We start from the raw sequence: 72,089 nt of genomic DNA on the forward strand, positions 1-72,089 counted from the left end.
GGGCTCAAAATCTTCGTACATTTTCTCTCTTGTGCTTCGTGTATATATTTTACTATTTATGAAAGGTATGGAGGTGAGGGTAGGAGGACGTGGGCTCCTGAATCTCTCTGAACCTGCCAGAGAGTCGGCTGCATGAAAACATTTTGCAGCACAGCGGAGCTCCTGCGAGGAGGCGGCTTCGCGCATCGAGAAGATAAGGCGGTTGCTTGCTGGCCAGGGTCTCCAGATTTGGTGCGAAAAAGCTTGCGGAGGTTGTGTAGGGCGAATCAGTGTGACTGAGCACCTTGGGTGTGTGGTCTGCGTGGAGGAGAGTGGGCTGAATCTTGAGGTGTGTTGGAGCTTTATTTGTAAAGAGGAGTTCCTGAAAGGAATGTTCGTGGAACTTTTTCTAGTTTTCCTGCTGGAATCAACATAGGGGCGGGGACATGTTTGTCAGAATCACAGTGTCATTTAATTGCATGGGAAGCTCTTGCAGTTTACTGTAGTGGGAGCTGTATAGTTTAAGGAGTAACGCCACGTAACTGAATCGTTTGGACATCTACGTAAGATAATTTGGAAAGTGCTTGTACTTTTTTTTTTTTTTTTGAGGTTTGTGGTTTATGTCCTTTAGGGAATGGGGTAGGAGTGTAAAGACTGTGTAGGTGCGTATGAGCAGGTCCACACAATAGCGTTCCCAAGTCTGGCTAATAGCAAGTTTGTTCTGTCTTTCTCTGTCTCTACCCAAGTGGGTGAAAAAGAACAGTGTGTCATGTAGACAGGCACCTTGGGGTGATTTGGGTGGCATTCATGAGAAAATTCACATGTTACCCGTAAGTTTATTCTTGCTATTTTTATCTTGATTTCTTTAAAGATTTTGTGGGAATCTCTGCAATGGGTCGCAGGAGTAGGTAAGATTGTAAGGATCAAAACAAGTTTCATGAGAATATTATTTTTGCTACCTTATGAAATAGCTATTGATTTGTTTGTTGAAGCTGGTTTCAGCTGCTCTGTCTTGTTGAGGAGAGATGATGATGATAAACCTCATTGTTTTTCCATCTGAACCCTGGGAGGTAGCTGGCAAGGGTGGAAAAACTGATCTTTTCAGTTAAAGACTAAGAGTCTAAGAGAAGTGACTTGTTTAAGGGTGCTTGTCAGAGCCACATGTAAGTTTCAACAGAGGTAGATTTTCTATTTGCAGTTTTTTCTTTTTCTTTTTTTTTTTTTTTAACAACACTTTTCAGTTTCTTTGAGTTGTAAAACTTTTCAAGTCAGTTGGGAGTCAATTCAGTACCTTTCTCCATAGTCATTTCATATTGGCAGATAATTAAGAGTGATTAGAGAACAAACCTTTCAAATGATGTTGGATTTTTTATCATTCAATTATTTTACCTACTTCTTTCTCCTTTTTGTTCAAAAGTAGGTCTTCTGATTTCTTTTCCGCTCTAAGCACTAAATCTTTTGGCTGCAATTTTTCTTCTGAAATGTGTACAGGACATCCATTCCTTCAATTTAGGTCTTAAATACAGCTTCTCAGCAGAAAATTCCCATGCATGGTACTGACTTTTCTACAAGTTTGTTTGATTATGATTTTAACTTGTTGGTTCTTCTTTGTTATGTTTGAAGACAAACATAATATACATTAGCTTCAATGTCTCTTATCTTAAAAAATTAATATTTTGTACAAACTTGCTTTTATATTGTTTTAGTTGAATGAACCTATTTTATATGATAGGCGGGGGTTGTCTCTACACACTGATTTTTTTGTTCCTTTTTGTTCATTTTTCCCTATAATGCTGTTTTAAGCCTAGTGAAGGAGGCAAGGAGGCAGGATTTACTGCCTAGATTTATCGATCTTCATATTATTATTGTTTACTATCAGAAGATATCAATAACATTTATTTATAAACTGAAGACATGCTGTTATATGATACACTACTTGTAAAACACACAGAAAAAGAAACAAAAAAAGATGAATAAAGCAAAAATTATGAAATAGAAGTTCTCATGCTGTTGTTATGTATCCCAGTGGATCGTTTTGCACAGCCGCTGGGGTGTATACCACACTTTAAAGATCACTGCCGGTTTGATATTTTTAAAATCTTTCTCTCCTTATCTCTGCTGTGCCGTTCGTTATCTCTGATACTCTAGGCAGTTGTAAAACTGCTACACTTCTATACCTTTTGTAAAAAATAGATTAAGCACACTTGTTGTCCTGTCATGGACTCATATGTGGATAGAATGAGCTATAAGGGATGAATGTGTTTTGGAGATGTCATCTTAGATCTCCCAAAGTAGATATACAGGTGAATTTTTAAAAATGGAGTTTTAGTTTAAAGATTAAGTACCAATGGTCAGGAAGTGAAGAATCCAAGGAGTAAATGAGGGAAGATCGGAAGGACACTTTCCACATTGCAGTGTTGTGTAGAGGCTGGAAAGTTCATAAATCTTGAAGCAGATTAACCCAGATCCAAATCTGGCTCCATCATTTATGACATTTACAGTACTGGGCAATGTAGTTCCTTAATTTCTGTGAGCCTTAGTTTCTTTAGCTATAAAATTGGGATAACATCTATTTTAAGGCATCATGATAGGGATTAAACATGAGAGCATGAGTCGACATGGGTCAAGAGCTTGGCTCTATTAGATTGGCTTTTTAACAGCTATAATGGATCCAAAAAGGATACTGCCTCAGATGTGAAATATATTTATTTCTTGGTTGTATGAAGTCCCAGAATGGGTGATCATGGCAGTACTCCTTCAAAGTGTGATTCAGAGACCCAACCTTCATCTGTTCTGTGCCCTTGCCATCTTCAGCAGGGTCACTGTGCCTACTTACATCAAGCCATTGGAAAGAGGAAGACTTGGAAGGATGTTAATTGCCCAAAACTGGAATGAGTGCATATTACATTTCCTTACGTTGCACTGGCCAGAACCCAGTTCTTTGTGGATGTATGTTGTTATTAAGGAGGCTGGGAAATACAGTCTAGAAGTGTTATCCAGGAAGGAGAAGAAATTGTTGGGGGAGCAACTAGGATTCTCTGATGTTTTATTACTATATGTGATATTTCTTCCATGTTCATTGACTGTTACTTCCCTTTCTTCTCCTAACCCTTGTTTTTTTTTTTTTTTTTTTTTTTTTTTTCTGGTAGAAAAACTGGAATGGATACAATAAATAATAATAGAAGCAGTTAATACATACATAGTGCTTACTATTTCTGAGATACTTTTTAAAGCACTTTGCCCTACTTTGCCCTTCTGTTATTATCTCTGTTGTACAGATGAGGAAAACTAGGCATAGAGAAACTAAGTTATTTGTTCATCATAGCTAGTAAGTAGCAGAACTAGGATCTGAACCAGGTTCTCTCCCTCCAGAACTGATTTTTTTTAACAGCTTTTTTTGCTTTTGTCTCAATACTTTTCTTATTTAAGCCACTGGACTGCTTTTTACTTTTGCCTATATATAAAAAATGTCGCCAGGAGAATTTTTTAAAATACTAAAGTAGAAAAAAAGGATGTAATCCGTAACATACTGAGCTTTGCAAATTTTTTTTAATTTATGTATTTATTTATCTTTATTTTCTGCATGACTAAGGGGACTGTATATATGTCCCAGGTACCCCTCTAAAAGAAAATGGTCCCTCTTGTTCTCATGCTGGCCCATTTCCATTAGAGAATCTGCTTCATCTTACGTTTCCTATGTATTTGTCTTTCATAAAAATGCCTGTTACAGTTTTGGTTTCCAATGGCTGCAGTAGAAATGTGTAGTGGTCAATAGTAAGAGTTTACTTTTTGCTAAGATAGTTGTTGTTCCAACATTAAAGAGTCAGTTTTTTCCTCTTGTTCAGTATGTATTTGTTGCATCTTCACAATTAGTTAATGATATATATCTTCTTACCATGTAGGTAGGCATAAATACTGTATACTTACCAGTCACTTCTTTTCCAAAAGACCCTGTTCATTTCCTTTTTAGTTTCCTTGAGCCTCATGTCCTGAGAAATTTGCTTTTTTTCTGAACTCCTTTCTTCCAATTTTTCCCACTTCTGTGCCATTTATGTCTACGTGTGTGTGTGTGTGTGTGTGTGTGTGTGTGTTTCAAGCCCCTTCTTGTGATTTAATGGGGTTGGAGGGCTGGAGAGGTTTTCACATGGTTACTGTCGTGTTTTCAACCAAATTCCACAGGGTTTTGTAACAGGCTAACATGAGCTGCTGTAATAGATAAGCTCTTAATTTTCAGTGACTTATTTTAACTTTTTACTTCTTGCTCCTGTGTGATAGTTCAGTACTCGTACAATAGGTCCTGATTGAGTGGCTGTCCATGGGGTCATTCAGGGAATCAGGTTCCTTAGAGTTTTGTGGCTTTGTTTTTCTTTAAGTACCTAGAGTCCTCATCATTCATTCAAGATACAGGGTGTGAGGAGATAAATAACCCAGAGAAGTCTCATTGGAGGTTGTTGTAGGCACAGCCTGCAAGTGGTTATCATGACTTCTGCCCATATTCCCTGGGGTGGACCTCAGTCATTTAGACATCCTTTACTACAAGGGAAACTGAGAAGTGGCATCTGGCAGAGTGCCTGGGGGAGAAGGGAGAAAGGAAAACAGGTTTGGTAAATAACTAGCCAGTTTTGTCATAAGTTTCCAATGAGAGCATGTGAGAATATCAGCGAATTCTCTAGGTATGGGGAAAAGAGAGCATGGATTTTGGTTATTTGGCTAATAAATGCCCATTCCCTTGCTTCCTTTTAACTTTGACCTCTATTACTATCCCATTCTTAGTGCATATGGTCTGGGTGGGATTCCATTTCCCATTTAAGGATTGGAGCATGGGAACCAGGTCTCGTCGGGAAGAGCATTGACTTTTCCCGTCCACAGTAATTGCTTCTAGAACAGAACAGGCATGGCCCAAGTGAGAACCACTGCAGTGAGATGCTTTGCTTTTTCACAGTGGCTCTAGTTGGGTTCCATGCATGCCCTTGAACTAATTCCTATAGATAAGGAGATTAGAACCAGGGAGCATATGGGCCTGCCACTGCTACAGCTGTCTTACCACCGAAAAAAGAACCTAGAGCTGCTGGGGTCACCACATATTACTTGAGAATGAAGCCAACAGAACGGTAGCAAGGGGCATGATGGAGCAAAACCAGCTCCACTTGCATCATATGAGCCCATTTATCTGGCTATGTCTAAGGTGAGTTAACCTGGTATATTAGTCTGTTCTCACACTGCTATAAAGAACTGCCTGAGACTGGGTAATTTATAAAGGAAAGAGGTTCAATTCACTCGGTTACACATGGCCTCAGGAAATTTACAATCATGGCAGAAGGCACGAGAGAAGCAAAGGCATGTCTTACATGGTGGCAGGCAAAAGGCATGTCTTACATGGTGGCAGGCAAGAGACACCAAAGGAGGAAGAGCCCCTTATAAAACCATCAGATCTCATGAGAACTCACAATCTTGAGAACAGCATGGGGGAAACTGCTCCCACAATACAATCACCTCCTACCACGTCCCACCCTTGACATATGTGCCTTATGGGAATTACGTTTCAATAGATGAGATTGGCGTGGAGACACAGAGCCAAACCATATCATTCTGCCCCTGGCCCTCCAAATATCATGTCTTTTCACATTTCAACATACCTTCCCAACAGGCCCCCAGAATCTTAACCCATTTTGGCATTAGCTCAAAAGTCCACAGTCCAAAGTCTCATCTGAGACAAGGCAAGTCCCTTCTACCTATGAGCCTGTAAAATAAAAAACAAGTTAGTTACTTCTGAGACACAGTGAGAGTACAGGGATTGGGTAAATGTTCTTATGCCAAATGGGAGAAATCAGCCAAAATGAAGGGGTTACAGGCCCTATGCCAGTCTGAAACCAGGCAGAGCAGTTATTAAATCTTAAAGCTCTGAAATGATCTTCTTTGACTCCATGTCTCAAGATCAGGTCATGCTGATGCAGGAGGTGGGCTCTCACTGTCAGGGGCAGTTCCACCCCTGTGGCTTTGCAGGCTGTAGCCCCCCTCCCAGCTGCTTTCATGGCTGGAGTTGAGTGTCTGCTTTCATGGTGCACAGTGCAAACTGTCAGTGGATCTACCATTCTGGGGTCTAGAGGACCATAGCCCTCTTCTCACAGCTCCACTAGGCAGTGTCCCAGTGGTGACTGTGTTGGGGGCTCCATCCCCCATTTCCCTTCTGCACTGCCCTAACAGAGGTTCTTCATGAGGGCTCTGCCCCTGCATCACACCTCTTGCCTGGACATCCAGGCATTTATATACATCTACTGAAATCTAGGCAGAGGTTCCCAAACCTTAATTCTTGTTTTCTGCACACCCACAGGACCAACACCATGGGGAACCTGTCAAGGCTTGGGACTTACACCTTCTGAAGCAATAGCTTGAGCTATACCTTGGCCCCTTTTAGCTACAGTTGGAGTGGCTGGGACACAGGGCACCAAGTCCCTAGGCTGTACACAGCAGGGGACCCAGTGCCTTGCCCAAGAAACCATTTTTCCCTCCTAGACCTCTGGGCCTGTGATGGGAGGGGCTGCCACCAAGATCTCTGTCTTGCCTTGAAGACATTTTCCCCATTGTCCTCGCTCCTCATTACTTCTGCAGATTTCTGCAGCTGGCTTGAATTTCTCCCCAGAAAATGGGTTTTCTTTTCTATAGCATCATCAGGCTGCAAATTTTTCAAACCTTTATGCCCTGCTTCCCCTTTAAACACAGTTTCCAATTTCAGATCATCACACTCAAGTTTAAAGTTCCACAGATCTCTAGGGCAAGGGCAAAATTCTGCTAGTCTCTTTGCTAAAGCATCCCAGTTCTCAATAAGTTCCTCATCTCCATCTGACCTGGACTTCATTGTCCAAATCATTATTAGCATTTTGGCCAAAACCATTCAACAAGTCTCTAGGAAGTTTCAGACTTTCCCACGTCTTTCTCTCTTCTGAATCCTCCAAGTCTCTAGTAAGTTCGAAACTTTCCGACATCTTCCTGTTTTCTTCTGAGCCCTCCAAACTGTTCCAGCTCTGTTACCCAGTTACAAAGTTGCTTCCACATTTTCAGGTATCTTTATAACAGTACCCCACTCTCTGCAGTACCAATTTACTGCATTAGTCCATTCTTACATTGTTATAAAGAACTACCCAATACTGGGTGATTTATAAAGGAAAGAGGTTTGATGGATTCACAGTTCTATATGGCTTGGGAGGCCTCAGGAAACTTAAAATCATGGTGGAAGGGGAGAGAGAAGCAAAGGTATTTCTTACATGGCAGCAAGCAAGAGAGACTGAATGAGCAAAGGAGGAAAATCCCCTTATAAAACCATCAGATCTTGTGAGAATCATTCACTATCACAAAAACAGCATGAGGGAACTGCTCCCATGATCCAATCACCTCCCATCAGGTTCCACCCTTAACATTGGGGATTCCAGGGATTACAATTTGAGATAAGATTTGGGTGGGGACTCAGAGCCAAACCATATCACCTGATGATTTTGCAGCTCTTCAGATTCATAAATTACCCTTTGAAGTAAGCTGATTTGGGTTGGATTTTTATCACTTAAAGTGAATACTGATTTATTAGACCAAGCAAAAAAGAGGAAAGAATACTGGATAAGGATGGGAGTGGGGGTTTTATTTGTTTGTTTCCTTGAGCTCATCTTCTGTTACTTGGGTTGTGTGCCTAACGGTTCCACTCCCTCGTAATGCATCAGACTTCTAGTCAAGAACCATTTGGACATATCCCTACCCAGGCACATAGAGCTCTCAGTAAATTATAAACTTAAAGGTGTTAATTATTCTCAAAGCTTATCTCTCCTTACAGAGTTATGGAAGGGAAATGAGGTGAAATCACATCCTCAGGCTTAATACCCTCTTCCAAGATTGCCTGTGGTCCCTCCTGGATGATGCTTTCTTTTCCAGCATTACTTCCCTGTTCCTATCTTCCCTCTGGCTTGCAAATCAACTGTAACAATCTAATCACCCATCCTGGAAGTTTTCATGTGACTTTTTTTTTTTTTTTTTCATTACTCTGTTTACACTGCCTGTCTGGTCTCCTCTTGCTGCCCTTTTCTACTGTGTTAATTACAGTTTGCACAATGCTCAACTCAAATGTCACTAAGTTAAGCCTCTTTCAATACTATTGAGGCATAAAGAATGGCTCCGTCCCCTGTACATACTCTCACTGTACTTGTTTCCATGCCACTGATATAATATCTGTCATGACAGTGACCATCTCTCTTGCTTTTCCCAGGACAGAGGGGTTCCCAGGATGCTGGACATTCATTTTTTAAACCAGGAAAGTCCTGATCAAGCCAGGACAAATTTGTTGCCTTGCCTTCTACATTGTAATAGCTCTCATTTCACATGCCACTCAGTATAATGGAAGTTCCTTGAGACGGTGGATAACAGCTTGAAGTTGGGAGGCAAAATTCTTACCAATCTTAGATCCATTTTGTATTAGTTGTGTGATTGTGAGCAAGTAACCTGACTTTTCTAGGTTACAGATTCATCATCTGTGTAGTGGGATAATATGTGTTTTGTAGGGTTGTTAGGTAATTAAAAGACATCATAAATTAAATCACTTAGTTTAGTGAAGGACACATCTATAACACTGTCTAAGGCACACGAGTTTTGTGAAGATTATGTAGAGTACTACATGCAAAGTACTGGTAGTACAGTGCCCGAATCCTAGTAAGCATCCGGTACACAGTTTTTGTTATTGATTATTGTTATTCACCTTTAAGTATCTCTTGCCTAAAACATAGTAGATGCCAAAAATACAATTACACTCGGAAAATATATGTTCATGGAGCATAAGCGTTGTTACTCAGAGTTTGTGGTAAGTGGGGCAAGCAGGTCAGTAAGAGTGATTAGGAAATATTTGTGATAATTACTTAGTCTTTGAAACTTGAAAAAGCTGGAATTGACTGCAGGATTAGTTTCTTTTTAGAAACAGTTTGTTTTTTCTTGCATATTTAAGCCAGACTCAACAAATTTTCATAGTTTGGAAAGAAAATATTTTCCATATTTGGGCAGGGTCAATATCAGTGTGTAGCCCCTAAGTACATATTTTCATTATTTTTATTAATTAAATAAAAGTGGCACATTTGGGGGACCAAAATGCAAATATTTTGTCTTTTTTTTGGTTCATAAGAAAATGAAGGTTAGGGCAGTAGAATCACTACTCCATTATTAATCATCATTCTATAATGATCTTGAGTTTAAAAATATCATACAAATTTTTTGTTGTTGTTGTTCTTAACCACAGTAACGTATTCTCTCTACCTTTGGGCTGAACTTTTGTGTATAAAAATACTTTGTACCTTGCACACTTGTATTAATATAAATCGTGAGTATCCATGTTGCCTGTGCCTTTCAGGTTTGTCATGGAAATTTCCAGTGAGAACAGGTGTTGCATGTGTGCTTATGCTGAGATGGGTCCAGTTTGGACAAGAAGACAATCAAACAAAACAATATGACTCAAATCACCAAGTATGTTCTGTAAGACTTGATTCTAGGCACACTGCCATCATTTTGAGTTGTGCAAATTTGTATTGTTATCTATATTGTGATGGGTCTTCAACTACTAATTATAAATACGTCACTCATTTGATTAGCTATTAGCTAGATATTGATTCTAGACTCCTTACAGATTAGTGAACTAATTGGGAGTTCAAGCATTATTTTTAATGTATTTAATTGGGTGAATGGCAACTTTATAGAGACAGTGATTGCTTAAGTTGCACATCTAATTCTTAGTAAAAAAATTATAGTACTAACAAGGTCATCTAGAATTCTTGGATCTAAGTAATGGTAAATGAAGGTTTGTTTTTAATATAACAATAGCTTTTAAAAATGGATATCCCTGTAAAATGTATTCATTTTCTGCTTAAGCAGGTGACTAAATATAATTTACTTCTTGATGACATGGGATCACCATGATAAACATAATTTGGTAGTTTAGAATAGAGTATGGGCCTTGGAATCAGACAGACCTGGTTTGAATCCTTGTTTTGTCTCTTACTAGCTGTGTGATCTCAAACACGTTCTTACTTTTTCAAAGGCAGTTTTTAAAATCTGTGAAGTGAAATCTTACAGATAGGCTGTGAACATTAATGATATACATTTAAGACTTTAGGGCAGTGTGCATGGCACATTGTAAGCATTAGGTAAATGAGCCCTATACTACCATCTTTACAACTTAAACGGAACGTAGTATCCCTAAATGTTTTATGTATTTGTTGTTCATTGTTTCAACATTCTTTGACACATTCCTGTGACACTGGGGGATGCAACAGGATCCCATCGAGTGCAGCTGAAATGTTGAGACCAACACTGGTGACCTCTGTCTGCTTTCTGCTGCTTTTCAGACAATCGTCATATATATCTTTTGCTTTGGTGAACTAGCCTTTTCTACTTACTGTTTCCCACCATTTGTGAACTGGAAAAATAAAATACACAAGCTGTTCAAACATTCTTAGTAAGAGTAAACAGGTTCGGAGTGAGACTGAAGCGGCCTCTTTCTCCCCTCCCCACCTGTTTTGTGTGTGTGTGTGTGTGTGTGTGTGTGTGTGTGTGTGTGTGTGTGTTTGTGTGTGAGAGAATAATGGCATGGATGTTTCACATCCATTTTCACTGTACTCAGCTTTACCTCCCTACTTCCTGGCTGAGGTACTGAGAGTAAGATGTCACTATACCATAGCAGAAATAGAAAATAACCTGCTTTGATAATATTGTGACATGTATTTGTGATATGCTTTGCAGCAGCATCATGTTTGTGAAAATTCCTGTGTTACAGTGTGGAATGTTGGCTATCTTACCTGTAGTACAATAAACTTCATTCAAAATCCTGTGCTCAGAATAATACAACATGGTCTTTATGGTATAAAGAGTTTTTCTTTTCTATTTTTTTCAGCACGTTTCAAGGTCTTACCAGTTACTAGAATCTAACTTAAAAGCCTTGGTATTTTCCCTTCATTTTCTTTTTTAAACCCAGTGGTCAGAATTCCTGATATGAAAACAATTATGGATACTATTAAGGTGGCTGTAATGTGTATATACGTACTGTGAGGTCATTGACAATTTAGAGTTCTTTTAATTCTACTCAATTCTTGTAATAATTGAAATTCACCAGTATATTGTTGTTTATTGTATGTGGTATAAGTGAAATTAATACTTTTCTTTTAAACATTACTATTTTTAGAGAAAAACCTTTTCCTGTTCTTCTGAATTAATGATTTTTTACAAATTTTTATAGGTTTCTTATAATGTGGCTATTGAAATCAACATATTAAGGTAAACTCTTAAGAAAAGAAATATAATATAATGTACTCCCCAAAATAATGAATCCCATGTTTTAGGTTGGTATTTAGTCTCCACAGCTGGAAAACACTATTTTATGTGATATATAGGAAAGGCTGGAGGCAGACTTGGTGATTTAGAATGACTCAGTGATTCATATCTTGTCTCTACTGCTTATATATTTAGTATATATGCAAATCTATATTAATTGTAGTATGGAACATTAGATCAAGTCATTTAACCTCTTTTAGCTTCATTTTCCCCCTACATATAATGGAGGAATTCCTGTAGAGTTGTGAAGACTAAAGTGACTTAATTGTATATACACATAGCCTTGTGCCAGGTGTATAATTAGACCATCCCTAAAAATGCTGCTTATCATTATGATTTTACCCTTTCAATGCATTTATTCAATATGACGCTTGTGTTGTAGATGAAATATGTGGATGTTATGATTTACAAATATGAAATTTCATTATTTTAAAATACTCTATAAAGTGATTTATGTTTGCTCCTGTGCTTTTATCTGCAGGATAGACAATGCAATCCTCTCTATGTAGAGACAGAGGAAGGCAACATTTCCATAGTGCGTTGTTTTATGGTTGACTATTATTGCGAGCCACTGTATCAGAACTGAGATGAGATTAGCACTATTTGAGATTTCATTTTGGAGAAATGGTTTTGGCTATGGTCAAGAATCTTATTTATTAGAAAGAATGAATTACTGAATAGGCTCTCATCTGTATTCTTTCTACTTCAGCTGTAGCCCATCTTGCCATCCTGTAAAAGAAATGCTGACATGTGACAGAGGAGAAATATAAAAATGTTTCCAGTTGCTTTCAGTCAAATGTGATTGAAATTTTATAAAAGATTTACACATTTTTTATTTGTAATACTGACAGTACTGGGAAATGAATTTCTGTTTACTCCAGAGAATAGCACTCACTTTATAGGTGCTTTGAATTTTAAAACTTAGCAAGCACGGCAATAATGACTGGTGTATTATTAGCGTGCATGTAAGAAGGAGTTTAACATATCTGAAGAGAAATGAGTTAATGTTATTTTACTTCCTATGTATTTTTACAGCCTTTCAAGAATGAAACATTGGTAGTAAGTTTGTTTTGAATGTTTCTCTGTATCAGTTGGTTTACTACCTATTGTATGGGATTCAAAGAATGTTTATATCAAAAACTGTTTTGTTTAGAGCTCATCATTAGACCTCATTACTTAGATGTCATAATTACTTTTATATGTTTCTTTCTGTATTTCTAACACATACAATGGGAATTTACTGTTTTCCTTTTTTTTTTCTTCTGGTAAGTTACTAAGCTAACTCACATCAGTGTCTTAATTCCTGGAGAGAGACCCCCATCCGTTTATGTATATCCTATAGAATCTGATTATGGCCTCATTATGGAAATTGGCCTGACTGCAGGCTTCTAATTATTCATGCCCTAGTATTCTCCCCTGTTAGATAATTTCCAAGATGTACTCTGTACTATAGTTTCTAAGTAATTCTTCTGAGCACCAGACCAGTATTCATGAAAGACCTAAAATATATACTTTCAATGGAAAGGATGGTAGAAATTCAGCCAATTCTGCTTTCTTAGGCTTTTAGATTTTAAAAAGAGCTATAGAAATATAATTACACTGATGGATTTCACTACTCTCAATTGCCTGAATTACCAGGGTTGAGCAACTGAAGCGGGTGGAAGGGCTGTTTCCCTTATATCTGAATATAACATAATAAATAGTCCATCAATAGGGACTATTTGAGTTTGATATTGATCTTTGATGTTATGTATGCTGCATTTCATTGATTAAAAGCATGCATTCTAGTTGGGTCTAGATATACAGTCTAAGTACATGATCTATAGTTCAGAATAGAGTATCATTTATATAAGAAATTTGCCCATGGCTGTGATATAATTATAGCCCATTGATTGGCATCTCCAAGGAGCTTGTGAGAAATGCAGAACTTTTTTCCTCACCCAGATGCACTATATCAGAATTTTCCTTTTATCAGTTGATTTTTATTAAAGATTGATAGACATTGATTTGCATTGTATTCTCAACTAACTGAAACAACTGGTTCCCTGCTACGAGGCCTAAATGTCAAGCATGTATACAGCCTGCTTAATTGTATAGTAAGGACCCAATACTAAAGGATGAAGGATGTGTACAGTTGAGTTTGGCCAAATGATAATCAGAGTCTATATCATTTAAGACACAGATACACAAATTTTCAAAAATACAGGTAGAATATAGTCAATATGAATGGAATAGACAATGCTTTGAAAATCATTGGAGGGAGGCTTTATCATTTGTGAAAACATGTTGTCATCAGTTTTTGCTTGAAGCCCTTAGTGGTGAAATAACTCAAACCATTTTTCCTTATGCTGAAGGTCGAGAACCCCAAGTATCACATCTACCATCGCACTCATCAATGTGATTGGTCAGCCTTTACTGAGGTCCTACATAGACAGTTTTAAAGTTAGACTTCTTGCACATACATAAGGCATGTTACTTGTGCTTTCAAAGAGCTTTTTGCTTGATGTAAAAAGAAAACTCAAATTACAGTGTGATGTGGAATATAATGGTGGTAGTTTCATTGAGATTATGGGAAAGAATTGATAAGATAAAGAAGAAACTTGAGCAGTTTTCAGATTGGGTTTGGAAAGAGCACTTAAGACAGAGGATGGCCAGGTGGCGGCTCACACCTGTAATCCCAGGAGTTTGTGAGGCTGAGGTGGGCAGATCACTTGAGCTCAGGAGTTTGAGACCAGACTGGTCAACATGGCAAAACCCCGTCTCAAAAACAACAAAAAAATACAAAAACTGGCTGGCGTGTTGGTGCACACCTGCAGTCCTAGCTACTCGGGAGGCTGAGGTGGGAGGATCACTTGAGCTAGGGAAGTTGAGGCTACAGTGTGCTGTGATCCTGCCACTGCACTCCAGTCTGGATGACAGAGCAAGACCTTGTCTCAACAAATAAATCAATAAATAAAATTAAGAAAGAGGGTATAGTATGTACAATGACCATGGACTTATGAGGAAAAATGGCAGAGAATGCCAAAGGTATGAGTGGATGCTGGGGTATGGGAGGGTGGCAGTAGGGCCTTCATTTGCACAGTGTCATAGACTAGAATGTGAATGTTATCCCAAGAGTTGGACCACCAACAAGCAATGACTGATTGTTGCATTATGGCATTGTGCAAAGTAGCATCTCTAGCAAATGGGACAAATTGGGGAATATGAGGAAATCGGGAGATACTCTTTATGTTGTAGAAAGCCATTGCAAGATTTTAAGGGGCTGGGGTGACATCAGATTGTTAACTCTGAAGGATCTGCCTGAATTCAGTATAGAGAACTGAATGACGGACGGGGGGTAGTATGTGGAGTGACATCCATAACCTGTCTAAGCTTTGAGATGTATGCCTGGTCTATGATTAGTTATTTTCTATTATGTCTCATGTTAATTATGAAGGATAACAGTCAACTGGGTATGAAAGTGCATTTGCATTTTATATATAAAATATTTACATTTGCTTAATGTATTTCATATTTAATTCCAGTATGCAAAGGGATTAACAAGTAATTTGGAGCTTCAATTAGAGAACCAAGAAAATAAGCAAACAACAAAGGTTATTATGTACATAATGAAAAAAATCACAATGTAATTAAGTGCTTTTATATTGTAATATGAGAAGACATCTCATGTAGGTTGTAGATTTCCAAATGGACAATTTCAGTTGAGTACAAGGCACTCTTTTTTTTCCTCCATTTAAAAACATTTGAATGTTTTATATGGCAGAGGTTTATATGACAAGGTAGACAGTGCTGATCTGCTGACCAATATATTTTCTAGCATCATTCTATGTTTCTCTCTTGTGACTGAGGTGCATTCCTTTGCTAATAACATTTGCTGTCCTTAGACATTATTAAAGGAAATTTAATGCTGTTTGACAACATTTCAAGTAGTAGCCATTGATATTGTAGTGGACATTTATTTTTAATCACAGGAACAAGTTTTCTTTTCTAACAGCAAAACCTCTTCCACTGTTTGCAGTCTTGTTGGATGATGAAACCTCAGCCCACCCTCCTAATAGGAAGTGGACCATGAGGCCTCTCTGATGAGCCTTCAGCCAGGCTCTTCTCATTGCTCCAGTACATCATGCAGGCATGTGACGGAAGTTGCAATGATCAGACCCTCTCCTCATATGTAGAATCTTGGGCTCAGTAACATAAGGATGAAGAAATGGTTAGTAGATTTATGCTTTTTGCTGTGTCAGTGTCCTGGCCCGACTGAACATGGTGTGTGGTCCAATATTAATGGTATCTCTACTGAGGGCTTTGGAGCTGCTTGGCCTTCTAGTTCTTCCTTCTATTTCATGCGATCTTAATATCCTTTTGATAGTCTCTTTTTGCTTAGGTTACCAGAGTTGGTTAATTCTTGCTTGCAACCAAGGAACTATAAAGAGAAATGGAGGTTTTTCCAAGTAACCCTGTTTATCCTCTTAGCTTTCTGTTAGGAACATCCACAGCACAAGACACACAAGTTACCTTTTCAGCATGCCTTTTGAGGCCTGTCTAGGACTTTGGAAAATTCATCCCCTTAAACAGCCCATGGCATTTTCCACAGTTTATAGTAAGTACTCACATCTCTGTATTCTGCAGAATATAGAAAGGTACCTTGTAAATTAGGTGTGTAAATCTCTCGACTTGCTTTTTAAGTTGTGGTGTTTAGCTTTATTCAAAGGGAATTCTAACATTCCATACAACCACAGCTGCCATGTTGCTTCTTTTAAAAGCTTGTGCCTTCTCTGAATAATTCATATTGTCCAGTGCCTTCAGATTGTTTCATAAAATCAACACCTAAAAAGTCCCTTCTTGTTCTAACTAATACTTAAAGACTCTTTTGCAAATGTGTTTCTAGAAATTCTTATCACAGTTAGGGTGGGCATTTAGCTTTTTGTGCCTAGCCTATAAACTTGGTCTTATTAACTCTGGGAACCATGAGTCTTGATATTTATGCAGTGATACTTAAATATTTCTCTAAGGTGCTTTATAGTAACCTGCATGTAAAGCCTCTGAGTTTAACTTGGGCCTGGCATTCATAATTGGGTTGGACCCCAATACTAATTATCTTCAAATGCTCTTTCATACATAGCCATCACCACTAAACTCTTACTCAGCTAATGTTAGAAGCAAAGCGTTGCAAGAAGCCTCATATCTAGTGTAAAGACCCGTTCCTGTCCCCAGCTTGGAAGTGGAGGAGGGGGGACGTGTTTATGGAACTAAATATAAACTCTATGGGGTAATTGCTACAAAATATGATCCTCAGAAACACCTGGGAGCTTTGAAAGAAAAGAAAATTTCACAGCCGCACTCCAGATAATACTGAATCAGAGTGTCTGGGAATGAGTTTTAGGAAACTGTAGTTGAATAGGCTCCCCATGTGATTCTGATGTTCAGCCAGGTTTGAGAGCTAAAGCATGTTCTGTGGAACACTAATTCTTCTAGGTAGATATAAATAGGATTCCCTTTGAAAATGTTCTTAACAAAAATGAACTTAGGAAATTCAGGATTTTAAAACAGGTTTTCTTATATGAGAATTTTTCAAAATCTTTATGTGCATTGTGAAATGCATGTTTCTAAAACTTACTTGACTATGGAACAATCTTCCTTCTCTATCCCCCCTGCCAACTTCCTACCCAACACAAAGACTCTTTACTAAACATCTAATGTTACAGCTTTCAGCCCTGGCTGCTCATTAGAATAATCCGGTTAATCCATCTGGGGTTGGGGTGGCTTCTGTGTGGGAGAAACAAACTCAAAATGCGTTTTTGTGACCAAATGTGTGGAGGAATCCCCCACACATCAAGCAAGCGATCAGTTTTCCAGCAGACACTAACTCAGTGTCCCCTAATTCAGTTCAGTACTGACACTCTCTACCTAGAGATAGTTTCAGATCACAGAGGTTGAGGGCTCCATCCCACAAGACTGTCCCCCACTCCCAATGCCAAAGGCAAGCCTCTGGTTGCCTGTTTTACTGGCACTTCTAAAACGGACCAACTATAAGTTGGTGTTCCCACAACTCCCTCCTTGGGTTCATTTAATTTGCCAGAGCTTCTCACAGAGCTCAGGGAAACACGTTTACTGGTTTATTATAAAGGATGTTACAAAGGATACAGATGAAGAGATTCAGAGGGTGAGGTATTGGGGAAAGGCCCCGGAGGTTGCATGCCCTTTCTGGGCACACTACTCTCCAGGAACCTTTTGTGTTAAGCTGTCTGGAAGTGCATCTGAATGCTGTCCTGCATTTTTCTGGAAGCTTCATTAGGTAGGCATGATTGATGAAAGTATTGGCCATTGGTGATCAACTTAACCTTCCGTCCCTCTTCCCTTCCAGGAGGTTGGGGGAGGGGGCTGAAAGTCCCAACCCTCTAATTTTATCTTGGTCTTTCTGGTGACCAGCCCCCATCCTGAAGTTACCTAGCAGCTGCCAACCATTCATCTGCTAATTGGCATACAAAAGATTTTCCTTTGGAGAGTCCAAGGATTTTAGGAGTTTTATGTCAGGAAATGGGGTGTAGAACAAACACATATATTTTACCACTTCACAGGCTAATGGAATATTTTAAAATTTCCCAGGTGATTTTATTAGACACACAGGGTTTAGGATCATAGATACAATGTAATTTTCTTTGGACTACATTTTGGATAATTTATTTATTTAACAATGTGTTCCACATCACCCAGTTTTTTTAGTTTCGCATCTGTCAGGTGGTTTTACTCAACTTATATATGTATCATCATATTTTCAGAGTTTGTTTTTAAATATCTTTTTTTCTGATTACGATAAAAACTTTTTCTTAGAAAAAATACCCCAGCTATTACAGACACTCTTAGATAAAAATACATTGGTTGTCTAAGTGAATTTTAATCATAATGAGTAGTATTAATTGAACATTTACAATGTACCAAGGAAGTCACTAAATGTTTTTTATTATATTATCTCATTTAATCCTATGAGCTAGATGCTGTGATGACCTCTGAGTCCTAAATAAGAAAACTGAGAATCAGAAAGTAAGTTATTTGTCTTGGGTCATGCAGCTAATAAATGTCAATACTGATATCATATCAGATCCCAGGTATACCTGATTGTGAACTAAAGCTGTTAACCAATTTGGAATCCTGGTTAAGACAGAGGCTTTTATGTTTAGTGATCAATATATGCTTAAAACCCCTTAGTATGTACACGTGACTTTCTGAAGCACATTTTATTGCAAGGAAGGTGAATCTTCATAAATGATGGGGGTTCAGGAAAGTATTCCAAATGTTAAGAACCATTTTAAAATGGGAAGATTTTCAACCAAACATTTGCATATGAATGTAAACAGAATTTTTGTTGTTATAGTAGATTGGTAATTTGTGCATGTAAATTATATGTTATTCATTAATCTGAATGTATTTGAATATTCCAAATTCACTGTTTACATATATTTTTCCTACAGATAGGCTTCCAAATGTTGCTAAACTTCCAGAAAATATCAAGTTTGATGGTTTTTTTGGTTCCTCTGGCCAGAAATTTAAACAAAAATAAAAGAATGATTTTGACTACTGGCAATAAAACTCAGTGAAAGGCATTTATGTACGGGTTCAAATGCATGCTTATTAGTCACTCAGAACATGATGTTTCATTTTAAAAGTACATGCCTTTGCATCTTGTTATGACATTTAGAAAAAGTTTTCAGTTGCATGTCTTTCATTTTTCCAGAGAAGATAAATTGACTAATATGTAAATGACATTACAGGGTCCAAGTGTGATGGTTAATTTTATATGTCAACCAGGCTAGGGTGGTCAAATATGTCTGGATGATGCTATGAGGATATTTTAAATATGAGATTAGCATTTAAATCAGTGGACTTTGAATAAAGCAGATCCATAATGTGGGTGGGCCACATTCAGTCAGCAGAGGGCCTTCAGAAAAAACTGATCTCCCAGGAGAAATAATTCTGCTAGCAGACAGCTTTTGGTCTCTGGCTGTAACATTAAGTCTTCATTGCTTGTCCAGCCTGTTAACCTACCCTGCAGATTTTGTGCTTGCCAGCCTCCATAATCACGTGAGCCAATTCCTTAATGTGTCGCTTTCTTTCTGTCTCTCTGTCTCAGTGTATACATCTAGTCCATCCTATTGGTTTTGTTTCTGTGGAGAACCCTGACTACTACACCAATATTCCTTATTCTTCCTGTGTAAGAAAGTTTTTCTAGCTGCTTTTAGCATAATTTTATTTGGATGTCCTTATCCACAAAATCCACTGTTAGACTTTTGCAGAATGATAAGCGATGGATCATACCAAATACTGAAATCTCCAACACTACTGATGTTTCCCCAGGCATTGGGCAATTTCGTAGATGCCATATAGAGTAAATGGGTACACAGAAAGTTCAGAGATGAAATTTGTTACTCCCTGGAAATTTGTAGTGGTATAGGCTTCCGGGTGTGGTTTTCGTCTTCCAGTCCAAGTAGGATAATTTAAAGAAATGGGAAAATAGTCTCTTTCTATAATCCACTTCATTTTTCCGTTTAACCTACAAATACCAAGTGCTACGAAGCCGTAGGACCAAGCTAGGTCCTATGGGTGGAAAAGAAAAGAAGGCAGACATGGAACTTGCCATCATAGAGCTTAGGGTTTGGTAGGGGTTACCCGAAAAGAGTTAAACAATTAATACTTAAAAAAATTATAAACTGTATAGGGACTCTGAAGGAGAAAAGGAAAGTGCTGAGATGGAGCAAAATGTGGGCAGGATCTAGTGTAGGTGGCAGAGTCAAGAAAGGCTTCTTGGTAAATGTGAATTTTGAGACCCCCAAACTTGAGATGAAACTAGCCATAGAAGGGAAGTTGTATGAAACTAACCAGGGAAGAATGTTCCAGGCAAACAAGACAGCATGTAAGGGACAGTAGGCAAGTAAGAGCTTGACTCATAACCTGATTTAAGTTTTAATGTACAAACAGTCAAGTTGTCAGGGGTCAGGAAATTCTTAGACTAAGCTGAGTGAAGGAGGCTCTAAATAGAATCATATAGGATAAATAACACTGGGTACATGAGGATAGTTTAGCTGGATTCTACTTTGAGAGTACGTTAAAGGAGAAACATTAGTTTCACACTTTACTAGTTTTTAAATGTTTAACTTTCATATTATTTAAACTACAACATGAGGCATTTAGGATATATATAATATATATCCTATATATATATTATATATAGGATATATATAATATATATCCTATATATATATTATATATATACATATATCCTATATATATATATATATATATTTTTTTTTTTTTTTTGAGACAGAGTCTCACTCTGTCTCCCAGGCTGGAGTGCGTGGCATGATCTCGGCTGACTGTGTGCTCGCCTGCTGGGATCAAGCGATTCTCCTGTCTCAGCCTCCCAAGTAGCTGGGATTACAGGCGCACGCCACCATGCCCAGCTAATTTTTGTATTTTTAGTAGAGAGGAGGTTTCTCTATGTTGTCCAGGCTGGTCTTGAACTCCTGACCTTAGGTGATCCGCCCGTGTCAGCCTACCAAAGTGCTGGGATTACAGGCATGAGCTACTGCGCCCGGCCGATAAATAATTTTTTAAGTTTGCATATGACTATCACGAGTGTGGGACTGCTAGCTAAGGCTGGCTCATAAATATTTGTCTAGAGATCTTAAAACTGAGTGAAATACTAAGTGAATTTTAATTGTAATGGGTAGTATTAATTGAACATTTACAATGTACCAAGGAAGTCACGAAATGTTTCTATTATCTCATTTAAACCTATAATAATCCTACGAACTAGATACAGTGGTGGCCCTGGGTCCTAGATGAGAAAACGGAGAATCAGAGAGAGTTAGTGTGAGGCTCTTCATACTTTGGGAGGCTTTCTTTACATCTGAAGCCACTTGAAAGTCTAGATTCACTGACTTTGTGAATTTTAATGACTTCCTTCCTCCCTCCTTCCTTCCCTCCCTTCTTTCTTCCTTGTCTCCCTCCCTCTCTTCTTTTCTTCTTTTTTCCCTTCCTCCCTTTCTTCCTTCTTCCCTCTTACCAAATACTAGAAGTCAGTACGGCACTGGATATGGTGAATATATAATTTCAAGTATAAGAAATTATATGCCCTGTAATCCCAGCACTTTGGGAAGCCAAGGTGGGTGGATCACGAGGTCAGAAATTCAAGACCAGCCTGACCAGCCTGGGTGAAACCCCGTCTCTACTAAAAATAGAAAAATTAGCCAGGCGTGGTGGCATGTGCCTGTAAACCCAGCTACTCAGGAGGCTGAGGCAGGAGAATCGCTTGAACCTGGGAGGTAGAGGTTTCAGTGAGCTGAGATCACACCACTGCACCCAGCCTGTGCACACCACTGCACTCAGTCTCAAAAAAAAAAAAAAAAAAGTTCTGTGGCCGAGGACCCATATCCTCCAGTCCTATAGAATTGTAAGTTGGTTACTATAGAACTTGTGCTGTATTTAAAACCTTTCACTGAAGAATGTAAGCAAATGTCAAACTCATAGCTTGGCAGAGTTTCCAATTCAGAGTCTGAAAAACTGAAGTGTACAACCTTCATTCTGCATTGTTGAAATGAAGAGGAAGAGTTTAAGGTAATTATCCATATAATTTGAAAGAAAAAATGTCTCCTGCTCAATAAGTGGGGTCTGATACCTTGATTAATTTGTTCTGGTTACTAATGTTTAATTTCCCTGGATAGTGTCTGAACTTTCCATTTCAGTTTGCCTTTTTAGCCCTTTGTATTTTAAAATTATTTTTCTTTAAAGGTTATTTGTCTATGATTGCGCATTTTAATAGTATGAAAGGGTACCTGGTCAAAACTGTTTGCCTTTTGTCGCTTTCTGCTCTTTTCCCTAGAGACAATGTTACTATTGTTTGTTTATCATTTCAGAGATCTTTATTGTTATCCATATAACAATTAAATGGGCACATGTAACTGATTTGGTCAGTTAAAAAAATCTGAGTGCTTACTATAAAAAATGATGGCATGGAATATTTTTCTTCACTTAAAGATGAATCTTAGATGTCAGTCTACATTAATCTGTACATAGCTAATTCTTCCCTGCCAAAAGTATTTATTTCTTTGTACATAGGCCGCAATACTAGAACTTGCTCATAATAATTTATGTTCTTTACAGACTTTTGCTATGATAAGCAATATCTTTAAAAACATGTGTGATTATATCTGTAGAATAAATTCCTGAAAGAAGAATTGGAATTTGTTTGGTCAAAAATACTGTATTGTACATTTAAAAACTTTTATAATTATTTCCAGATTGCCCTGCAAAGATATTATCATAATTTACATTCTCAAAGCAAGGTTGTCATAACGTTTGAGTTAATGCTCCTTGGCAATTAATAGATGTTCATTTTACAATCTGTCAACATTTGCAACTTTCACAAAGCCTCACAAGTAATCACGTACCCAGGTAAAACAGCTTATATTAGGCATTCTTATGCAAGGTTTAGAGTTGGCTGTTGTTCTCATTCTGTCCATTCAATAAGGATGGAATTCTCATTCAATAAAAGTTCATTGAATGTCTCAGTTCAAGGTTGCCATGTTATATTATGAGATATTGGGTACTGTCGGTGAGACTTGGCATGACTGGACAAGCCATACAGGTCTTTGAATTACACAGCAAGTAGAAGCCAGGACAGTATGTTCTTGACATAAGGTATCCTCAGCAAAGTGATAACCTAGCTGATCTTCTGAGACCCTCAGCCAGGCACGGTGGAGTTTATAGTAAATTTAGCTGTTTTTGAACATTGACTGTATGCCTGACACCCTTGCATATTATTTCTAATCTTTACAATAACCCTCCAAAATGGGAATGACTATCCTCACTTTATAATTTTGGATATTTAAGTTCAAAAAGGCTGAATGCATTTCTCAAGGTCACGTAACTAATAATTGGCAGAGCTATCCCCTCTGCACCGCAGAGTGACATAGCTCTGCCGGCTTCCAGAGGAGTTTTCCCTTTTACTGCATCATTGCAATTGACCATCAGAATCACTTGGCTTTACTAATTTTTTATGCATTAAACAGGTTTTTTCTGGTCAGTATCCAGGCAAATTTAGGCAGTTCTTGTTTGGAAGGGTCCCTTTCTTTGGTTGGTCCAGCTTTTGCACTCCTGTGCTTAGATGGATGCTCAGATGTCTTTGCTACTGCTCTGTCCAGCTGTGTTATATCCTCCCATACTGACCCTAGCCTCAAGTTTCTGAACTGATATCTCGCAAGATTAATTGAGATGCTGTAGTTTTCTAGCACTACACTAGCTGTATTTAGTCACTGACATATGATGATTTATTGTAGGGGATTCCCTTAGAAATTTACTTTGTGTTTTGGGACTAAGAAATGATTGTTAGAGTTTCAGACTTACAGCTCTCTTGTCCTGTACCACTTAACTAATCAAAACTATGTTTGGGATGACCAGACAGCTTGATATCATAGCACTGGTCAACCTGACTCTGTAAGTAAAACTGCAATGTGTGGCAAATTAAAAGCACTGAAGATGGTGCATGGCTAAATTAATTCTTCTTGATTAGGTGCTGGTGAATTTTTAAATATATAATCAAATATGAGAATTTAAGATGTGGGATAGTCAAAGCCAAGAATCCAGGAAAAGTTCTAGCAATTTCACAAAGACAAAAAGCAAAGATGCCAGAAGACTGTGGCCAGGCTTGCTTGTGGAATGAAAATAAAGTGAAAAAAATCACTTAACAGTAGATTAGCGGTATACCCTGTCAAAGAGTGTGCCAGAAGTCATATAAAATTCCCAACCTGCTGACAGAGATTTTGGAAAGGTGATGAGAGTTGGGGGAAGGGATTATCTAAAAAATATGAACAAGGCAGTAATGCGGGATCAGATGCCAGCATCAACTTCCACTGTCACTTCTTTTCTCAACCCTGTTAGCCATGCCACTGAGGTCAATCAGTATGTTATTAAAAAGGGGAGTTTTAGATAATGATTACTTTCCTGGCAGATAGAGGATTCTTTTATCTTTGAGGTCATGCATTTTTAAAAGCCTTTGTCTGCATAGATTTATTTAAAACACACACACACACCTTAAGCTAGGTACGATGGCTCACACCTATAATCCCACACTTTGGGAGGCTGAGGCAGGAGGACCACTTGAGCCCAGGGGTTCAAGACCAGCTTGAGCAACAAAATGAACTCCTTGTCTGAACAACAACAACAACAACAACAACATTATCTGGCATGGTGACGCGTGACTGTGGTCCCAGCTACATGGGAGGCTGAAGCAGGAGGATCCCTTGTGCTCAGGAGGTTGAAGCTACAGTAAACTGTGTTCATGCTACTGCACTCCAGCCTGGGAGACAGAGTGAAAACCAACCAACCAACCAACCAACCAACAAAAAAGCAGCTTGATTAAAGTGTAGTTGATGTACAAAAATCTACACATATTTAATATATGCAATTTGTGGATTTTAATATATGCAAAGATCCATGAGACAATCAGTACAATTAAGGTAATAAATATATCTGTTCTCTCCAGAAGTTTCTTCCTGCCCCCGCTCCATGTTTTTGCTGATAAGATCATTTGACATCTACTTGCTTAACAGATTTTTAAGTGCATAAAACAGTATTGTTAACTATAGGCACTACGTTGTGCAGCAGATCTCTAGCACTTACTCAACTTGCATATTGAAATTTTATACCCTTTGTGTCCTTGAACAATAACTCTCCATTTATCCTTCCTCCATAGGCTCTGGAAGCCACCATTCTACACTGTTTCTATGAGTTTGACTATTTTAGATATCTTATATCAGTACAATCACCCAGTATTTAACCTTCTGTAACAGGCTTATTTCACTTAGCATAATGTCTTCCAGGTACATGTGTGTTGTCACACATGGCAGGATTTCCTTCTTTTTCAAGGCTGAATAATGTTCTTTTCTGTGTGTGTGTGTGTGTATGTGTGTGTGTGTGTGTATGCATGCATGCCACATTTTCTTTATTCATTTATTGATAGATATTTAGGTTGTTTCCATGTCTTGACTATCATGAATTAAGTAAACTCCAATGATCATGGCAGTGCAGATATCACTTCTAGATCTAAATCTTTGACATCCTGACTTCAGTTCCTTTGGGCACAGATTTCTATGAAGATTTCTTTTTTCTTTTTCTTCTTTTCTTTTCTTTTCTTTTTTTTTTTTTTTTTTGGAGATGGAGTCTTGCTCTCTCGCCCAGGCTGGAGTGCAGTGGCCGGATCCCAGCTCACTGCAAGCTCCGCCTCCCAGGTTCTCGCCATTCTCCTGCCTCAGCCTCTCAAGTAGCTGGGACTACAGGCGCCTGCTGCCATGCCCGGCCAATTTTCTGTATTTTTAGTGGAGACAGGGTTTCACCGTGTTAGCCAGGATGGTCTCGATTTCCTGACCTCGTGATCCGCCCGCCTCGGCCTCCCAAAGTGCTGGGATTACAGGCATGAGCCACCATGCCCGGCCTTCTATGAAGATTTCTAAGTTGCTCGGTTTTTATTTCCGGTGTGTGTGTGCATGTGTGCGTGTGTGTTTTAATTTTAAAAACCCCATCACATTTAGAATATCCCTCCTGATGACTGTGATCAGCACTAATTGTGACTCTGTTGTACTAAAAGCTTTTTCCATAGTGTATCTTCACTGCAAGCAGCCATTTTCTGTGGACTCCTGAATACAGTTATTTGAATGTCTGAGTATTAAACAATTCACTGCCTTTACAGAATGTCCTCCAGTGAGCATAGTTTTTCCTTAGGGCCTCTTAGGATCTCTAACCGCTTAACACCTACAAGCTCTTATGTGATAGGATGGAAAATGAAAAAAATAAATCTCTACTGTATGTTAGGATGTCCATATTGCCTATAGCTCCTTAAGATAATGGCCTATGATTCTATCTTGTCTCTGCGCCCAATACATGGCACATTTCAGAGTGTTGCAGATTTCCTAGGATTAAAGTGCTTAGTAAATATATGGACAAATTCTAGTTTTAGTTTCTTTATCTGGCACCTTTTCTTGTACTTTCTGAGCAATAAGAAGTAGATATCTGAGTTTCTAGTAGATTTATGCCATATAATTAAGAAATATTGATTTAATAATTTTTGTGTCCTGTGAACTTTATTTAATCATTAACTAATAAGATTTATTGAGCATCTTGCAGTTCTTTAGCCCTGTGCTTGATGGTGTTAGCTCCTTAGCACATAATTGTTTTGACTAGAATGGTAATTTAAGGTAATTTGATATACAAAATGGAGTGCTGTGTATGGCAAAGTTGAGAGGAGGTGAGGAGAATATAGCTTCAAACCTGGTTGAAAATTCATTAAGTAGTATTTTTCTTACTTTAAATGTGCTTTGACCTTCTTTGTTTGCAAGCAGTAGATACTTATTTAGGCTCCTTTAACTACTGGGGGTTTATCAAAAGGTGAAATACAGAAATAAGAAGATGAGAAATACTGTCCACATGGGAGATTCTGATGGGAATTCTGGGAAAGCTGCACAACTGTGGCACACCTTGACCTCACCTAGATGGAGGGTGGTTCGGAACTAGAAGGTCCTTTGTGACTTTTATCTGATTAGGAGTTGTAGCAGTTTGAGTATCCAGTTTTCATGGTTACATAGTTAATTTGGTTTAACTGTTTATTCTGTCTTTTTCATCTTTGTGGTTTGAGTTTTTCTCCTTTCTCAATGAATTGCTAGCTCTCTTCTCAAGAGAAGACTGGATTGGTTAAGTTACCATCTTCGTATCTTTGTGGGCAGAGCCCTTGCTGGAATCCACCTGACACCCTGTGGATCATCTGCCCTTTGTCGGGTTCCCATCACAGCCCCAATGTGCTGTGGGTGAAGGGGTGACCAGGGTGTTGAGAGAGAGCAAGTGCATCAAGAAATTTCAGAAGTACCTTGCTGTGAATCATCCTTCACAGCCTAGTGGGTGCCGCCCCTCCCTTTTATTAAATTTTTTAATGAACTCAATATTTGATCAAATTAAGGGAAGGAGGGAGGGTAGAATAACATGCTCCTGATATAATGGAAAATTCAGGCTAATTGAACTTGTGTGATGTGTCACAATCCTTTGAGAACTAGAGCACGGTTGAAACTAATCTCTTTTCTCTATTACTTTTTTGATTGTTTAAAAAAATCAAGAATATTTCTAAAATATCAAAAAAAGTACAGGAGAGCTAATTCGAGTATCTTTACTTTTTACACTACTGCCAAGAGTTCCCCACAACCCCACCAATTATAGAAGGATCGGATTCCATATTGGAAATTTATGCCAATTTCAATTTAGCTGACTAGTGCCAAGAATTCTTGCACCTATAGAATGCTAAAGGTTTGAACTAAATGGAGCCACATTCATCATTGTTGTAGAAATCTGCCAGTGCTTAAAAGGTACTACAGGGAACTTTAAGTCATGCACCAAATTAAAAGATTGTGAGCTCCACTGGTGTAGTCAAAAGCAAGCTCAAAGCTGAGTGGCATCAAACCAAGAGTAGAAGATAACTTGTTACTGAATTTTGTTCCTCCTGTGAATGCCACTCTTTCAAGCAGAGCGGGGAAAATATGAAGTTTGTGTTGTTAAAAGATATTTATTTCCACACCCTAATTTCTCTTTCATATTGCAGGCTTTTGCAGAGAGTGTTTCACTGAAACTTTTAAAGAAAGTGGCACGTTACTACATGGGAAGACAAAGATAGAGTCTGGTTGGTAATGATTATACAGTCAGGGCTTTATCTGCTTGCAGATAATTTGTGGCTTATTTTTAACCGTCTGCCAGTTTCTTTTCTCATTGTTCCATTTACCTGCTGATTGCAACCCTGAGCCAGTCAGTCATTTTTGAGCACTTGGTGAATTCTACTCTTTTAAACTGGCCAGAAGAAAACACATATTTCCAAAATGGACATATTGATACTAGCTAATATTTATTGAATACTTATTATGCAGCAGATTCAATAGTTTAAATTTAATGTTTACAGAAACCTCACCATGGCAAGAATTATTATTACTGTTTTACTGATGAATGGGGGGAGACTTAGAAAGGTAAGTAACTTATAAAAGTCTTAAAGGTAGTGAATGGCAGAGCTAGGGCTTGGATCCAGTGGAAACCTGGTCAATATTAATCCTGCACTGAGATATGATCACAATCTGAAGACTGAACTATATTAAGACAGATTTTGTCAAACAAGCTGATATCATGAGGAGGTCAGTTTGGATGATGATGTTATCCATACCACGTCTCAAGAAGAACTTAGGATGTTTAGCTCATGGTCGTGTAAATTCAGTGCAGGGGGATGTAATCGATGTCTTCATTTACATGAAACAATTTCAAGTGGAAGAAGACAACTTGTTACTGAATTTTGTTCTTCCTCTGAATGTCACTCTTTCAAGCAGAGCGGGGAAAATACGAAGTTTGTGTTGTTAAAAGATATTTATTTCCACACCCTAATTTCTCTTTCAAATTACAGGCTTTTTCAGAGAGTGTTTCACTGAAACTTTTAGATCTGCTTTGCATTTGCACAGGGGTAAGATCTAAGACATATTAAAGAAAACCGTAAAGAGCCAACTGAATGAAATTATTCATCAATGAGTGTGTTTCCACAACATGTAGTGAGTGTCCTATCAATGGAAACTTTAACAAACTAGCTAGATTTTGGTTTTACAGGATTCTTAGATCTATGGATTGATTAAGATGTGTCTGTAATATTAGATGTATCTTAGAGAATACTTATCCAAAATGTACTTCATGGAACATGGAGGAGCTACAGACTAACATTTTCTGTGGTCAAATGTTTGGGAAATGCCTCATTTATTCATTCATAATATAATAACATTGGAAATATATGCCAATTTCAATTTAGCTGCTCAGTGCCAAGAGTTCTTACACATAAACTATTTAGGAAAAGAAAATAAAACAAACTTTCATAAACTTTATGAAGCTAACATTTCCTGAGCTTTAACATTTTTCTTTTGTTGTTATTTTTTGATAGTAGGAAAGCCTTCTTGTGATACCATTAAGATCCCATAGAACATTGCAGATGCTTGTCCAAACCTGCCAAAAAATAACATCGTGTGCAGAGACTTTCCATGGGCATTGGGTGCAGCTATTTGTAATGAGAAACAAAATAACTGTTGGCTTCCTTGGTAGACTTGTGAGAACCAGTAGTTCTTCTGCATGGTGCAGGGATAGATAAAGAAAGTTGTTTTAGGTATCTATTTTGCATTCTCTTTCATTCTAGGAAATGATCAAGTGTTGATGGCATTAAATTTCCTTTAGCACAAATGTAAAGAGGGCATGTTTATGGACTTTGACTTTAATTTCTTCTAACAAGCCTTATTTTCCCTGAGTATGTTTCTACTTACTTAAAAACAGATGCTGTCTGAAAAATTCATGAAAGCCAAAAATATGCTGGAGACTTTGGAGAGAAGCTCTTTACCCTGTTATTAAAGTTAGATTGTTTTTAACAATTTTTCTTTTTTTTTTTTTTTTTTTGCATCATCTGCTTGGCAGTTAACCTCATGACCTTGAGAAACCTTTCTGGCTTTCTTATAACTCAGTTTCCTTCATTTACCTACCTACTTAACCAGATTGTACATAAAATCACATAGTATGTATAAATGGTTATATTAACAGGTAGATCCTTTCAAACCCACTTATATTGGTGGTTTTGTTAATGAATATTGCATTTGTGGCAGATAGACATGTTTCCTTAAATGAAGGTTTTCAAAACTGTCATTTTGAGTAAACTTTACGTATTATCAGTTGCTTGCCCTCAAAACTATTTGCACTGTGAATTGGAATACATCTTAAGAAATTATTTTAAAAGATGTAAATAACTAGTGGTAAAGTGATAGAGCACATCATAACTTTCTTCATTATCATTAAGTAATGTGGCTTTGTCCATATGTTACTCTCCTTTGAATTATAATTCCTATTTTTATTGTATGGGGGTTTGCACACTTTTGTCATCAACTTTTCTTTTTTATTTTCAAAACATAGTCTCAGGATTTTTCTTCTGGAATTAAAATTTAACCCTAAGGAAAATGTGCCACAGTAGTTTAGTCTGCTTTTCTGGAGCTCTGAACCATTGAGGGCCAGAACTGACACTATAAGCAGGAGCAGCAGTCCCAAGATGGGATTCAAATATCAACCTTTGATTTATCTGATTCAGTATGAGTAAGAGGATACAATATGACTGAACAGCAAACCTGCGAGAAACCTACAAGTATAAAACCAACGTTATTTAATTCAGGTAATAAAATAGAATTCTTAAACACACTCTAAATTGAAAAGCCAGGAGATGCAGTTCTAATTATATGCCTTAATTAGAAGTAGGATATTTGCAGCTTATCAAGTTATGTGTAAATTTGTTCCTTTGGCACAGTTTGCCTATATAAGCAGTATTAGTTCAGAATAAAATGTTTATTTGTTACTGAAATTGGATCTAGTGTAATTTTCTGTGTTTTAATACATAGTCCAAGTTTTGTGGGATCACTCTAGAGAGAACTGTGTGGTGTTTATTTTTTGAATAAACAGGTTTTTTGAATAATAATAACTTACATATCTATAGTCTCTTATCTGAAACCCTTGGTAGTTTAGAACTTTAAGATTGTAGAACGGTAGTATGCTACTAGCGCTGTATGCTATGGGACATTCCAACAGAGAATCTTGGGCAATGGCCAAGCACGTTGACATTTCTTAGTGCTTGAATGGGATAAAGATCATAAAGAGCATCTTTTTTTCAGCTGAGGTCAGGTTGGGCTGACAATGTGTTTGGGTTTTTAGAGCATTTTGCATATTAGAACTGCAGATAAGGGATTATGGACCTGTAGTATTAAATATAATAGCTGACATGTTTTGTGTTTATTTCAAGCCAAACATGGTACTTTACTTGTATTATCTCATTTAATCTTTGCAACTCTTTGAAGAAGGTGATAGTATTAATTTTGTTCTACAGATGAAGAAGAGTTTCAGAGAAGTTAAGAAACTTGTCTAAGGATACATACACCTAGTAAGGAAGTGGTAGAGTTATATTTCAACTAAGTCGAATTAGACACCAAATCTGGTGTGCACAGTAACTAGTTATCCTCCTCGTATTCAGTGTCTCTGATCTGCAGCCCATAGACTCAGTCTTACATCAACATAAAGGAAATTAATAGGAAGGGTATCAGGTGACAGAGTATCAGGCCTAGGGAGATAATCGGGGGAAAGAATGGGTCTAAGTAGCAACACTTCTTTGACAGTCTTTCTTGGCCATTTCCATTAGAATACAAGTAGCAGTAAGATTCAGATGAGAAAGAATACTTGAGCTCATGTTGCCGTTAGGGTAAAGTAACGTGTGACAAATCCAGCATGAAGGAGCAGTGTTCCTAAAGGAAAGTTGATTGCTCTCAGCAAAAGATGTGATTCACTTTAGCAAACTCCTGTAAAATGTCCATTCTATGGATGATTGATTAATTGCAGATGAAACTAACATTTGGATAAAACCCCGGTTAGTTTTTTAAGTACAATCCATTTTAAGTTTACCACCTGCTTGATGCCAGCAAAACAGTGAACTTGGCATCTGAATACTCAGATTCCTGTCCCAGTTCAGACACTTTCTAGGTCTTGGATCTCAGATCTAGAATCAGTGAGCTTTTTTCTTATTTGTAATCTGAGAGCAACAGTACATCTCCTAATTTACCTAGTGGGCATTGCGTTAGCTAAGATAGCTCAGAGAGCTTCTGGAAGTTCATACCCTATGTATTCATATTTCCCATGCTGATTCTGTGTTTTCCTTGGATAACTGGCAGATGCAGTGGGGGGGATCCTGCATAACTTCTGCGGCCAAATCATAAGGAGCCTTGCAGTATCCACCTTGTTTTCTTGGCATCTTCACTCTAGGGGAAGCTACTGCCATGTAAGAAGTCTGATCATTATGCTGTGAGGAAGCCCAAGCTAACCACGTAGAGAAAGATCAATTCCTGGCCAGCCAGCTGCTATTCTAGCTCTCCCAGCTAATGTGCCAGACATGTAAATTACCTTGGACATCCCCACCCAACCAAACCATTAGTTCATTTCAGTCTGAAGTGCTATCTGACTGAAATGGCATGAGCGATGCCAAGGGACAACTGCCCAGCTGAGCCCAGACCACTCACAGAAACGTGAGGGGCAATAATCCACGGTAATAAGTCACTAGGTTTCCCCGTAGTTTGTTATCCAATAGCAGACATCCAGAAATAGGTTTGCTGTGAAGAAGAGAGATAATGTGTTATATTCCTCAAATGAAGGTGAGCAGCTGTTTTATTATAATTGTTTTGACAATCCAGAAAGCAAGGTCTTTCTCTGTAATATCCTCAGAGGTTTCATTACAATTTGCCATTGTGATGAGGATAGTGATCATGCTGTACTCTCTGGATAGGGATAGAGAGTGAGTGTTTGTGATTGGCCAGCATCCAAGATTGTCATCATTTTTCCTTAGTGCAGGAGTTTAAAACATTCTGCCATTTTCTCACTCGTATTTATATTTTCACAGTGAATGGGGTTTTCTCTAATACGATTACGGTCATAAAGTCACTCATTTAGAACTTCTGATGGATCCTCATTGTGGATGACAGGGCCCATTTCTCTGCTTTTGTAGACTTTCCCTCTGTCCAGAAACTATAGGGAAAATAAGATGTGATAGATTTTGAAAAAGTGATAGCAAGTCAAGAACAGTTGGCCAAACAACTTTCCAACAATTGGGACAGGCTGCCAGAGTGAATGTCAAAGAGAAATTGGTTCTTGGATGGTTTTACAGAACAAGAAGATAATGAAACTGAGAAATAGGAAAGAAGTAGGAGGCATGCAGAGGGACAGAAGTGAAGGATTTAATATTAGGACACCAGAGCAATCAGTAGTAGGTTGGATAGCAGGAGTTGAGAAGCGGGAGGAGGAAGCAACTAAGGGTTGGTTGGAACTTCAACACTAATGGGTTCACTCCCTCCTATCTGTAATTAATTATAGCTTTAGTTACTTCATTTTCTCCTTAGAGGAAGATAAAGTGACCTGGACTATCTTCTTTATGTTATAGTTGTTTAGAATCAAAGGGCATTTTCTGTAAAGTCTCATTTCCCAAGTAATTCTTAAGATTTCTTAAGTGTCACTGTCTCATCAGATGGAGTCATAAAATGCATGGAGATCTCCATGCATTTTATGACTGTTGCTAGCAGAGGACTAGAATAACATAATGATGGTATTTTGCAAACAGTGATGAGGAGCAAATTGCACATTCCAATGTCAGTCTATTCTCAAAAGAGTATAGCTCAAAGTTTCTACAAAGCTTTTTGAAAGCTTTTCTTTTTTGAAATGAGTTTCTGATTTCTGTTTTCCTAGCTATACATTGATTTTATTTTGAGGAAAATTTTAGGTAGTAACATTATCCTTCATATTTACTGATTTGCTGTAGAATTTTAAACTGGACAAATGAAAGCCCTTGAGGATGAGAAATTTATATTCTAATATAGCAAAATAAATATATGTCTTGCAACTTGAATTGTTGTTAGGAAATTACTTATGTGCCTGAGTTCATGAATTATTTAATTTAAGATTATTTTTCTTTTTCTAATTTATCACTGGCTAAGCCCTTTAACAATCTTTTGATTTATTAAGAGTCCTTTTCCAGAATTAGATTTAAAGCTCTATTGTTTTCTTATGATTTTCCTATGAAAATTGACTATGTCTCTTATAAAGGCTATTTTTCTCTTCTATGACTTATCTCATTTCTCTATTATGAAAGGCAATCATTTTAAAACTGATGAAATTTTAAAAAATTGACCTAAGCTGGTAAAAAAAAACCCAGCCCATTTCATGATCCTTCTTCACTTATTGAAAAAGACTGTCAAGTCAGGAGTTGGGGAATGTTCCGACCTCCATTAAGAGGTAGATGACTTGCTTGTGTCTAGAGGCGTTTGTGTCATTTGCCTCTCAGTGCTTGCTGCAGTTTTAAGGAAATTGTTCTCCTATTGAGGTTATGTATCAGAGTCACCCATGAAACTTTTTATTAATAGTGATTCTCTGGCCTCACAATGAGGTTTATTAAATCAGAATCTCCAGGGCACTGGTTTGCTGAGCAAGCCTCCTAGATGATTTGAATTTGTACCCAGTCTGCATCTGAAAACCACTGCTTTTCAAAGAAAGGCAGACAGGTTGATGGATGATAGGATCCATCTGACACATGGAAAAGCTACAAGAAGGGAGAATGGAGGAATCCTTTATTTAGGGAGACATGAGTATTGTGAATGATGGCGTAATCACTGCTAAAAATTTCTCAGGTTTCTAAGAAAGTTGTATGTGCTCAGTTGTCTTGATGGTGTCTCCAGCCAAGTTCTAATGCAGTGGTTCCCAACTAGGGGCATCTTGGTCTCCAGGGGCTGTTTGACAATGGCTGGTCCTATTTTTGGTTGTGATAACTAAGGGGATGCCACTGGCATCTAGTGATTAGAGGCTAGGGATGCTGCTGAACATCCTCAGTGCAAGGGGAGCCCTGTGTTAGTCAGAATTCTCCAGAGAAACAGAACATATATGATGGCCCAGCTTATGTGGGAATCGTGCAGGAGTTTTACTCAGGTTTTTGTCCTCTTTTGAGCTCCAATTGATTGGATGAGGATCTCTCACATTATGGAGGGCAATCTGCTTTACTTAGTCCGGAGATTCAAATGTTAACCTCATCCAAAATATCCTCACAGACGCACCCTGAATTACATTTGACCAAATGTCTAGTCAACCTGTGGCCCAGTCAAGTTGAGATATAAAATTGACCATCACAGCCCCTTATAACAAAGAGTTATCAGGCCCTAAATGTCAGTAGTGTCAAGGCTGGAAAACCCTGATCTAGTGAAGTGCAACGAAATCCTCAAAGTAAAAGTATTCTTGGGGCCAGCATTGAAAAGGATGTGGCAGGGCCAGTCAGAAGAACGTTAGAGATGGACTGTGTGGACCTTGAGGAAGCCAGATGAGATAAAGAGGAGGAGAGGGCATGAACATAGGATAAAAGCTCAAGACAGGAGGAGATGGGGTTAAAATGAACGTCAGGAACTTGGAAAGAGGGATGTTCATCAGAATGTTATTTTTCCTAGCAGTGTTATGTAAAATAAAGTGCTATCTGTCTTAAAGTCTGAAAAAGTTAGGGCCAATTTAACATCAACTTTAAGATAGTAAATCTTTATTCTGTAAGATGTAATGGTAGTTTTTAAGCCATGAAAATTGGAAATGTAAGACAGTGGTAGCATATGTGAGCCCGAGAGAATTTGATGGTAAATTTGTAGTATAGAACTTTAGACTTGTTTTTACCAGGAAGAAGCATCAGAGAAACAGTGGGAGTAATCAACGCATATTTGTTGTATTTCCGAGGCTGGTAATGGAGCTAAAGTGTGGGGGCAGAGCTTTTTATTTGGGAAAGTGGGGAAATGGGTCCGGTCAATGCAGATGAAGGGGTACTAGGGGAAACTTATCATGTAAAATACACTTTCTGTCTTCACAAGTGTAGCTCTAATTGCGTGACCTGTGTGCAGATTTGTTGTTCAGAACAAATGGGGTTACCATAAGTATGGAAAATGGTTCCTGGTCTACAGTGAATTGGAGAGACTAGAGAGGCAGGCTAGTGCTCTTAAATAGCAGTGACCTGAGTTCATTTTTCATCACCTTTCTGGTAAATATTCCTAACTTTCTCTAGGGGATGTGCTTTCCCCATGTTTGATCTGTTTTTTCTGAGAGGTGTTTGGTTCATCCTGGTTGTAGGGTTGGGTTTGTGATACAGACATAGCCTCTCAGAGGCATTTGGCCATAAGTCTTATCCAGATGTGGGCTCATGACACCAGGTCTATCTAGTCAGATCTGCTGATGCTAATTCTGAGGCTCTTTTCTTTCTTTACTCTTGTATTTGGAGGTGTAAGGATGTAATCCCAAGTTCTTGGCCATAATTTTGCCATACTATAGAAAGGGACTTTTTCAAAATGTAGTTAATTCAAAGAAGACCAGAGTTGAGAGACCTTATATCATTTGTGCTCCTGGATGAAGCTGTACCTGAGGCAAGGTTGTCCCAGTATTCTGTTATATAAACTATTAAATTTCTTTTTGGGTTATACTAGTTTGTGCTGTTTCTTTCACTAACGACTGAACAAATTACTAAAAGATACACTGAATTATTAGGAGAAACTGTCCAATTAGTAAGTGATATAGCCAACTAATAACTAATTAATTAATGTTTCATACTCTATTATTTGGGCTCTGTGTATATCTTGGTGATACTCTTCCATTCTTGTTTGTGTTTTGGAGAAGTTGACAAAAATGCAAAGGCTGTCTTTGGTAATGCTTGGTTTAAAGCATATTTCATATTCAGAAAGTTGTTGTATTTGAGAAGCGACGTGATAATTGGTTTTGAGAGTATACGTCTTAGACAATTAAACGGTTACATTGCTTGCTTTCTGGGTTTAAAAAAAAAGAAAAAAATAAAACAAATCCAAGGGTATTCCAGTTGTATAAATAGGGACAACACAGTTTATGCTATTTGTAATTAGAGATACCACTCAAAAGAATCGATTCTGTTTACTTTTGTATTAGTGTACTGTGGAAAGTCATTAATTATAAAGTCTGTTCTTATCCAACAACATGCAATAAGTAAAGATGAAAATAGATTATTAGTTTGAATAACTGGTTGCATGCCATCCAGTTTTATATGATTGTTGAAATACAAACAAAACAAAACCAAACCAAACCCCACAGTTCTTAAATAGGACATTTGTGACATAAAAAATTAGAATCTAGGAGCAGGAAAATATTTTCCCAGTATCTAAAGCCATTGAATCAAAATAATTGTGTAGATCACACTTTAGTTCAGATATAACCTAAATAAGTTCTCTAGCCAGGGCACCCATCTGTCAAAAAATAAAACTCTGGCCCTTATTTAAAATGGCTTCTTTAGACTGAGGTCATCTAGCTGTATCTAAATTGGACATGAAATGTCAATTTCATACCTTTCAGTGGCACATTTCATATTGCTCTACTTAAGGTTATGTCAGCTTTACCCATAAAATGCAAGTGATTTCAGTCTTATTCTAAATGAACTAACCAGATATATCAGCAATGGGCACTGCCTTGCCACTGCAGACAAAGGGAATGTGTGAAGGGAAGACAGAAACCACTTCTTCTGTTTCTTAACTCTGGAAGTATGAGGTGTTCCAGGTCGGATGTCTTGTCTATATTTTCGTTCCTTGTAAATGATAATTTGGGGGTGAGGGGATTAGAAAGATGCTTTATTAAAAATGAATTTTATTACCTGCAGGCGATTTACTTGCTTAAGTTATATTTGTGAGTTATTATATGTAACTTTATCACATTGGAAAGTTTATGAACCTTGTGTAGAAAGAAGATTGCATTTGGGGAGCTGTGTACATCATGGCTTTTTCACAAGTGACAGAAAAGTGCTGCAGATGATTTAAGCAGGAAGAAATGAATTTTTTGAATGATTTTGAGTCCAGCAGGGAGATAGGACAGTCAGTTTTGGATGATGGCAAGGACAAAGCCAAAGCGGGCCAGGCAGGCAAGGGAGTAGTGTTGTGAACACCCTACCCCACTCCTACTGCACCTTAGTATTGCAACTGCCTGTGTTGCCACTGTGTAAATACTGCTGCTTAATATCTGCTTCTTTGGATCCGAATTCAGAGCCCTGGGGACAGTGCATCTCATTGGCTGAGCATGTATCAGCCGTTGGTAACCAAGCTGCAAAGAGGCTGGGAAAGTAAGTAGTCGGCTCATTTAGCTTCTAACTGGAATGTGATCATCTCCCAATATGTCTGCCTTTCTTTGCTTTCTTTGCTTTCTTTGCTTTCTTTTCTTTTCTTTCTTTTCTTTCTTTTCTTTCCCTCCCTCCCTCCCTTCCTTCCTTCCCTCCCTCCCTCCCTCCCTTTTTTCTTTCATTCAGATGGAGTCTCACTCTGTTGCCCAGGCTGAAGTGCAGTTGTGCAATCTCAGCTCACTGCAACCTCTACCTCCCGGGTTCAACCGATTCTCCTGCCTCAGTTCCCTAGTTGCTGGGACTACAGGCGCCCACCATCACACTTGGCTAATTTTCATGTTTTTTTTTTTTTTTTTTTTTTACTAGAGGCAGGGTTTCACCATGTTGGCCAGGCTGGTCTTGAACTTCTGACCTCACGTGATCCACTAGCCTTGGCCTCCCAAAGTACCGGGATTACAGGTGTGAGCTGCCATGCCCGGCCCCAGTATGTCTTCTTATAGTGGGGGTATCTCAAAAAGGAAGAAGCTTCAGGTGCTTGGCAGCTAAAATGGTTAATTTTATGTCAACTTGACTGTATCATGGGGTGCCTGGACAAAACATTGTTTCTGGGTGTTTCTGTGAAGGTGTTTTAGGTTGAGAACACCATTAGAATAAATGGACTCAGTAAACCAGGTTGTGAGTGGGCATCATCCAATTCACTGAGGGCATGAATAGAACAAAAATACCAAAGGGGGAAGAATTAAGAATTTGTTCCTTTCTCTTCCTGCCTGCTAGTTGATCTGGGACATTGGTCTTCCCTGCCCTGGAACTGGTATTTATACCATTTCCTGGTTATCAGGCCTTCAGACTTGAACTGGAATTACACCGTTAGCTCTTCTCTGGATCTCCAGCTTATAGATGGCAGATTTTGGAACTTTGCAGTCTCCATAATCATATGAGCTAATTCTGTATAATAAATTTTCTTCTATCTTCTATCTATCTATCTATCTATCTATCTATCTATCTATCTATCTATCTATCTATCTATCTATCTCACCTATGGGTTTTCTTTCTCTGGAGAGCTCTGACTAATAGAGCAGCCAAAGCAAAGACAGTTTTTATGTGTATGGTTTTATGGGGAGTGGATTTTCAGGAAAGCAGGACAAAGATTTTTTCCAGGGCACTTGGGTAGTGCATCTTTTTTCCTCTAACAAATAGGGGAGAATGTGGCCTTCTGAGTATTGGGTTTGCTCAATGAACCAGGAGAGCCAATGTTTATAAATATTCCTTTAAATGGAAGAGCGTAGATCCTGGTTCATAGTTCCTGTAGTATATTTGTAATATTTTCATCACACCCCTAGGCCAAAGAGAATACTCAACATTAAGTAGTTTTATTCATTAGGTAGGTGGGTTGAAACAAGTAAATAAGAATTTATGTACTAACATAATTTGAAAAAATATATATCATTTGAAAAAAACAAATTAAAATTAAATTTTTTTTCTTAAATAACCACGATTGCTTACTAATGGGATATATCCTCCTGTTGGGCCCAGAATGACTTCACATACATTGGAATTAGACTGGACACTGCTACCTGATTCCCTGTCTGCATTGATTTTCATGAAGCACATTTTATTACAGCAATGGCTATGAACCCAGCTTTGCAAAGATATAACATAATGAAAATGAATGTAATGCAACCAAATATTGAAACTGCAAACTACCTCGAGCTATCCCGAAAGCTGAACATAGCTTGGGAGTGGTAGACATAGATTGTCATTGAAATTCTAATGTGATGGTGATGGCGACTTGAGTTGAAGGGCATTCTTGCAAGACTGCTTGGTTGGGGAGTGTCAGGGCAACTGGATGGCTCCAGAACCAAGAACCTGGGAAAAACTATGCCAGTGTGCACAGTGCACACTCTTCTTCAGTGTAGCCACTCTGCTTCTGATGTGTTTTGTTGTCTAAATCAGTCAGAAACCTATCACAGATGTGTGCATCTTTTCCTTCCAATCCACAGAACCCACCTGATATGGTTTGTCTGTGTCCCCACCCAAATTTCATCTTGAATTGTAACCCCTATAATTCCCCCATGTCATGGAGGGAACCGAGTGGGAGGTAATTGAATCATGGGCGCAGGTCTTTTCCATGCTGTTCTTGTAATAAGTCTCACAAGATCTGATGGCTTTATAAAGAGGAGTTCTCCTGTACAAGCCCTCTTGCCTGCCACCACGTAAGATGTGCCTTTGCTTCTCGCTTCTCCTTTGCCTTCCATCATGATTGTGAGGCCTCCCCAGCCATGTGGAACTGAGATTCCATTAAAACTCTTTTTCTTTATAAATTGCCCGGCCTCAGGTATGTCTTTATTAGCAGTGTGAGAACAAACTAATACACCGCCTGAAATAATGTACCTTTTAAAATCCTTATTTATGGGTTGATGAGAAAACAGAGCTTTCGTTTTATATGATTAACAGAAGATGAGTGCCTCTGTTGCCCGGATCAGACTGTCTTAGTTCATTCAGGCTGCTATAACAAGTTACCATTATCTGGGTAGCTTCTAAACAACAGAAATTTGTTTCTTACAATTCTAGGGTCTTGGAAGTCCAAGATCACGGCAACTTCAGACACTTTTGGGGAGGGCCCACTTCCTGGTTCGTAGATGGACCTTCTTACTGTATTCTCACATGGGTAGAGGAGGTAACAGAGCTCTCTGGAGTCTCTTTTGTAAGGGCACTAATCCCATTCATATCCTAATTACCTCCCCAAAAGCCCCAACTTTTAATAGCATCACCTTGGGTATAAGGATTTCAAGATATGAATTTTGGGGGAACATACACATTCGTAGCATAGGCCAATTAAGAACGAGGTATATATGAAAGCATGGCTCCTTTCTTTCTTGGTACAAAGCTGGTGTATGCCTCAAAATTTATATTTTGCACTCAGAAAAATTATTCCTTTTATTCCCTGAACTGCTTGTTCATGTGATCTCTACTTATGTATGCCCAGGTTTTTGATGTGTTTATGAGTTGGCTGTTTCATTGTGATGGAACATCTTTTGATTGTGTTAAGAATTCCAGCTTCTTTTCTTTAAAGATCCTGTTTTATAATTTGCCAGCCTAAGCACACTCAGTATACAGTCTGCAAGGTTACAGGTTATGCGAAACCTTCAAATGAAATATTACTCATGCCTGTTCTTCATCTGGAATATCAGTTGCTGGGCGAGTTGGAGAAAAAAATCCTCAAATGCAGAGCACCTTAGCATTTCTATAATGTTGTTATGCGGGGTATTGTGATAGGCAGAATGCTGGCCCTGCCCCAAAGATGCCAGTGTCCTTATCTCTGGAACCTCTGAATATGCTACCTTACATGGCAAAAGGGACTCTGCCAATATGATGAAGGTAAGAATCTTAAAATTAGGAAAAAATTCTGGATTATCCTAGTGGACCCAGTATTTTATAAGTGTACTTGTAAATGAAAGATAGGGACAGGAGTTGTGATTATGTGATTGCTGACTTTGAAGATGAAAGAGGAACATGAGCCAAGGATCAAGGTCAGTCCCTAGAAGCTGGAAAAGCCAAGAAAACAGACTTTCTTATAGACCCTCCAAAAGGAACAGGAAGGAAGCCCAACCCAGTCTTAATTGTAGCTCAGTGAGACCCATTTTAGACTTCTGATTTCCAGAACTGTAAGCTAGTAAATGTATATTGCTTTAAATTACTACATTTGTGGCAATTTGTCACATCAGTAGTAGGAAATGGATACAGCTATAAAGTGGAAGAAACCATGGAAAGTTCACTGAGCCGGGGCCGGGCGCGGTGGCTCAAGCCTGTAATCCCAGCACTTTGGGAGGCCAAGACGGGCGGATCACGAGGTCAGGAGATCGAGACCATCCTGGCTAACCCGTTGAAACCCTGTCTCTACTAAAAAAATAGAAAAAAAAAAAAAAAAAAAAAAAAAACTAGCCAGGGGAGGTGGCGGGCGCCTGTAGTCCCAGCTACTCCAGAGGCTGAGGCAGGAGAATGGCGTTAACCCGGGAGGTGGAGCTTGCAGCGAGCTGAGATTGGCCACTGCACTCCAGCCTGGATGACAGAGCCAGACTCCATCTCAAAAAAAAAAAAACAAAAAAAAACAAAAAAAACAGAAAGTTCACTGAGCCTTTTTAGATTAATCTTTAACTCATATTCTAAAATCATATAGCTCCCTGAGTCTCAAACTGATAACTACATAACCACACTCGCACTGTTCTCAGGTTTACTACAAGCAGAATTACTCCGTACTGGTGTTCAGGCAGATGTATTCTCACTATGAAATACTTTTTAATTGGCGTTCTTGTGATTGCCTCCAAAATGTTTAAACCTCTTGACAGTTGCATCCATTTTATGAATCCATCTTCAGTAATAAAGATTGAAATGCTCTAAACCACCAACAATTAGTAGTTTAATCAGGAACTGAGGGTGGTTTTATAAATCCGAACCTGCTGGTCATTAGACCTCACTGCCATCATTATATATTTCTTCATCCTGATGCATCTCACATTCATTTTTTGACATTTTAATGATTTCTGTCATAGGCATATTAACTGTCCACATGTAAATGTGATGGACACTGTTTTGGTTTATAGCGTGGGGCTATTTTGATTGGTCATACAGCCAAAGAAGGAAGTAAAGGATATAAACAGTGTGGGTGCTTGTATTTTTTTTCCAATATTTGTGGAAGCATCTGTTTCTACATATGATTGGCACAAATGATATCTTTTTGTAAAAATATTTCATAATTTCTCCAAAATATACCAGCTTTCTGGTTTTGTTTTTAGAGCTAGAGACTTTGTCTGCTCTCCTGACTTTTGGATATTTTTTCTTTCCTTTTTTTTTCTTCTTCTTCTTCTTTTTTTTTTATACTTTAAGTTCTAGGGTACATGTGCACAACGTGTAGGTTTGTAACATACATATACATGTGCCATGTTGGTGTGCTGCACCCATCAACTTGTCAGCACCCATCAACTTGTCATTTATATCAGTTATAACTCCCAATGCCATCCCTCCCTCCTCCCCCTCCCCATAATAGGCCCTGGTGTGTGCTGTTCCCCTTCCCATGTCCAAGTGATCTCATTGTTCAGTTCCCACCTATGAGTGACAACATGTGGTGTTTGGTTTTCTGTTCTTGCGAAAGTTTGCTGAGAATGATGGTTTCCAGCTGCACCCATGTCCCTACAAAGGACATGAACTCATCCTTTTTTATGGCTGCATAGTATTCCATGGTGTATATGTGCCACATTTTCTTAAAACAGTCTGTCCCTGATGGACATTTGGGTTGATTCCAAGTCTTTGCTATTGTGAGTGGTGTCTCAATAAACATACGTGTGCATGTGTCTTTATAGCAGCATCATTTATAATCCTTTGGGTATATACCCAGTAATGGGATGGCTGGGTCATATGGTATTTCTAGTTACAGATCCTTGAGGAATTGCCATACTGTTCTCCACAATGGTCGAACCAGTTTACAATCCCACCAACAGTGTAAAAGTATTCCTATTTCTCCACATCCTCTCCAGCACCTCTTGTTTCCTGACTTTTTAATGATTGCCATTCTAACTGGTGTGAGATGGTATCTCATTGTGGTTTTGATTTGCATTTCTCTGATGGCCAGTGATGACGAGCATTTTTTCATGTGTCTGTTGGCTGTATGAATGTCTTCTTTTGAGAAATGTTTGTTCATATCCTTTCCCCACTTTTTGATGGTGTTGTTTGTTTTTTTCTCGTAAATTTGTTTGTGTTCTTTGTGGGTTCTGGATATTAGCCCTTTGTAGGTTCTGGATATTAGCCCTTTGTCAGATGAGTAGATTGCAAAACTTTCCCCCCATTCTGTAGGTTGCCTGTTCACTCTGATGGCAGTTTCTTTTGCTGTGCAGAAGCTCTTTAGTTTAATTAGATCCCATTTGTCAATTTTGGCTTCTGTTGCCGTTGCTTTTGGTGTTTTAGACATGAAGTCCGTGCCCGTGCCTATGTCCTGAATGGTATTACCTAGGTTTTCTTCTAGGGTTTTTATGGTATTAGGTCTAACATTTAATTCTCTAATCCATCTTGAATTAATTTTTGTATAAGGAGTAAGGACAGGATCCAGTTTCAGCTTTCTACTTATGGCTAGCCAGTTTTCCCAGCACCATTTATTAAATAGGGAATCCTTTCCCCATTTTTTGTTTTTGTCAGGTTTGTCAAAGATCAGATGGCTGTAGATGTGTAGTATTATTTCTGAGGGCTCTGTTCTGTTCCATTGGTCTATATCTCTGTTTTGGTACCAGTACCATGCTGTTTTGGTTACTGTAGCCTTGTAGTATAGTTTGAAGTCAGGTAGCGTGATGCCTCCAGCTTTGTTCTTTTGACTTAGGATTGTCTTGGCAATGCGGGCTCTTTTTTGGTTCCATATGAACTTTAAAGCAGTTTTTTCCAATTCTGTGAAGAAAGTCATTGGTAGCTTGATGGGGATGGCATTGAATCTATAAATAACCTTGGGCAGTATGGCAATTTTCACTATATTGATTATTCCTATCCATGAGCATGGCATGTTCTTCCATTTGTTTGTGTCCTTTTTTATTTCACTGAGCAGTGGTTTGTAGTTCTCCTTGAAGAGGTCCTTTACATCCCTTGTAAGTTGGATTCCTAGGTATGTTATTCTCTTTGAAGCAATTGTGAATGGAAGTTCATTCATGATTTGGCTGTTTGTCTGTTACTGGTGTATAAGAATGCTTGTGATTTTTGCACATTAAGTTTGTATTGTGAGACTTTGCTGAAGTTGCTTATCAGCTTAAGGAGATTTTGGGCTGAGATGATGGGGTTTTCTAAATATACAATCATGTCATCTGCAAACAGGGATAATTTGACTTCTTCTTTTCCTAACTGAATACTCTTTATTTCTTTCTCTTGCCTGATTGCCCTAGCCAGAACTTCCAACACTATGTTGAATAGGAGTGGTGAGAGAGGGCATGCCTGTCTTGTGCCAGTTTTCAAAGGGAATTTTTCCAGTTTTTGCCCATTCAGTATGATATTGGCTGTGGGTTTGTTATAAATAGCTCTTATTATTTTGAGATATGTTCCATCAGTACCAAATTTATTGAGAGTTTTTAGCATGAAGGGCTGTTGAATTTTGTCAAAGGCCTTTTCTGCATCTATTGAGATAATCATGCAGTTTTTGTCTTTGGTTCTGTTTATATGCTGGATTACATTTATTGATTTGCATATGTTGAACCAGCCTTGCATCCCAGGGATGAAGCCCACTTGATCATGGTGGATAAGCTTTTTGATATGCTGCTGGATTCGGTTTGCCAGTATTTTATTGAGGATTTTTGCATCAATGTTCATCAGGGATATTGGTCTAAAATTCTCTTTTTTTGTTGTGTCTCTGCCAGGCTTTGGTATCAGGATGATGTTGGCCTCATAAAATGAGTTAGGGAGGATTCCCTATTTTTCTATTAATTGGAATAGTTTCAGAAGGAATGGTACCAGCTCCTCCTTGTACCTCCAGTAGAATTCGGCTGTGAATCCATCTGGTCCTGGACTTTTTTTGGTTGGTAGGCTATTAATTATTGCCTCAATTTCAGAGCCTGCTATTGGTCTATTCAGGGATTCAACTTCTTCCTGGTTTAGTCTTGGGAGAGTGTAAGTGTCTAGGAAATTATCCATTTCTTCTAGGTTTTCTAGTTTATTTGTGTAGAGGTGTTTATAGTATTCTCTGATGGTAGTTTGTTTTTCTGTGGGGTTGGTGATGATATCCCCTTTATCATTTTTTACTGCATCTATTTGATTCTTCTCTCTTTTCTTCTTTATTTGTCTTGCTAGCTGTCTGTCAATTTTGTTGATCTTTTAAAAAAACCCAGCTCCTGGATTCATTGATTTTTTTGGAGGGTTTTTTGTGTCTCTATCTTCTTCAGTTCTGCTCTGATCTTAGTTATTTCTTGCCTTCTGCTAGCTTTTGAATGTGTTTGCTCTTGCTTCTCTAGTTCTTTTAATTGTGATGTTAAGTTGTCAATTTTAGATCTTTCCAGCTTTCTCTTGTGAGCATTTAGTGCTATAAATTTCCCTCTACACACTGCTTTAAATGTGTCCCAGAGATTATGGTATGTTGTATCTTTGTTCTCATTGGTTTCAAAGAACATCTTTATTTCTGCTTTCATTTCGTTATGTACCCAGTAGTCATTCAGGAGCAGGTTGTTCAGTTTCCATGTAGTGGAGTGGTTTTGATTGAGTTTCTTAGTCCTGAGTTCTAGTTTGATTGCACTGTGGTCTGAGAGACAGTTTGTTATAATTTCTGTTGTTTTACATTTGCTGAGGAGTGCTTTACTTCCAACTATGTGGTCAATTTTGGAATAAGTGTGTTGTGATGCTGAGAAGAATGTATATTCTGTTGATTTGGGGTGGAGAGTTCTGTAGATGTCTATTAGGTCCACTTGATGCAGAGTTGAGTTCAATTCCTGGATATCCTTGTTAACTTTCTGTCTCGTTGATGTGTCTAATGTTGACAGTGGGGTGTTGAAGTCTCTCATTATTATTGTATGGGAGTCTAAGTCTCTTTGTAAGTCTCTGAGGACTTGCTTTATGAATCTGGGTGCTCCTGTATTGGGTGCATATATATTTAGGATAGTTAGCTCTTCCTGTTGAATTGATCCCTTTACCATTATGTAATGGCCTTGTCTCTTTTGATCTTTGATGGTTTAAAGTCTGTTTTATCAGAGACTAGGATTGCAACCCCTGCTTTTTTTTGTTCTCCATTTGCTTGGTAGATCTTCCTCCATCCCTTTATTTTGAGCCTATGTGTGTCTCTGCCTGTGAGATGGGTCTCCTGAATACAGCAAACTGATGGGTCTTGACTCTTGATCCAATTTGCCAGTCTGTGTCTTTTAATTGGACCATTTAGTCCATTTACATTTCAGGTTCATATTGTTATGTGTGAACTTGATCCTGTCATTGTGATATTAGCTGGTTACTTTGCTCATTAGTTGATGCAGTTTCTTCCTAGCATCAATGGTATTTACATTTTGGCATGTTTTTGCAATGGCTGGTACTGGTTGTTCCTTTCCATGTTTACTGCTTCCTTCAGGATCTCTTGTAGGGCAGGCCTGGTGGTGACAAAATCTCTAAGCATTTGCTTGTCTGTAAAGGATTTTATTTCTCCTTCACTTATGAAACTTAATTTGGATGGATATGAAATTCTGGGTTGAAAATTCTTTTCTTTAAGAATGTTGAATATTGGCCCCCACTCTCTTCTGGCTTGGAGAGTTTCTGGTGAGAGATCTGCTGTTAGTCTGACGGGCTTCCCTTGGTGTGTAACCCGACCTTTCTCTCTGGCTGCCCTTAACATTTTTCCTTCATTTCACGTTTGGTGAATCTGACAATTATGTGTCTTGGAGTTGCTCTTCTCGAGGAGTATCTTTGTGGCGTTCTTTGTATTTCTTGAATGTGAATGTTGGCCTGCCTTACTAGGTTGGGGAAGTTCTCCTGGATGATATCCTGAAGAGTGTTTTCCAATTTGGTTCCATTTTCCCCCTCACTTTCAGGCACACCAATCAGACGTAGATTTGGTCTTTTCACATAATCCCATATTTCTTGGAGGCTTTATTCGTTTCTTTTTCCTTTTTTTCTCTAGACTTCTCTTCTCGCTTCATTTCATTCATTTGATCTTCCATCATTGATACTCTTTCTTCCAGTTGATCGAGTTGGTTACTGAAGCTTGTGCATTTGTCACGTATTTCTCATGTCATGGTTTTTATCTCTGTCAGTTCGTTTATGGCCTTCTCTGCATTGATTATTCTAGTTATCTATTCTTCCATTCTTTTTCAAGATTTTTAGTTTCTTTGTGCTGGGTATGTAGTTCCTCCTTTAGCTCTGAGAAGTCTGATCGACTGAAGCCTTCTCCTCTCAACTCGTCAAAGTCATTCTCCATCCAGCTTTGATCTGTTGCTGGCGATGAGCTGCGTTCCTTTGGAGGGGGAGATGTGCTCTGATTTTTTGATTTTCCAGCTTTTCTGCCCTGCTTTTTCCCCATCTTTGTGGTTTTATCTGCCTTTGGACTTTGATGCTGGTGACGTACTGATGGGGTTTTGGTGTGGGTGTCCTTTCTGTTTGTTAGTTTTCCTTCTAACAGGACCCTCAGCTGTAGGTCTGTTGGAGACTGCTTGAGGTCCACTCCAGACCCTGTTTGCCTGGGTATCAGCAGCAGAGGCTGCAGAAGATAGAATATTGCTGAACAGCAAATGCTTCTGTCTGATTCTTGCTCTGGAAGCTTCGTCTCAGGGGTGTACCCCACCGTGTGAGGTGTGAGGTGTTGGTCTGCCCCTAGTGGGGGATGTCTCCCAGTTAGGCTACTCAGGGGTCAGGGACCCATTTGAGCAGGCAGTGTGTCTGTTCTCAGATCTCAACCTCTGTGTTGGGAGATCCACTGCTCTCTTCAAAGCTGTCAGACAGCTGTCAGACTCCACCCAAAGGTGGAGTCTACAGAGACACACAGGCCTCCTTGAGCTGAGGTAGGCTGCACCCAGTTTGAGCTTCCTGGAGGCTTTGTTTACCTACTTAAGCCTCAGCAATGGATGTCGCCCCTCCCCCACCCTCGTTGCTGCCTTGCAGTTAGATCTCAGACTGCTGTGCTAGCAATGAGGGAGGCTCTGTGGGCGTGGGACGCTCGGGGCAAGGTGTGGGATATCTCCTGGTGTGCTGTTTGCTAAGACCGTTGGTAAAGCACAATATTAGGGTGAGAGTTACGCGATTTTCCAGGTGTTGTGTGTCTCGGTTTCCCTTGGCTAGGAAAAGGGATTCCCTTCCCCCTTGTGCTTCCCAGGTGAGGTGATGCCTTGCCCTGCTTCAGCTCTCACTGGTCAGGCTGCATCCGCGGACCAGCGCCAACTGTCTGGCACTCCCCAGTGAGATGAACCCCGTACCTCAGTTGAGAATGCAGAAATCACCTGTCTTCTGTGTTGCTCGTGCTGGGAGCTGGAGGCTGGAGCTGTTCCTATTCGGCCATCTTGCTCCCGATCCCTCTTCTTCTTTTTTTGTTTTTTCTTTAAAGACAGAGTCTCATTCTGTCACCCAGGCTGGAGTGCAATGGCATGATCACAGCTCACTGCAACCTCACCGCCTGGATTCAAGTGATTCTCATGCCTCAGCCTCCCCAATAGCTGGGATTACAGTTGCCCGCCACCACTCCTGGCTAATTTTGTATTTTTAGTAGAGACGGGGTTTCACCATGTTAGCCAGGCTGGTCTCGATGTCCTGACCTCCAGTGATCTGCCCACCTAGGCCTCCCAAACTGCTGGGATTATAGGCGAAAGCCTCTGTGCCCAGCTGAAATGCTTTCATTTTTCACTCCCTTTTAAATTGTCCCCTCCATTGCCAGTTTACAAACTACTACAGCTGCCTCTGCAAATGATAGAAGAACAAAAATGAGGAGGAGAGGGGGCTGGAGGAGTAGGAGGAGAAGAAAGAAGCAGAGAAGGAGGACATCGTGGAAACTAAGGTTGCTTTCAGGAATATAATGTGAGATCTTGAGAGAGAATTAAGTAGTGAATTTCCATGTAACTTTCAAATATTGTAAATAGGTTGCCTCTATTTTTTGCAATTGCCAGGCAATGACACTGTACTTTACTTCTACTCTCCTCTGAAGGAGCAAAATGAGTGCTCTATGGCCTTAGCCTCCATTTCTCTCTTAACTAGATTCAAATGTATGTCATGCTTTCTGCCTTCATTGCGTAAGCGATTTTTCTCAAGGTCACTGGGAGCACCATGCTCACTCCCTCTGGATGGTTCACTGTACTCCCGTACAGCCTTGCTGACCATCTCATGATTTTGGGTTCATGGTCGTTTTAGAGACTGGATTTTTTTCTGTTTTCTGTTTTCCATTTTCTTTGTTACTTGGAATTAACCATGGCCAGATCAATTAATAAAACCATTCTGTTTGTCTTATTCTATTTGTGGATTTGGTTTGCAGTTACCTTCACAGATATTTTGGTGGCTAATGAAGTTAAACCAAAGTTTGTCAATCTGATTTTGCATAAGCTATGTGCCAAAACTGTGTTAGGTTCAATAATGCTCATTTTCTTGTTTAATTTTCACAACAACTAAGAATATTATCAGATTCATATTCTCCTTAGATGATTAATCATTAATCAGATTATTATTCTCTTTAGAAGGAGGTGATACTATTCTTGATGTAGACATAAAAAATCTGGAGGCCGAGGCAGGTGGATCACGAGGTCAGGAGATCGAGACCATCCTGGCTAACACGGTGAAACCCTGTCTCTACTAAAAATACAAAAAATTAGCCAGGCATGGTGGCGGGCGCCTGTAGTCCCAGCTACTCGGGAGGCTGAGGCAGAAGAATGGTGTGAACCTGGGAGGTGGAGCTTGCAGTGAGCCGAGATCATGCCACTGCACTGCGGTCTGGTAGACACAGAGAGACTCTGTCTCTAAAACAAAAAAGAAAAAAAATCTGAGGCTCAGAGAATCACCAGCAGATTGTAATTTTGAGCCCAGATCATCAACATCTAAATTCTCACTCCTCTTATTATACCATTCTATTAATTTATCAATGATAAATATTTGTTAAATGCATGTTGTGTGCTAGGCATTGCACCCTTTTCTTTATTTACAAACATATGAGTTATTATCTCTGCTTTGTAGATGAAGAAATTGAGTTTAAAGTTAAATGATTACCCAACATTCTGTTGTTATAAGTGCAGAATCAGTAAGCAAATTGCTGTACTGTGTCCTCCAGGGCCTGAGTTCTTACATTGCCATGAACCATTAAAGGTAAGATGCTAATTAAAAGTATCCGTGACTAATTTTAATGACTAACTCAAGTTTGGTGGAATTGATTTACCATAATATTTTGGTTACTTTTTAGGGCTACTCAGACGTACATAGTTGAACTGTAGCAGCAAATAGTGTGAGGGGAAGTAAGGGTTCTGAGCCTCCTTTCTGGGTTTACAGCAATATTTTGAACTAAGAAGATAGAGTAGAATTAGACATGAGCAAAGCTCCATCCCTTTCTTCTGCAGGTGAGAAAGAAATAGAGGGTGTAGGAGGTGAGTATACCTACCTATCAAGTCTTTATGATTTAAGTATGTGGAGCTGGTGGGACTGGAGCAATTGCCATGAAGTTCACAATTTTAGTGTGGCCTGTGATCTATTTCTTTGGCCACAGCTTACATATCAGGTCTGGGGATTTTTCTGGATACTGAAGGGTCTAGCTTCCAGCCTTAAAATTACTCTCCCACTTGTAGGTCAGTAAAATGAGAGTTTCTTTTACTTGGAAGTTTTAAGTTGACAGTTCCCATGATAAATCACTCCCACTTAGACTTTGTTGGTTTCTACCTTGTGGGATTTTCATAGGGTTTCTAAAAGGGAAAGACAAGCACTAGAGTGAAGAATTGTTCTTATTGTGGAAGGATCATCAACCTTGGCTGGACACGCAGATCAAGGGGTTCAGGGATGGGTGGCAAAGGATCATTGAAAGGGTTGCATGTGACACTTGCCTAACTATAGTAGTTAATTCAACTCTTCCTACACAATGACAGGGATTACTAAGGACATGACTTGTATTGTACTCATCCCTCTGACCCCACATCCTAATGTTAATAATTATTCTTAAACCTGGAATTGAGAACTCAAAGATAAACCAGTGCCCAGCACGTAGCAAGTTCTCAATTAAGTTTATTGAATTAAATCAAAAATTGGAATTGTATCTATCAAAGCCATATCAGCTCTAAGCTTCTTAAGAGAGAAAAATCTGCCCAGAGTTTCTCAGGAGGGATTTCTCAACATCGAAGCCGTCCTGTTCATACTGGATTTATTTTACTGACATAAATAGGAATATATGAGCAGGGAAGATCGGATACCACAATAAGGGTTTTGTACCGTGATATACGTCATTTTCTCCCCCCTAGGAAAGCACTGCTGATGAAAAAAATATTGGAGGGAGGTGGTCTCAAGAGAGTGGATGTTCAGGTGGAGGTTATCTCTGGTGCTCTGGGCTTCTTATTCATAATTTTCTCCCCAAAGAGAGTGGTTTTTAACTTCACAATTCCTTTGCTCATTTGGAAGTATAGTAGCAGAAAGATGAAGAGTGTTTGTGACCCACAACTAAAGTCTGTGTTCTCTTGTCACTTCATCAAATTAATTCTGTTGGCATTTTGTTCCCCCCCAGAAATAAATCACTGTTACGTGATTCTTTATAAAGCATTCCACACATTTATCATACCACAGTGATCTGAACCCATGTAGGGAATTTTAAGCTACCGTTGGTCATGTTGCAGGCCTAGCAACTCTGGCCTTGTCACATTGCATCTCTCTGCACTCCCTGTGCTACCGTTAATCCTTCAGGACTGAGAATCAAGGCTTTGCCAGTTAGAGGCTTGGAAATAATCATATAAAACATAATAGTGCAGCAAAGTGAGATTGAGCTTTTAATTTTTTTAAGTTCACAGAGAGCAAGAAGACAGGAAAGGACCGGCAGATTGAGAAAAATCGGGAATAAGATGAAATATCCTCAAACTTTAGCTTTTACGATTCCGCCTCACATTCAGTTTAATTATGAAATTTACTGGCAGCAACAATTGGCTTTTGGCATAAATTAATCATGCCGAGCATTATACATGAAATAAAATTTCAGTCCTATTTGTTGAACATTTTCTAAGAGCTTGGCATTCTTTCTCAGCACTTTACATAGGGTTTCTCCTTATCTACCTTATGAAATGTTATTATTACCATTCCCACTTTTAATATAAGAATATTTGGGAATTAGAAGCCTTAAGTAATTTGACAAAGGTCACATAACCTAGCATAATAGACTAGAAAACAAACTCAGGATGCTGTAATTAGTACACTGGAATCATGCTTCTTATTTTTTTTTAAATGAAGTCTTGCCATTAGTTTTGTTTTTTAATCTTTAATACTTTTATTTGAGAATTGATAATTAACCATTTTAAGAAAATAGTTACATAAATTTAGAAATTATTTGGAAAACAGGTAAAATTGCTACATTATTTTAATTTATGTTTATTTTATTTTTAAAATAATATTTTCATCTATATTTGAGGGGTACATAGGAAGCTAAGATTTCTATTGATGTTAATTATTGATTTTTGTTTACCATAACTTTAGTGAATAATTTAATTGACTATTTTATTCTGTCATCATATGCTAAACCTAGAGTAACTGCTGTTAGTAATTTTTTTTTTAGCTACTACGGATTGAAGTATTTTTGATTAGAGTAAATTTATTTCTAAAGGTAACCTGAGCAATATCTATATGTTGTAGATAGATATTACTATCTGCAGTAATATCTATGTATATAGTATCTATGTAGTAGATTTCCAATTTGTTTTGCTCTTATCTAAAATAGTAAATATATTTTATGTCCTGTTCCAGTAAATGCACGTATACAAACACATATATATGAAACTAACACTTCATAAAATATTAGTTACCCTTATTACAATCAGTGCTCACTTGATATTTTACATTTTATCCCATTGTAAATTATATACTGGTCATGACCCACAATATTGATTTCCTAACTCCCTGATGGTTATAGCCTGCAGTTTATCATTTGTTCAAATGTAGTGTGGTGGAAAAAAAAAGATGGTATGACTTTTCAGCCAGAGAGGTCTGGTTCCCTCCCTGATATATGTTAGTTATATGTCACCTTATCTGTAAAATGGTGATTATCAATACTTCTCAGGGAAGTTGTAAAGCCTGGTACCTAGTAGATAATTAGTAAATATCACTTTCTTTTGTTTTTAGAGCTCACACTTCATTCCATAGTTTTTTGTTGTTGTTGTTGTTTTGTTTTGTTTTTTGAGATGGAGACTCACTCTGTCGCCCAGGCTGGAGTGCAGTCGCGATCTTGGCTCACTGCAACCTCTGCCTCCCAGGTTCAAGTGATTCTCCTGCCTCAGCCTCCCGAGTAGCTGGAACTATAGGCACTCACTACCACGTCCAGCTAATTTTTGTATTTTTAGCAGAGACGGGGTTTCATCATGTTGACCAGGATGGTCTCGATCTCTTGACCTTGTGATCGGCCTCCCAAAGTGCTGGAATTACGGGAGTGAGCCACTGCGCCTGGCCTCATTCCATAGTATTATGGAAAATGTCTCATTGTTTAAGTGTTCCAGCACTTTATTTTTTAGTTACTATTATTTTTCTACACTCAGCACACATCAGAGGAGCATTCCAGCCCTTTAGTTTGGATTTTCATGCTATTTCTGATTTTAACTATGTGTGTTCTTCATATCTTGGACTAAAAAATAAAAACAAATTAACACTAGCAAAAAAAAAAAAAAAAATCGCAGTAATTTTAACAGACCAACATTAAGTACTCTAGAAGCCAGACCAGAAGCTAGGGGCTCATTAATTTTTATGTATCACAAATGGAAATGACTTTTATTTGTTAATTATTTTTTATGACCACCTATTGTAACATCTTCCAACACATATTTCCCCCTTTCAGTCCTCCACTCTTTAAGCTTCCTCGCCCATTTTTTGTAGAGGTGCCAGTGAGGTCTTTCTCAGTCAATGCTTCAATCCCATTATTTCCCATCTCAACAGGCTTCACTGGCTCACCATTATCTTTCAAATTAGTCACAGGCTCCTCAGCCTGAATTGAGGCCTTTATAATGCAATTCTAGTCTCACTTTGGAGATGTGCTTCCTTTCAGTGTCCTCTCTGTATCTCATACTTACTGCTCTGATCAAGCAAGATGGCCTTTTCCCAAATGCATTTCACAATTTCCAGGCTCTGTGTCTTTCCTTGTGTTGTATCTTCTACCTAGAAGACTTTTCTCCCAGTCCATCTGTCCTCATTAAAAACTCCGCTCCTGTTTTCAAATTCCTTGTCTGTTTCATTGTGACTCTTCAAATTGATTCTCTTTCACTCCCACACTACTTCTATTGATATTGATTTCTCTGAAGCTGGCTCCTAGTGCCTTTTTTCTTCTTACCTTAAGGCATGTATAGTGTATCTCAAGTTGGAATTATTTCGTGGGTCCCATATGGTTGATTGGTGGTGGGACTTTATCGCTAATGATAATTCAGAAAATAGTAGTGGGACTAATTGCAATTCTACAGATTTCACCTTAAACATACGCTGCTTCTTGGGCTGTGGAAGCTGGACACATTCAGATAAGATTATTCAGAAAAACAGTAAGGCCAGGCACAGTGGTTCCCTCCCATAATCTCAGCACTTTGGGAGGCCTAGGTGAGAGGGTTGCTTTAGCCCAGGAGTTTGAGAGTAGCCTGGGCATTATAGGGGTACACTGTTTCTACAGAAAATTAAAAAAAATTTAGATGGACTTGGTAGTGTGTGCCTGTAGTCCCAGCTGCTCAGATGGCTGGGGTAGAAATCACTTGAGCTCAGAAGGTGGAGGTTGCAGTGAGTTGAGATTGCACCACTGCACTCCAGCCTGGGTGACAGAGCGAGACCCTTTCTCAAAAAAAGAAAAAAAAGAAAAAATATTAGTAGGTCTAACTGTAATTTTCTAACTTCTGGTTTTAAATGTACACTGTTTCTTGGGCTGTGACAGTAGGGTAAAATTACCCAGTTTGTGTAAATCTTATGAGGCTTGATAAATGGACTTAATAATTATCAGATGACGACATTAAATGAGTCGGTGAATGTTAATGCGTCCCTCCTTCCATATAACTAGATGCCTTGGGACAGTTCCAATATGTGGCATTTATATTGTATTATGATGTGTTAATAATGTGGATCAGAGACAAGCAAAAGTCAAGGACAAATGTAATTTTCTGTGAAATGTATATTTAATACTTTTTAACATTTAGCGGAATTACCTTTGGATGTCAATTGAACGTTACATCCCCTTTCTGCAGTGACTGTGTGTGTGTGTGTGTGTGTGTGTGTGTGTGTGTGTGTGTGTGTGTGTGTGTGTGGTGTCTGTGGAGTAAATCTATTAATTATCTTACTGTAATTTCAAACACTGAAGTATTATAAACTTTCTTTACTTGTATCGAGTTTTATATATTTTGTTGATTCTGCTCTAATCTGAGAGTTTTTTTGTGTGTGTGATATCAGTGAATCAGGCAAATTTCCCAGTGTGTGAAACTTTTGGGTCAGCTATTAGGTTATTATATTATTTCAGAAATGCTCCGTCTGCCTTCTGGTGGCCTTCAGATTTGGTCAAGTAGTGGAGTAGTGCAAAGACTGCTAATATTGTAGAAATCCCATGACCATACACAGTGGTTTTATTTTGTTCTAAGGGGTACACACTTCTATTTGTCTGTTTTCATGCAGAGCACATTTATATGAGGGTAAGTTCAATGGCAACTTTTAGTCTGTAGAGAGATATGTTGAGAAGTATGTTACTGACCATAAATTATCAATTTGAGATAAATGCATACTTCAGAGGCCCCACTAGCTCACATTTTTACCGCTGTCCCCTAAAAGCACCTTCAGGTTTATATGCTGAAGATGGAGACCTTCATAGTTAGAAAATTGCATTCCCTCAGGCCACAGGAAATATTGCTTGACATTGTGTAACACTATGTGATGTTTTTAAAACAGCATGCTATGTAGATACTACTCTAGGTCATGTGTAATTTTTTAATCTGTATTTATAAATGCTATGAAGCTTGCAGTTTTTAAGAATAGTAATGTTTACATTTATATGATTTAATGTAATGATTTTTCCCTGTAATATAAAATTAATTTAATGTTTAGTATAAAGACAATAACCAGGTTGTATAGTTGTAGGTTGTGCAACTACAGGTTGTGTAGTTGCAGGTTGTGTAATTGACTTGTGTATTTTCACTTCCTCATGCTGATAACATACCAGAGGCCTGACTCATGCTGGTGAAATAACCAAAAATTATTTCTACAAGGTTGTCGGGCAGACCTTTGAGTTTCAATGCATATTCAACAGGGAATGGGGTGGGCATAGCCTTTTTTTTTTTTTTTTTTTTTTTTCCTGTGTTAACAAGTAAGCTGAATATATGCAAGGTTACAGTTTAAATGTAATGATTAGGTTTATTCATATACATTAAAAATCTGATATTCTACAAAATGCTTAGCACCATACTTGACACGTTGTGAGAATTCAGTAAATTGATATTATCCTTTAAGAAGCATTTACCACAGAGGTTAAGAGCATATGCTCTAAAGCAAAGTTGCCTCAAGTATTTCTGCCTCTGTTTCATCATTTCTAATATAGGGATAGATCATTTACTTCATAGAACACTGTTAAATCCATATAAAGCATCTATAACTGTTTTTAATAAGTAAAAAAATAAAAATGTCAGCTAAATATTAGTTGTTTATTAATTGTAATATATCCTAAACCAACTTATTTCTTAACATAAATAGACTTCTGAACATTCTTGGAAAATTAATATTTCTTTTTTTCTTTGCAATTTTTTGGGATATTTGAAACTGTAAGTATCTGTACCCAGTTGTAAGACATATGTTTTTCTATTTTTTTCCCCCTTGTTGGAGAAATCTATTTCTATGGGCCAGACTGATTATCTGTCAACAGATCCTCCCCTGGGGATTCTGTAGCAGCTACTTCAAAGCTATCTCAGCTTGCACTTAATCATTTGAAACATCAGATAACTTGCTTGTTCATTTTATGCATGTTTTCTTATTGAGGAAATTACTCAACCTAAAATGAGCACCAGAAGATTATTTTTCTTGGTTTTACTCTTAAAGTCATTCTCAAGCATGTTATCTTGGAAGAGCAGGGCACTCTCCTGCAGCTTTTAAGGATGACTACACTGGAGAACATTCTGTTTAACCACAAAACTCATGTTCACTCTGTTTAATTTCTTAAAGCTTGCCCTCCCTTCAATGCAATTACCATTTTTCTTGCACATTAGGAGGACAAGATTTGTTTGCTTTCTCTTTTGGAAAGGATGTTTATTTATTTAGAAGATACTTTTTGAGTTCCTACTGGTCCACTGGGAACTATCATAAGTAAGTTGAGGATACAGGGATGAGCAAAATGGACAAATTCCTTGTTCTCATGGACCCCATAGGAGAAGACAGACAATAGCTAGTAAACAAGTAATATATTTTTTTAGATGGCTAATTTTTGTATTTTTAGTAGAGACGGGGTTTTGCCATGTTGGCCAGGCTGGTCTGGAACTCCTGACTTCAAGTAATCTGCCCACCTCATCCTCTCAAAGTGCCGGGATTACAGGCATGAGCCACCTCTCTTGGCCAACAAGTAAGTATTTTTGACTATGTGGAAGCATGAAGAAAACGATGAATAGGAAAATGGGACTAAGAGGCAAGAAGGACGAAATGTCTATGAGGATAGTGGTATGTGGACAGAGATTTGAATGCTGACAGGGAGGAAGCTAAGAGACTCTCTGAACAAAGAAGTATCCAGGCAGAAGGAACAGCATGTGCCAGGGCTCTGGGGCCAAAACAAGCTCAGTCTGTCTGAGAAAGGGGATAAATGACTGAATACATTTTTGTAGCCTTCTGTGTTCCAGGTGCTATCCAAGGTGCTTGGGATATATCAGCCAACGTATTTGCAATGTTTTGCATAGTTGTCCTCTCCAAAACTCATGTTGAAATTTAATCCCCAATGTAGCAGAATTGAGAAGTGGGGCTTTTAAGAGGTGATTGGACCCTGAGGGATCTGCCCTCAAGAATGGATTCATCCACTCATGGATTAATGGATTAATGACTTAATGGACTAATGAGTTGTCATGAAAGTGGGACTGGTGGCTTTGTAAGAAAAGGAAAAGAGACCTGAGCTAGGACACAGCCATGTGACACCCTGTGCCACCTTGGGACCCTGCTGAGAGTCCCCACCAGCAAGAAGGCCCTCACCAGATGTGGCCTCTCCGTTTTCAGCCTCCACAACTGTAAGAAATAAATTTATTTTCTTTATAAATTACCCAGTTTCAGTTAATTTTGTTATCAGCAACAGACTAAGACAATAATGCATGATCTTTTCTAAGTAAATTATGTACAATATTAACTGATCAGTGTTACAAAAAGTGTGTGTATGCAGGGAGGTAAGAGTGCAGGAGTGAGTGGGTTACAGTGTAAAATAGTGAAGTCAAGGTAGGTCTCATAGAGCAGGTGGCATTTAAACAAAATATTGAAGGAGACGGGGCAAGTTTGTCAGATGGGCATGTGGGAGAAGGAATTACCAGGCACAGGTAAGAGCTAGTACAAAAACCATAAGGTAGTAGTAGGCCTGGCTTGTTCAAAGAGCCTCAAGAAAGCCTCTATAACTGGAACAGAGTGAGTGAGATGAGTGAGGTGGGAGAAGAGGTTAGAGAAGTGATTAGAGGTGGCATCAGGCCAGTCTTTATAAACCACTGTCAGGACTTCAGTTTGATTGATATGAGGTGCCGTCTGGTAGGTGACTTTGGGGTGCATAGCCTGTGGAGGGGTGGAGCCAAGTTAGGAGCAGGGTGACTTGTTAGCAGAATAATGGAATAAGCCATGAGCCACTCTCCGGTAGCTCTTACAGGGGCATGGTAGAGATGATAGGACTTTGCCAGATTCTGAATATATTTAGAAGGCTTCAGAAGTGAAGTATGAGAGAAAGAAGAATCCAGGATGTGATGCCAAGTGTTTTGTCCTGAAAAAATAGAAGATTGAGATGGGAAAGACTAGTGCTGAAACAGGATTGGATGGGCTGAGGAGTGGCTGTGTAAAGTGGGAGACACCCACTGTTCCCAGGGCATACTTCTGTATCTGCCTTCCTGAGTTAGGCTTGGCAGTATGACTGGCTCTGGCGGGTGGGTCATGTCGAGGTGAGACAAAAGAAGGGGACTGAAATATACTCACAGGTCAGGCTCAGCCTTTTGTGGTTCAGTCATTATCATGAGAAGAGCTTTCCCGGGGCAGACTTTGCCCTCTTAGCCTGGACACCAAGTGAATGCAAGTGACACAAGAGCCACCCCAGCTGAGCCCAGCTCATCCCACAGTTGGAAGGAGAGCTGCCCATGGAGCCTGCTTTAGATTACCAGACCCTACAGATTCAGGAGCATTAATAGCTACTGTTGTAAGTCAGTGAATTTGGAGGTGGTCTGTTATGCAGAAGTTTTGTGGCAATAGCTCAATAATAGAGAATCCAGGTAATGAAGTGAAATAGGGAGTTGGATATAAGAGTCTGGAGTTGAGAAGAAGTCTTGGATGGAGACAGAAATGTAAGAGTTATTGGCATACCGATGGTATTTAAAACTTCAAGGCAAATGAGATCACCATGGGAGTGAATGTGGTAGAGGGGGTGACCGAAGATAGCATTACTACATCATTACAATGTCTGGAAGAAGAGGAGCAACCCACGAGGAAGAAGGAAAATGCCCTACAAACTAAATGGATGAAAACAGTATCTAGGAGGAGGAAGTGACAAACAATGTCAAAGGCAACTGCCAACAATTGGTCGTTAGATGTGGTAACCTCGGGAGAATTCTTGACTTTCATAAATACAGTTTTATGGGAGTGTTGGAGGTGCAAACCTGATTAGAGTGATTTTAAACATGAATATAGGCAGAGAGCAATTGGAGATAGAGAGCAAAGTAACTTTTTGAGGAGTTTGCGGGAAGGAGATAGAAATGAAATTAAACAATGGCCCCCTTACAAAGGGAGTGCTAAACCATGGTAAAAGTGTACTTTATTCTGAAGTGGGAGGTAGTTGAAGTGTTTAAATAATGATCTATTTGTCTTTTAGATATTGCTCAGGCTGCTGTATAGAGAAGGATCTGGGGTGAAAGGGAGCAGAACAGTTATGAGGCTATTTCTGTCTCCTAGGTGAGAAAGTGTATTGGCTTCAGCTGTAGCCCTGGAAATGTGGAAAGTCATGTGTAAATTTCACATAGTGGTAATGGTATTAGGTAGACAGCAGTGTGGGATCTTTAGCTTAAGGAACTTAAAAAAGTTTTTGTGATCAAATGAAAAATCACAAATGTATATGAGAATTATTTTTGTAACTTCTCTTTAGCTCTACCTTATGTAAATCATACTTGTTTGAAGCAATATATGTTGGTTAATTTATTAACATTTATATTCTGTGTTTTTTGAAATAATTCCTGTTGTCTATGATATAATGGATAAAGGCGGGAGGATCACTTGAGGCCAAGAGTTCGGGACCAGCCTGGCCAACATGGTGAAACTCCCGTCTCTACAAAAAATACAAACATTAGCCGGGTGTGGTGGTGGGTGCCTGTAATCCTCAGCTACTCAGGAAGCTGAGGCAGGAGAATTGCTTGAACCCAGGAAGCGGAGCTTGCAGTGAGCCAGTTGTGCCTCTGCACTCCAGCCTGGGTGACACAGTGAGACTGTCTCAAAAAAAAAAAAAAAAAAAAAAAAAAAAAAAAAGTGGATATGGTAATTTTTTTCCTTTCCAAAATATATTCTTTTCCATCCTGGACCATTCAATCTACACTGGCGTATTTTGCTCAAGTGACATTAGAGATGGTTTCTAGCATAATATCCTTGTCTGAATCTGTATGCAAAATAACTTTTTGAAAAAGTGGAATAAGTTCTAAGATCTTTAGTTGGGATGAGCATTAAATAACAACAGCAAAACAGACTTTCACTTCCTTAGATCTCAGATATCTGTGTATAGAGAATTGCTTCTACAGAAATAGTGAATAAAGTATTTTGCCAAGTGTGCTTTCAATAGAGACTTGAATGATTGTCTGCGATCTGTTTTGCTCTTATTCCACATTCAGAGGTTCCCATGGGAACCACCCCCAATTCGTGGGAAGAGTCAAATTTAACAAACAATACAGAAAAGCCATTTAATCATCCTCTGTGTGATCCACAAAAGTACCAGAAATACGGAGGAAATGAAATCACTAGAATCTCTATCTGTACGGGCCTGCCCGGAGAAAAAAAGTCCTGCTCATGGTAAATAGATTTGATAGATGGCAGAAAAACACCAGTGTCCTAAATCTGACAATAACAAAAAACCTCTCCCATCATCCATCTCCTTCAGATACCTTTCAAAATTTGTTAAGTGTTTTTGTGTCCTAGACTTTGGCATCTTGCCATTTTAATTTAACTATTTTTCCCCTGAAAGTTTTGTTTCCAGAAAAAGCTTGGGATCATAATACAGTAAGCCTTATACATAATCTTCTGATTATGTTCAGAAAGCTAATTTTAAACCTAATTTCCCCATCTCTGTCTCTCTCTATTCCAGTGCTTACCTGCCTGCATTAATTAATTCCTGTGCAGCAATGAAAATTTGACTCAATTACCTGACCTCTTACCTTCTGATTGCAGAGGCTCTTTTATGGGGGTGTGGGACACCTGGTGCCACAGGACATGTGAACACAGATTATCCGTACCTGGGAGGTGACTTTGGTGAGATCGGAGACATTGGAGTCCCCCAGGAGCAGCTCCTCAGCAGATTGGGGATAAGAACAGAGGGCACCTACAACAATCTATGTATTATAGAACACAGCTCTTTTTCTTTTGCGAACACAGCTGTTTTTCTTTTGCCTGACTTGACTGAAAACTGTTTTTAAGTGAATTAAGTGTTTTAAGTGAATTAAGTGTTTCAGTGATGTCGCCAGTGGGCACTGAATCCTAAAACGGTGATTCGGAAGGGTCTTGGTGACCATGCTAGCCAAGCGCCACGTGATCTGGACCTCCAGGTTGGGTTCATCTTCTCACTCCCTCCGTGCTCTCTACTGTGAAACCACACTGGTCTTTTGCTTCCTCCAACACAACTAGCTCTTGTCTGCACCAGAGTCTTTGAACTGTGGTGCATTTTACGTGAAATGCCTCCAAATGATTCCTGTTCATCCTTAAGATCTCAGAATAGATGCCATTTCCTCAGAAAGCACCACCTTCTTGACCCTCCAGCCTACAGGAGGATTCCCTCGACTGTGTTGTTATAGCACCTTTGCTTTTCCATCAAAACATTTAACATAGTTCATACATTGTTTTATAGATGAGGGGGTGGTTAGCTCGGGTTGCTTTTTCTCTTCTCCAGTAAGAGAGTTCAGAATCACTCCCCTTAGAATCATTTATGTGAGGTTTTCCCCTGAGCGCAGGCCAATGGCATCACTGTTTCAGAAGGGGTATAATCAGGGTGAAAAGCAAAAATGCTTAGTATCTTTGAGGGAAAAGAAATGAAGTTTTGGAGAGATGGTAGGTGCCAGAGCCATTCCTGTCTCAGTGCTTCCATAACCAGCTGGGGACTTAGGGAGGTGGCTATTTGTGGGTTTCAAAAAACGGAACCATGGGAACCTTGGAAGCCCAAGTGCTGGGCGTCTTCGATGAGCTTAGCATTCAGGAAGTGAAATTGCTCTTCATAGGCCATGTGGGGTCTGTGCAAAAACCTGTATACAGTAGAGTTCATTGCCCAGCACCTTCCTCAGCAGCGTCCTTAAGTAGCGCCACCGTGTGGCAGCGGTAAGCAATGGCAGTGATCGGATTCCTGTCTACTCCCTGGTGTGGATGTCCTCGGTGGACTTCCTGTCCATTAGGCATGTGGGACATCAAATGGGAAAAATGAGAAATACAACTGTATATGAAGCCCGATTTGGAGAGGCATTTGTTTGCATAGGTCTGTAAGATCCATTGTAGACCCTCGGTAAATGTTTTAGAGATGAGATGGAGGCAGAGAGAAGGCAAGTTATCACGAACATATAGCATTAACTCTGGGCAGAGTTAGGATAAGAATATGTGAATCTTCTGGCCCCAGTTTTGGTAGTTCTGCAGTTGAAAGACACCATGAAGAAGGATGATGTGTATTAAGAGACCATGATCCAGTCACTCCTTATGAGATTACTAAGAGCTATGGATTGCTAGGGATATTCCTGGCTATTTGGGGCAAGGGAAGTCTGACCCTCTGGGATGCTTATTTTGTCTCTGGGAACCGTTTTGGCATCATGAATATTTCTCATCTGCATGTCTGTACCTCTTCCTTCCAGTTTTCATAATGACCTTCTTCCTTTTATTTTTGCCTGCCTCCTTGCACTTCTGTTTCATCGGTTTACCAAATAGATTTCATTTTGAGATATGTGTGTCATCGAGTCTAATGTATCTTGACTAAAGAAAGAGAAACTCTGGTTCCTGTTCTGAAATTTCTGTCTTACACATTTAAAAATGGAAGAAGATATTTAAAAGTAAAATAAATGAAGTAAGCACACATTAATATAATGAGATTACATAAGACCTAGTGGATAATAAATGTGAGACTGGGTTGAGATTGATGAGTGATGGCTTCTTAGAGGAGGAGGATTTTAAAGATATGCGATATGAAGGTAGAGGGAGGAGGTGTGCACTCCGACGAGAAATGAGACAGGTGGGGAAGTCTAGTGTACAGTGTTTATGGGGGTAGTGAGAAGAGAGTTGGCAAAACTGTATGGGATTATTCAGAACTATCTGAGGAAAAGATGGCTTAGGGAAGGAGTTCCCGGAGTCAATGGAGACTTAAGCTGTTAAAGGAAAATAGAAGTGAAAAAACGAAAAAAACTTGGAAATAGTTTTCGAGTTCAAAATCTCACTTTACTGTTACTATCTGGATGACTTTGAACAAGCTAAGATATGAATGTGTCTTCTCATCTATAAAAATGTGCTTTTGTGAAAATCAAGTAAAATGTCCTGTGAGATGACTTAAAACAATACTGGTCTAGAGGAGGTGTTCAGTAAATGTAACTTTTATACTTTATACTAATTTCAAATTCTCATCACTAATTTATAGTTTTGAATGAATGTTTTCAGTTTATCTTGATTTTGTTCCTGACTTCACAGTTTTCTCTTTGGATTTTCTTAGAAATTAATAGTCTTTCACACGTTGGTATCAAATAAATCATTGTTTTTATTTAAGAAACATGGATAAATTGACACACACACAAAATCATTCTCAGAAATCTATCAAAATGGGCCGGGCGCGGTGGCTCAAGCCTGTAATCCCAGCACTTTGGGAGGCCGAGACGGGCGGATCATGAGGTCAGGAGATCGAGACCATCCTGGCTAACACGGTGAAACCCCGTCTCTACTAAAAATACAAAAAACTAGGTGGGCGAGGTGGCGGGTGCCTGTAGTCCCAGCTACTCGGGAGGCTGAGGCAGGAGAATGGCGTAAACCCGGGAGGCGGAGCTTGCAGTGAGCTGAGATCCGGCCACTGCACTCCAGACCAGGCGACAGAGCAAGACTCCGTCTCAAAAAAAAAAAAAAAAAAAAAAGGAAATCTATCAAAATGAATGAAAAGAACCCCAAATTAGGAAGGATAATTTCATTAATCATGAAATTAGAGTGGAGCCTCAACCTCAAACCCTAAATTACAAATTTTTGAATTCAATTTAATAGAAGCTGCCAGGATTTCATACATAATGTTCTTTAATTTTGCATATGCTGCATATATGGGAAATGAAAATGTGTGAAGGGCCTTTTAAGCCCTGGTAAATAGGACAGGGTGGCAAAGTGACACATCAAATTTTATGTTCCAGAAATAAAAAGAAACTTGTAACAAATGATTTACAAAGGGAGAATTTTTTCCCCAGAAGTATTAATGTAAGAAGTTTAGATATGTTTCCAAAAGTTTACCATCCTTCATTATTTGTCCATCATTATTTCAGTACAAATATACCCCATGTTTCATAAAATATATTTCATTAATAATTAAGAAATAAAAGCTTTGATTTAACAATTTCTTACCATATGAATGTGGTTGTGGTCTCAAACACTGGTAAAAGAATTATGGGGAACACATTCAGCTGCTGCAATAAAGACAACCATTGTAAAATACTTACCTCTTAGATGAAAATGGTTGGGCAGGTTGTTCTCTTATTGTTTCCTCTTCCACATCTGAAAAGAACCTAGACTAAATGGAGTGAATCCTCACTGATACAAGGAAGTGAATATGTCTACATCAGCAGCATTCATAAACAGCAGCAGGTTTCCTAAATGTGAGAATTAGAGTAGTTACAGAATAGATGAGTTTTTGAGCCTATGTAGAAAAAGTCCAGACAACATGCAGCACGCACTGCTGGTGAGCATTAACTCACTCTTGTCATTTGGGAAAGAGAACTCATTGTTTCTAGATCTTCAATTTCTGCAGAAAAGCATGGAATCTGTTACTTTTCATTTTTTTGTTTTGTTTGTTTTGTTTTCAGAAGAGTGAAATCTCCAGCTTTAAAAATGTTGGCAACAAATTCAACATTCTTTTTAAAGCATAGTCAGTGTAGGCATCGTTGGTGGGCTGGACAGGACATACCTGTGAGCCAGATTTGACTCACAGGCTTTCATTTTACAATCTCTGAGCTCTGGTGTATGAAGTTGGAATCCCGAGAGGCAGCAAGTGGGGTAAAGATGAAGGCTCAAAACAAGTCAGACCTCTTGGTATCAAGCCTATAACTTCTTCCTGGAGCACCTTGACTCTTAGCACAAGACGGGATCTGATCTGAGAGAGAGTTGTGTAAGACTGATGCTCCAGAATTATACTGTATACTTTTTACCAGAATCTTTCCCTTTTCAGTATGAACACATTGCTCTCTTAAATATTTTTTGCATTTTTAAAAGAAAATAATAAGCCCCAACATATCCCTGAACCTTATAATATCTGTGCCCCAGGCTCTTATGAACTTTCTTAATATTTTAACAATATCAAAACAGAATAAGAAATTGTTAGGCATAAATTATCTAATTATTCTGACCTATATCGTGTTCTTTTGCAAGCTTTTCAAAAAGTGACACAAAAGCCAGTTCAACCTGAACATTGGGAAAGAATTGCAGGGGTCTCTGAGCATTGGGAAAGTATACAAAAGGCACCAGAAGGTTGGCTTTGAGATAATTGCCATGAAAGGTATCCCATTTTCCTGCCCTGGAGATTTTACATTAAATGGATTATCTGTCTGTCAAGCATTTTGAGCATTCCCCTTCACTGCTTTCCCTGAGGACTATTGCAGCATCTTACTGTGTGAGGTGGGCCGTATTTTTTTTTTTTGCAGATGATTTATAGAATATGAGATATATAAGCAGCCATTAACACATCTTGTTTTATTTTTAAAGTTATGTTTGAATGGATTATGTTTGTTTCACAATCATTTTTTATCTGAATAATAAGGTCAATTTGATACAGCTCGTTCTTTGTTGTTGTTGTTGTTTGTTTGTTTTTGTTTTTTGTGTCATTGTTGTTTTTAAACATTTAGTTTAATCCTTTAACAAACCTTGCCCTCATTTCTGTTTAACCTTGGACCACCTGCTTTGGCTGGTTATGTAATTTGCAAATTAGGAAATGACTATTTCTTTTCTTTTGTTATTGGACTTCAAAACTCACCCAAATTCTTTTTCTTTGCTTTGTGTTTCCTCTCTGTCTTCCGAATTTCTTATGCCTGTATTAATAAAATGGCTTGAGAGATAATAGTTTAGTTAAATGCATAGTTTCCTGATTTGCTTATGGAAAAGCTAAAGTAGACTGGGAAGAACATGTTACTAAATTATAATTTTAAATTTTTTATCATTGAATGTCAATCTCACTGTGATCCTTTTATGACTCTATAAATATGCATTCTTTTGAATGTTGGAGGTGGAAGGCAGTTTGGCAGTCACCTGGACTAAAACCATCGTTTTACTGAAAAAGCAATTGTGAACTAAGTAGGAGAGGTCTCTTGGCCAAGGTCAAACATAAGCTGGTGGCAAAATCAGGAGAGAGTCTTGTATACTGGTTAAGAGCTATAAGGATCCAGAGTCAGACAAAACTTCATGTCCTGGATGTTATCTTGCTATGACTTCAGGCAAGCCAAATAACTTTTCTGAGCCTCAGTTTGAACATTTTTAAAATGGAGATTATAATACTACTCACTGTTATTTATGATGTGGAATAAGTGATAGATTCCACATCAACTGCATGACATCTAATACCAGTAAGCTCTCAGTAAGTTGTTACTATTATTGCTGCATCTCTCATAATCATCACTCTGGTCACCTGTTTATGTTTGTATCATCACACAGCTCTAGCAATGTTTCCAAACCAAAGAAGGGGTCTCTTAAACTTCCTCAGCAAGGGCTTGGCATCTGTTGTCATTTGTTGAGTGTTTCTCAGGTGGCTCAGGAATGTATATGGGCGTGTATTATTAAGTTTGCAGCTCCCCTTGATTTCCATTCATCACATTTGGTTCCTAAATTCAATCAATATGTATTGAACACCTTCTTTCTGTACACAAAGCTCTACCAGATCCCTAGGATACAAGATGAAGAAGAAGGCATCATCCCTTTTGCCTGGAGCTTATGTTCTGAGTTGGGAGAATAGAAGCTAAATAACTAATCATACTTTTGTTTACTTATGGTTGTGTTCAGTGGTTAAAGTGAATACTTTGAGTGAGTAAAAGAGGGGAGTCAAAGATGGAGGCTTCTCGGACAAGTAGGTCTTAGCTAGGCATGACCTAGGGGAGATTTCTTTTTATTTTAAAGGGATAGTATCTGAGGAGGTACAGGAAGCGGAAATCATTGAAATTTTAGAAAGTCATTGTGGCTGAAGCAAGGGGATGCTGAAGGATAAGGATGGAAAGGAAAGAGGGGCTGGAACATGAATTTTTAGGCCATGGTAAGTTTTCTGGGCTGCATTATAAGAAAATAAGTGGAAGGTTGTTGAAAGGCTATACACCGAAAAATATCATCACCAGATCTTTTAAAAAGATAATTTTAGTGCTTCATGAAGAACAAGCAGAGGAAGCAGAGAGAACTGCTCAGGGTCAGGGATGGCTTGTAATAGAGTGGGGACAGTGGAGGCGGAGAGATATCTGAGAAACAGACAAGAGGTACAGGGAACCAGCCTGGTGTGTGACTGGTGTGTCAGCGGAGGCAGAGAGAGGTGTCAAGAATGACTCCACTTTTGACGTGAACTCCAGTCATCGTGAATGTTGGAGTAAGACTGGTCCATGATCATAATTTTTTCCGGATGAAATAAAGCACAGAGGAGTTCTGAGTTCTGGAAAAAGACTGATTGAAATGAGAGATGAAAAGAGAACTCTAAGTATGATGAGGACAGAAGACATACTTTAAATATGTTAAGTAGTAAGAACATCAAATACTAGGAGCCAGTGTAGTTACAGATTGTGAGGTTTGTGTATGTTAGAGTTGAGGAATTCCTGTATCTTGCTGTTTTGATGGGCACAGTGTTCTTCCATGACAGTAATCAGATAAATTACTTAAGTCAACTCAGTTAATCTCTTTTAAAATAAACCTGGGATAATCTGTCTCAGTTCTTTGACATAAATTGATTGATTAGAATGTTTGCATCCCCAAATTAAGGTAAAACCACTGCCATTTTAAATTGATCTTATGTCTGTTAAAATTGTATCTTTAAATTTTTTGTATTTAGTTTTATTCTTTTTCAGTGAGAATCCAAATTTCAAACTAAATGTAGTGTAGGTGTGAATGATAATAAAATACCACATAATTTAGTGTAGTTTTCCTATATGCATTATATTCATTTTGGCACATTGTGATTTCAACTGTGTTTGTACTTGAATTACTCATTTTTGTTTATCAACATGAGGTTTCCATCTGATCAAGAATCAAGTAGTTTTTGTTCAGAGTTCTATCCACTTATTGAAAACATATTTCTTATATGAATGTTCTCATATATGCAGCACATGTATGCATGTTCTCATATATGCACATGTATACATGTTTTAAAAAGATAACAGAATCCTTTTATTGTCAATAAATTTGAGGGTAAGACCATGATGGAAATTTAAGCAGGTTTTGTTTTGTTTTAGTTTGGTTTTTGACCTTTCTTTCTCCCAACTACCTATCAAATAATATAGGAGGGAAAACTGTGTCCCACAACTGGAAAACCCATAAGGCAGTCATCTACCTCAAATCTTGAGGAGTCTCCAGAGCTATCATTGTGCAAAGAGATGTGGGGGAGCTGTTCTGACCTGTTTATTGACTCAATAGTATGTGTCATTCAAATTTAGGGAATGGAGAAAGATGCTGTTGCTATTCTGCTGGCTATGTCACTTGTCAAAGCCCATAACCACAAATGTTTGGAGAAAATTTAAAGTTGAATATAGGAGAGAACAATAATGATATGGAAGTTTCCTGTCCAACTCAGGAGGATATCACATTTATCAAATAAAAGAAACAATAAGAAAACAGGGCTGGGTGTAGTGGCTTAGGCCTGTAATCCCAGCACTTTGGGAGGCAGAGGCAGGTGGGTGACTTGAGTCCAGGACTTTTTGCCAGCCTGGACAACATAGGGAGACCCCATCTCTACAAAATATACAAAAACTAGCTGGGTGTGGTAGTGCACACGTGTAGTCCCAGCTACTCTGGAGGCTGAGGTGGAAGGCTAACTTGAAGCCAGGAGGCTGAAGTTGCAGTAAGTGAAGATCATGCCACAGTACCCCAGCCTGAGCAACAAAACAAGACCCTGTCTCAAATTATACTACAAGGCTATAGTTAGCAAATCAACATGGTACTGGTATAAAAATAGCCAAGGAAACCAATGGAACAGAATAGGGAACCCAGAAATAAAGCCAAATACTCATAGCTAACTGATCTTCCACAAAGCATACAAAAACATAAAGTGGGGAAAGGACACCTTATTCAATAAATGGTGCAGGGAAAATTGGCAAGCCACATGTAGAAGAATGAAGCTGTGTCCTCATCTCTCACCTTATACAGAAATCAACTTAAGATTCATCAGAGACTTAAATCTAAGACATGAAACCATAGAAATTCTAGAAGATACATCAGAAAAACTCTTCTAGACATTGACTTAGGGAAATAATTCATGACTAAGGACCCAAAAGCAAATGCAAGAAAAAACCAAAATAAATAAATGAGACCTAATTAAACTAAAAAGCTTCTGCACAGCAAAAGAAATAATCAACAAATAAACAGACAACCCACAGAATGGGAGAAAATATTTGCAAACTGCATCCAACAAAGGACTAAAATATCCAGAATCTGCAAGGAACTCAAGAAGAAAACCTAATAATCCCATCAAAAAGTGCGCAAAGGACGTGAATAGACAATTCGTAATGAAGGTATACAAACAGCCAACAAACATGAAAAAATGCTTCACATCACTAGTTATCAGGGAAATGCAAAATAAAACCACACTGAGATACCATCTCACACCAGTCGGAATGACTATTATTAAAAAGTCAAAAAATAATAGATGTTGGCATGAATGTGGTGAAAAGTAACACTTTTACACGGCTGGTGAGAATGTAAACTAGTATAACCACTATGGAAAACAGTATGGAGATTCCTTAAGGAACTAAAAGTGAGAGCTAAGCTATGAGGATGCAAAGGTATAAGAATGATGAAATGGACTTTGGGGATTCAGGGGAAAGGGTGGGAGGTGGATGGGGGATAAAAGACTACATGTTGGGTGCAGTGTACACTGCTTGGGTGATGAGTGCACCAAAATCCCAGAAATCACCACTAAAGAACTATCCATGTAACAAAACGCCACCTGTACCCCCCAAAATACTGAAATAATAGAAAAAAGGAAAGCACAATTAAAGAAGAAAGAGAGATTTCTTGAGGAAAAAAAGAATAACAACAACAAAGTATACCCTTTAGTAGAGATAGTAAATATCAGAACGGATGCTACTGGATGCTACTGGAAACCAAATTAATTAATTGGAAGGCTGACCAAATTTGCATAACTGTTAAGTAAAAAAGAGATTTTATAAGAGAGAAGATGACACACATAGGATAGGTCGTGGGGCTCATCTCATAGCTAATAATAGGAATTTTAGAAATAGAGAACAGATGTGAGGAAGGAGGAGAAATAATAGATTACCATTTCCTCTAAGCCGAACCTAATTCTTAAAGCCTTCACATTAAATGAACTCACCACAGGCTGGTGAAGATTAATGAAAATAAAATCTTTTAGACATACCATGATGAAATTTTGAATTCCAAGATAAGGAGAAAATGTATACAAAAGTTGACACAGAAAAAATATTGGTTACCTTCAAGTAAAAGAGAATTTGACTGCTATCCAGTTTCTCATCTACCACACAAAATGCTAGTGGACAATGCAACATTCCTTTCAGAACGGTGAGTAAAAAGGGTTGCAACCATACTG

General features: G+C 38.6%; 1 long non-coding RNA gene across 1 annotated transcript; it reads right to left on the reverse strand.

Annotated features, from left to right (window-relative positions):
* Positions 1–10,192: 10,192 nt before the first annotated feature.
* LOC104675358 lies at positions 10,193–51,255 on the reverse strand. The gene is made up of 3 exons (XR_749767.2): positions 51,144–51,255; positions 32,469–32,558; positions 10,193–10,417 (listed from the first exon to the last, which is right to left on the reverse strand). It is a non-coding gene; the product is annotated as an uncharacterized LOC104675358 (long non-coding RNA).
* Between the last annotated feature and the right edge of the window lie 20,834 nt (positions 51,256–72,089).

This window comes from Rhinopithecus roxellana, chromosome 1, assembly GCF_007565055.1.
Source record: "Rhinopithecus roxellana isolate Shanxi Qingling chromosome 1, ASM756505v1, whole genome shotgun sequence".
In the NCBI taxonomy this organism is placed as follows: domain Eukaryota; kingdom Metazoa; phylum Chordata; class Mammalia; order Primates; family Cercopithecidae; genus Rhinopithecus; species Rhinopithecus roxellana.